Source organism: Pinus tabuliformis, chromosome 2_1, assembly GCF_031772625.1.
Source record: "Pinus tabuliformis cultivar Carrire ecotype Pingquan chromosome 2_1, CPIR1, whole genome shotgun sequence".
NCBI lineage: Eukaryota > Viridiplantae > Streptophyta > Pinopsida > Pinales > Pinaceae > Pinus > Pinus tabuliformis.
This window is the reverse complement of record NC_142299.1, coordinates 787,168,580-787,240,668: the sequence shown is the minus strand read 5'-3', so window position 1 is coordinate 787,240,668 and position 72,089 is coordinate 787,168,580. Positions and strand designations below refer to the sequence as shown.

At 36.7% G+C, this 72,089-nt stretch overlaps 1 protein-coding gene and 2 pseudogenes across 1 annotated transcript; all 3 read left to right on the top strand.

Moving 5' to 3' along the window:
* Nucleotides 1-34,341: 34,341 nt before the first annotated feature.
* On the top strand, nucleotides 34,342-36,369 carry LOC149202951 (cytochrome P450 78A4-like). Its single transcript, XM_089400076.1, has 2 exons — nucleotides 34,342-35,312; nucleotides 35,522-36,369. The coding sequence occupies exons 1-2, from the start codon at nucleotides 34,446-34,448 to the stop codon at nucleotides 36,152-36,154; spliced, it is 1,500 nt and encodes a 499-aa protein (XP_089256202.1). The 5' UTR covers nucleotides 34,342-34,445; the 3' UTR covers nucleotides 36,155-36,369.
* Nucleotides 36,370-66,737: 30,368 nt separating this feature from the next.
* On the top strand, nucleotides 66,738-67,751 carry LOC149202950 (cytochrome P450 78A4 pseudogene; annotated as a pseudogene).
* A 237-nt stretch (nucleotides 67,752-67,988) lies between these two features.
* On the top strand, nucleotides 67,989-68,576 carry LOC149202949 (cytochrome P450 78A4 pseudogene; annotated as a pseudogene).
* The last annotated feature ends 3,513 nt before the right edge of the window (nucleotides 68,577-72,089 follow it).

Genomic DNA, 72,089 nt, shown 5'->3' with positions numbered 1-72,089 from the left:
GTTGGGAAGCTACGAAAATACAACATTGAAGTGCCTTTTTCCTTCTCCTATTTTATGCAAGGTGGGGAGGGCATGAGGGGGTGTGTGGGGAGGGCGTGAGGGGGTGGACGGGTAGGGTGAGGGCCAGGTACGGCGAGGGGGCGTGAGGGGATGGGCGTGTAGGGCAGGTAGGGTGAGGGTTGGGTAGGGTGGGTGGTTTGAGGGGGTGCGTGGAAGGGGTTGAGGGAGGGTGGTGAGCGCGAGGGGGCATGTGGGGTGAGGGGTGGGAGGGGGTGAGGGGGGGAGGGGTCGGGTAGGGTGTTGAGTGAGGGGAGGGGGCGGTTGGCTGGCTGATTGCGGGTGGGGGGAGTTACCCTAAAAAAAACATCATTCTAGTATCATCACTTTTTCGTTTTCAAGCTATATTTTGCACGAAAATTTCGTTTTCACTGCCATTTTTAAAACATGTTCAAAATTGTCCCTAAAGAAAAAAAAACCATCGTTCTAATATACACACTTTTCGTTTTTAGCATTGTTTTTTATGTTTTTTTGGCGTTTTTTGGCCAAAGTTCCCATTTTGAGTTTATAGTTCCTGTTTCAAAGTTTACATTGTTAGCTTATAACCCTTTAAACCATCCTTATACCCAATAAGGATGCGCTTTTCAGATTTACTATCCAACTTGGTTCGTTTCTCCTTTGGAACATGTACATATGCATCACATCCAAATAACCTCAGATGTGAAAGAGAGGGTTTCTTACCAGTCCATACCTCTTGTGGAGTCTTATCCTCCAATGCTGATGAAGGTGATATGTTGACTAGGTAACATGCTGTTTCCACCGTCTCTGCCCAAAATTCCTGTCCTAACCCGGCACCACTGAGCATGCTACTTGCCCTTTCCATCAATGTTTTGTTCATTCCTTCTGCAACTCCATTTTTTTGAGGTGTATATGGAGTATTCTTCGGCCTTGCTATACCACAATTCTTACAAAATTATTCAAATTCCTTACTGCAAAACTCTCCACCATTATCTATCCTTAGCACCTTTATCTTCTTCTCTGTCTAGTTTTCCACCAGAGCCTTAAATTCTTTAAACCTGTCAAAGACTTCAGATTTCTTATTAAGGAAATATATCCATGTATTCCTTGAGAAGTCATCTATAAATGATACATAGTACATAGACTTACCCAGTGATGGAACCTTCACAGGTCCAAACACATCACTGTGCACAAGCTCTAATATCTGTTTCGCCCTCTTACCACTAGAGGGGAAACTCACCCGATTCTGCTTTCCATATACACAATTTTCACAAAAATCAAAATCCAGAGAGCTATTACTCATACCTTCTACCATACCTTTACCATGAAGTATTCGAAGGCCCTCCTCTCCAATATGTCCAAGCCTTTGATGCGACAACATGGTCTTCTCTCCAGAGACCACTAGATTTTCTGCTCCACTTTCAGGAACCATGAAGCTGTTGCACCCATCAACAACAGTGTCACCTTGCAGCTTGTACAAAGTTCCAATTCGAGCTCCCCACATCAATACCAGTGCCCCTAGAACCATCTTGTAGGTATCCTTCTCAAACACTGTTTTTACATCTGCATCATCCATCTTGCTTACAGAAATCAAATTTTTGGCTAATGCAGGAATATGCAGAACACCCGGAAGTGTTCTAACCCTTCCACCTTGTAACTTCAACTTTACTTTTCTGCAACCAACAATTCTAGCCTTCCTGTCATCCCCCAAGAAGAAATCACCACCATCATATTTCTCATAGTCGCAGAACCACTCTCTATGGGGAGTGAAGTGAAAGGATGCACCTGAGTCAATCAACCATGCCTCATGATCTACTTGTGTACTTGAAGAAGCCAAGTACACCTCCCCACCTTCATCTGAGGTGGTTTTCGCCTTTGCAAAAGGAGCATCATTAGATACCTTTCCTTTATCAGGAGCTTTAGATTTACAGTCCCTTTTGTAGTGCCCTTCCTTTCCACATTTCCAGCATACCACCTTTACAGGTTTTCTTGGAGATTTAGATCTCCCACTCGATGACTTATTTTTGTTTCTGTTCTGGGATCGTCCTCGTACAGACAAGGCATCACCACTTTGACTCTCCATATTTTTCCGTCTCATCTCCTCCGTCAGCAAGGATGAAACTATTTCATCAAACTGCAAGACAGTTGCATTGCTACCTATTGCAATAACTAGACTATCCCACGAATATGGTAGAGAACACAATAAACTGATGCACTTATCTTCATTTGAAATTTTAATATCAACAGATAATAAATGACTTACCATGGTATTAAATGTGTTTAGATTCTCTGTCACTGAGTCTCCATCTTTCATCCTCAGGTTATACAAATTTTTCAATAGGAACAGTTTATTCACTAGAGACTTAGATTGGTACAAAGTTCCTAACTTGTTCCACAAAGCCTTAGTCATAGCTTCCCCTGATACATTCAACAATACTGAATCTGAGACACACAATCATATTGTGCTCTTTGCCTTCCAATCTAACTTCTTCCATTCTTCATCAGACACTCCCATTGGTTTAGTACCCGGATCTACCGCGATCCACTAATATTTATCCACCAAAAGATCCTCCATCTTGAGTTTCCACAACTCAAAACTCTGACCATTAAATTTCTTGATCGCTATCTTTCCACTGCTTGCCATCTTCTTTTAGCACCAGAATCGATCTCACAGATCTCCCACTGAACAAGGTCTACCACAGGCCCGAACGAAACCCCTCAGCAGCAAAGGCGTCCCCTTGAAGCCAAAATTGCTCCGACACCAAATGTAGGTTTTAACCCCGTACAGAAATTACCTGCATACAAATTCTAAAACACAAAAAATAAACAATGCGAGATCATAACACATATACACAGAGATTTTCCCCTAGATCCCAAAACCGGGACTACCAGCTTGATTTTTGATTATTTTCCTTTCAATGTTACAATACATATTTATACATGCCAAAGCATCCAATACCATGGACCAAAAACCATTGAGTCCAAAACCATGGACCGAAAAGCATCGTGTCCAAAACCATGTGCCAAAAATCATGCACAAAACCATAGGTAGGTCTACCCAACCTAATATAGGGTCCAAAACCCCATAGAGTGGGGTTACCTGCACCCCTAAACCCCCTGTGACTCCTCCCGCTGCGCAATCGGTGCAACAAAGGGGGGGCTCCACCCCCCTTCTAACCCCCCATTAAATACGTGGGCTAGTCGTGGAGAGAATATAACACAACCCAACATTACTATCCTGCATATTAAACCTCTGTAGTATTGTCTCGACATACTTCCTCTGGTGTAACCAGAGCTTTCTCTTTGCTCGATCTATTTTAATTTTCATTCCCAAAATATATTTTGCAGCACCAAGATATTTCATGTCGAATTTGGAGGACAATTGGGTCTTCAAATCCTGTATAATTTCTTTGTCATTTCCAACCAGCAACATATCATCCACATACAAGACCGGATAAATAACATGATCACCAATTAATTTAAAATACACATAGTGATCTTATTTGCTTTTGGTGAAGCAAAGTCCCCGTATAAACGTATCGAATTTCTAATACCACATCCTTGGTGACTATTTTAACCCATATAGAGAATTTTTTAAATTACATACCAGTTATTTCTTACCCTTCACCGCAAAGCCTTCAGGTTGCCTCATGTAGATATCTACTTCCAGATCCCCGTGAAGAACTATTGTCTTCACATCCATCTGTTCTACCTCAAAAACAAAATCAACAACAACAGATAAAAGTAATCTAGTAGAAGCTACCTTGGTAACAGGCGAAAAATATCAACAAAATCAATTCCTGACACCTAGGAATAAGTTTTTGCTACCAACTGAGCTTTCTATTTCTCCACCTTTCCTTCTGCATTTATCTTCTTCTTGAACACCCATTTGCTGCCAATGGGTTTCCTTCCAGCCGACAACTCCACCAGATCCTAAGCCTTGTTTTTGAGCACAGATGTCATTTCATCAACCATGGCCTCTTTCCATAGTTTTCTATCCTCCGAATCTATTGCTTCCTTCACAGTTTTGGGACCATTATCAGTAATAGATAAAGAAAAATTTGAACATAAATCAGATGGACTATACCTTTTTGGTTGCCTTCTTTCTCAAATTGATCTTCTCACAACAGGAGTTTGTGGCTCTTCATATTCTGATTCCTCTTCTAATGTAGAGTCTGATTCTTCATCCTTAAGCTCAAACTCTAGCTTCTCAGGTTCCTTTGGTTGGACTTCATGTTTAATAACATATTTCACCTCTCTGAACACCACTTCTCAGTTGTACACAACCTTCCTTATTACTGGGCTCCAAAGCTTATAACCGTTTAAACCATCCTTATACCAAATAAAAATTCAATTTTCATATTTACTATCTAACTTTGTTCTTTTCTCCTTTGGAACATGTACATATGCATCACATCCAAATACCCTAATATGTGAAAGAGAGGGTTTCTTACCAGTCCATACCTCTTGTGGAGTCTTATCCTCCAACACTGATGAAGGTGATCTGTTGACCAGATAACATGCAATCTCCACCGCCTCTGCCCAGAATTCTTATCTTAACCCGACACCACTGAGCATGCTTCTTTCCCTTTCCATCAACATCTTGTTCATTCTTTCTGCAACTCCATTTTGTTTAGGTGTGTATGGAGTAGTCTTCTTCCATGATATACCACACTTCTTAGAGAATTCTTCAAATTCCTTCTTGCAAAACTCTCCATTGTTATTTATCCTTGGCACCTTTATCTTCTTCTTTATCTGGTTTTTCACCAGAGCCTTAAATTATTTAAACCTATCAAAGACTTCAAATTTCTTCTAGAGGAAATATATCCATGTATTCCTTGAGAAGTCATCTATAAATGATACATAGTACATAGACTTACCCTGTGATGGAAGCTTCACAGGTCCAAACACATCACTGTGGACAAGCTCTAATATTTGTTTCGCCCTCTTACCACCAGAGGGGAAACTCACCTGATTCTGCTTCCCATATACACAATTTTCACGTAAATCAAAATCGAGATAGCTATTAGTCATACCTTCTCCCATACCTTTACCATGAAGTATTCGAAGGACCTTCTCTCCAATATGTCCAATTCTTTGAAGCCATAGCATGGTCTTTTCTCTAGAGACCACTAGATTTTCTGCTCAACTTTCAGGAACCACAAAACTATTGCACCTATCAATAACAATTCTACCGTGAAGCTTGTACAGAGTTCCAATCCAAACTCCCTGCATCAATACCAATGCTCCATGAACCATCTTGCAGGAATATTTTTCGAACACTATTTTTACACTTGCATCATTCAACTTGCTTATAGAAATCATATTTCTGGCCAATTCAGGAATATGTAGAATACCCAGAAGTGTTCTAATCCTTCCACCTTGCAACTTCAATTTTACTTTTCCGCAACCAATGGTTCTAGCCTTCCTATAATCCCTTAAGAAGACATCACCACCATAATATTTCTCATAGTCGCAAAACCACTCTCTATGGGAAGTGAAGTGAAAGGATGCACCTGAGTCAATCAACCATGCCTCATGATCTACATGTGTACTTGAAGAAGAATCCATGTACACATCCACACCTTCATCTGAGGTGGTTTTCGCCTTTGCAGAAGGAGAATCATCAGATCCCTTTCCTTTGTAAGGAGCTTTAGATTTACAATCCCTTTTGTAGTGCCCTTCCTTTCCGCATTTCCAACACACCTTTACAAATTTTCTTGGAGATTTAGATCTCCCTCTAGATTTAGATATCCCACTTGATGACTTATATTTTTTTTTGTTCTGGGACCGTCCTCGTACAGATAATGCATCACCATTCTAGCTCTCCATATTTTTCTGACTCATTTCCTCCATCAATAGGGATGAGACTATTTCATCAAACTGCAAGGTAGTTGCATTACTACCTATTGCAATAACCATACTATGCCATGAATCTGGTAGAGAACACAACAAACTGATGCACTTATCTTCATATGAAAATTTAATATCAACATATAATAACTAGCTTAACATAGTATTAAATGTGTTCAGATGCTCTGTCATTGAGTCTCCATCTTTCATCCTCAAGTTATACAACTTTTTCCATAGGAACACTTTATTCACCAAAGACTTAGATTGGTACAAAGTCCCTAACTTGTCCCACAAATCCTTCGTTGTAGCTTCCCCTGATACATTCAACAATACTAAATCTGAGACACACAATCGTATTGTGATCTTTTCCTTCGAATCCAACTTCTTCCATTCTTCATTGGACACTAACGTTTGTTTAGTACCTATATCTACCGTGATCGACTGATCTTTATCCACCAACATATCCTCCATCTTGAGTTTCTACAGCTCAAAAATTTGACCATTAAATTTCTCGATCTCTATCTTTCCACTGCTCGCCATTTTCTTTCATCACAAGAATCGATCCTGCAGATCTCTCACTGAATAGGGTCTACCACAGGCCCGAGAGAAACCCCTCAGCAACAAAGGCATCCCCTTGAAGCCAAGGTTTCTCTGATACAAAATGTAGGTTTTAACCCCATCCAGAAATTACCTGCATATGAATTCTAAAAAGCAGAAAATAAAAAATGACGAGAGAATAACACATAAAACACATATAGATAGAAATTCCCCCATATCCCAAAACTGGGACTACCAGATTGATTTTTCATTATTGTTCCTTTCAATGTTACAATACATATATATACATGCTGAAGCATCCATAAACCCTAATCTGTTAACCCTAGATTAGAACATAACCATAGTTCTGTTGACCGGATCTACATAATACCATGGACCAAAAACCATCGCGCACAAAACCATGTGTGAAATCCATGCACAAAACCATAGGAGACCCCTGCATACCCCTTGATAGGGGGGCTACCGCCCCCCCTGTAACCCCCCCGCTAGTCATGGAAAGAATATAACACAACCCAACATGTTGAATATAATTTCCTCTGCGAATTGTAATTTTCTAGTCGCTGGAAGCATCAATAATACAAGGACATTCTTCACAGGATTCATGTGGTGTACAAATTGGTCATATTTGTCTTCTGTTCATGTGTTTAATCATTGTCTCCTTTCTCTGTCATTTCTTAAAATCTTAATTACATAACAGAAACTGTGACGAATATGATATGTTATACAAAACACCCTATTCAAGATGTTAGTGATTTATATGTTTTTTTATGAATTCAAATTAAGGAATTTTTATTTACTCCTTAGTTTCTATCGAATCTTACATTTCTTCTATTTCATAATCCATTTAAAATTTTGAAAGATCCAACTAGTGCAACCTAGCTTGCCCTCTGAAACTCCTTCAAAGCTTGATGCAGATACAGTTAATATTTAGACTCCATAGCTAATCTAGGTGGATATTGGTGGCCACCCAACTATTCCACGTGGACCCCCACCATTGTTTCTTTCAGTTTTTCAGTTTCCTTAATTGTAGCACAATTTACTATTTTTGGCAGTTTTTCGAGTCCTAAACTTTTAGAGTCATTTTGAGGCCCTAAACAACGTTTTTTTGGCAATATTCCTCTTAGTGATCTCATCGAGATCGCAATTTTAGTTGTAGTACTCAGAGAGATCTTTCTAACAAGGTATCATGCATGTCAAAGAGAGATAATATGACCAAGCTACAACCACGAGAAGTTGGCTGCCCAACTAACCCCAATGGGGCCCATAAACTCTTGGTGTTACATCTCCTCGTATTATGGTTTTGGTTGTTTAGGGTTTTCTCTTATTGTTCAATAATAAAAGGGCCCTTGAGCCTCATTGTAACTCAGTTCAGAGGCATGTAGCCACCACATCTCTTCTCAAAGATAAGCTACCATCGCCTGAGCTAGTCTCATTTCCATTATTTTGTAAGCATATTTCATTATTCGATATTAATGAGAGATAGTGTTATTTCTACTACATCTCTATATTTATGGTTATATCTATAATTTATTGTTTTGCTGTTTAAATTTGGATCCGTGGTATCATAGGGGTCTTCTCTTTCTCTGTTTTTCTTTGCACGTCCCCAATAAGGTTGGGATATAAGGAGTTAGGGCTCGAACTGGTCAATTCTTTACAAGACCAGCCTTCGAAATCCCGATGGCCTCCCATGGGGGAAGAAAAGAAAGACGAGGGAGCAAGAGATCCTATCAAAATATTGCTCGAGAAGGCCCTCGAGAAACAAAGGAACGCGATGATGGATAACTTTTCCCATATCCTTCAACAGTTTCTCACCGACGGCGCATCCACATCCAACAGTCGCTCTGGAGGCTCCACACCTTTTAAGGTACAAGTAAACTTTGACATTCGCATATTTGAGGGCCAAATAGATGCAGACATAGTAGATAAATGGTTGAATCTACTAGAAGGATATTTTTCTGTTCATGATTTTTCCAGCCAAGAAAAGATTATTTTCTCTTCTCAAAGCCACCCCTCATATCAAGGACTGGTGGTAAACCTATTGTGAGTAGAAGGATGAAAGTACGACCTCACTCTTTTCAGCTACTCCCACTTGGAATTCATTCTAGGATGCCATCAAAGAGTAGTACTACCTTGTTGGGAGCTACAAGGAAAAATACATAAAGTGGACCATGCTGCAACAGGGAAGGGACCAAGATATGGAGTTTACCAATGCTTTTCATACCCTTTGCATGAAGTTGGGTATCAAGGATTCTGAGAAACATTTGGTACTCAAGTACCGCGGCTTGCTACAAAGATAATACCAGGAGGAGATGGAGTTCTTGGACATCTCCTCGCTCGGTACGATGTACCGATACAGTGTCAAGATTGAGAAAAAGTTTAAACAGAAGAAGCGAGACTTTTTATCTTCGAATCCGAAGCAAGGGAAATGTGCCCCCAAATAGTAGAACAAAGGACAAAGCTAAGGTGGGATGACGCAAGACAACCAGCCAAGGCCACAAGCAAATGACAACACTTTGAAGTCGAAGAAGTACACAGGAAAGTGGTGTGAGTTCCATAAGAGCTCCACCCACAACACAAGTGAGTGTCGGACCAAGCAGTCATTGTTGGCGGCAGTGAAGGCTTCAGAATGAGATGCATGTTCTGACTCTGAGTCAGAACCCGACAAGGGTAATGACAAAGGGAAGGAGATTATTGATGTGGAGCCCAATGCCACTGTCGCCACCACAAATATCTAGAAGGAGGAACCCGAAGATCTAGAGGAAGAGGAGGGTCTATTCCACTCCCAATGTGGGTAAAGGGTTCCCCGCTACAGTTCATTACTGACAGCGGGAACCTAAAGATCCTTATTGCAGCAGAGGTCATGAAGCAGTTGGGCTTACGTACCACAACACACCCACAATCGTACACCATCGGGTGGCTTCACCAAGGACGGGATCTGCACGTGAGCCAACAATGTTGCCTTCCATACAACATCAAGCCCTTCACGGATGAGGTATTATGTGACATTGCTCCCTTTGATGTTTGTGATGTATTATTAGGTCAACCATACTTGTGGAAGCGACATGCCGTGTATGAGTCAAGGCATAGTGTTGTTATTGTTACATAGGGAAATAAGTTATACAGGATACGAGAGGTAGCATTGCCTACCACCATCTCTCTGGTTACTGCAAAAAAATGTAGTAAGTTCATTTCAAAATCTAGGAAATTTGTTTTCCTGATGATACACCCTCAAGGAAAGAAGAATACGGTGGCCAAAACCTCTAGACAGGGCCCCTCCGCACAACAACAATAGATGTACAAGGTCGTGGAGGAGTATGAGGACATCTTCACCTCCCCCACAGGGGTGCCTCTACATTGTTAGGTCAAGCACTCCATCAATATGACTCTAGGTGCATCGTTACCCAATGGACCAATCTATTGGTGCTCCATTCTGAAGAACAATGAAATCAAGAGGCAAATTTAGGAGTTGTTGTAGAAAGGTAACATTCGGTCGAGCTCATCGCCCTATGGGAGCCCGATCGTGTTGGTACAAAAGAAGGATGGGACTTGGAGACTCTATCTTGACTATCGGGCACTGAACAAAATCACTGTCCGGAATAGGTACCCAATCCCGCGGATTGATGACCTTCTGGACCAACTCAAGGGTGGAAAATATTTCAGCAAGATCGACATGAAGTCCAGATATCACCAAGTACCATTTGAATCCTCTGATGTGTGGAAGACTGCCTTCAAAGCCAAGGAGGGCCTCTTCAAATGGTTGGTTATTCCTTTTGAGTTGACGAATGCTCCTGCAACCTTCATGAGGCTTATGGATGACATATTGTGGCCATTCACCAACTCACTTGTAGTGGTATATTTGGATGACATACTGATCTTTAGACAGAGTTGGGAAGAGCACCTCCACCACATCTGACAGGTTCTCCAAACATTGCGGCAACATAAGCAGTGTGCCAATTTAGAGAAATGAACTTTTGGCATGACCCAGGTCAAGTATCTGGGATACATTATTGATGAATGAGGAGTGCATGTGGATCCAGCCAAGATCCAAGTCATTCAGGATTAGCCAGCCCCAGCCACTCTGAGGGAGGTCCGCAGCTTTTTGGGTCTTTTCAATTTCTATCGCAGGTTCGTGTTGGGGTTCTCTCATATCACTTGGCCCTTGAGTCGAGTTACCAAAGGAGGAGAGAAAGAATATTATTTTGGTCTGAATCTCAACAAAAGGAATTCGCAAAGTTGAAACATCACCTATGCTCTGCACCAGTCCTCACATAACTAGACTTAAAACAACCATTTGAGATTGAAACAGATGCCTCTGACTATGCTATTGGGGCAGTCCTTACTCAACAAGGGAATCCAGTGACATATCACAGTGAGAAACTTTCAAACATAATTCGGAAGTATCCCACTTATGACAAAGAGATGTATTCCATTGTGCAGGAGTGCCGACAATGGAAGCGTTACATTTTGGGGAAGGAAATGGTCATCCACACATACCAATGACCCTTGCAGTTCATACATACGCAAGGGAAGTTGCAGAATGAATTCCATCAGAAGTGGTCAACATACCTACAACAATTACATTTGAATATCAAGTACAAGAACGGTAGGACAAATAATATTAAACACTACCTCAACCAACCACCGATCATGGTGTTAACCACCATGCTCAAATCTTGTGGGCATGAGACTTGTGATTGGCCACTTCTCTATAAAAACGACCCAAAATTCGGCCACACATGTCATACACTCTTGGAGGGTTAGCAAGTTCTAGATTTTCACCTCCAGGATGGTCTGTTATGCCACCTGGGACACCTTTGTGTTCCTTCAAGCGAGCGTGCAAAGATGATTTGGGAAGCACACTACAGCCGGGTCGCTGGGCATTTCGGGGTTGAGAAAATGGTGGCAGTACTATGGAAGTATTTCTATTGGCCGAATCTTCAACAGGATGTTGGGAAGTACATTTGATCCTGCACTACCTACACCACTGCCAAACCAACCATCAAGAAGCAAGGTCTCTATACTTCGCTGCCTACCCCTAGTCGACATTGGGAATCCATCTCCGTGGATTAGATGTCAGGCCTTCCTTCTACTAAGCATGGAAATGACTCTATTTTTGTGGTTGTCGACAAATTCTCGAAGATGGCCATTATGGCGGTCTGCAATAAGAGCATCACATCAGAAGACACTGCTAAACTCTTCTTTGAATGAGTGTGGGTACACTTTGCGATCCCACAGTCTATCATCTCAGATCAGGACAACAGGTTCCTTAGTACATTTTAGTCCAGTCTTTGGTCGATGCTCGACACCAAGCTCACTAAGTCCACCGCTTTCCATCCCCAAACTAATGGCCAGACAGAGGTTGTCAACAGAATGATCATACACATTATGTGCATGTACAACTCAAAGCATCCACGCACCTGGGATGAGAGCCTCCCTTATGTCCAGCACAGCTACAACTGGCCTCTACACAGCTCGACTAGACAGAGCCCTTTTCAGGTGGGCTTGGGATTCCATCCACTATGTCCCATTGATGTTACCATACCATTTGCAGCGACTCAGGCAGATTTAGCTCATGTCTAGTCCGAATCTGACATGGAAAATAGCTTCATTGAGCACTTTCGACACACCCTCCAATAGGTCATGACATATTGGACAAAGCCAATTCTAAGTACAAGCAACAACATGATCAACATCAAGTGCCACACAAGTTCTAGGTGGGTGACAAAGTTTGTGTACATCTGCAGAAGGAGCGCCTCGCTGGGCCCCACCGCAAGATTCGACCACTTCGATATGGGTCATAAACCATCACCAAAGCTGTGGGAGATAATTATTTTGAGCTCATCATTCCCCCATTCCTTGGCCTGCACCCAATGTTCAATGTGGATTGCCTTCGGCCATACTTTCCACCATTACTGGACACATCCGACATTGCAGAACAACTCACACCAACAGAGTTAAATCCAGACTGAATGGAACAAGATGCAACTGATCGGATCATGGACACATAGATCAAGAACACTCACCAGCAGAAGATCCAACTGTATCGAGTTGTCAAAGCCAGCCAACTCCTACACCAAGGAAAATGGCTCATTAGCGACCAAGTTCAGTTGAAGTTTCCCCTTCTCATGGAGGAACTCAACGTAATGGAGACCATTACTTCCTAAGGGGGGAGGAATGATCCAGGTGGATATTGGTGGCCACTCGCCTATTACACATGGACCCCCACCATTGTTTCTTTCAGTTTTTTTAGTTTCCTTAATTGTAGCACCATTTACTATTTTTGGCAGTTTTTCGGGTTCTGAACTTCCAGAGCCGTTTTGAGGCCCTAAACAAAGTTTTTTGACATTATTCCTCTAAGTGATCTCATTGAGATCATGTTTTCAGTTTAGTCCTCGGAGAGATATTTCTAACGAGGTATCATGCACGTCAAACAAAGATAATATGACCAAGTTATGACCCCAGGAAGTTGGCTGCCCAACTAACCCCAACGGGGCCCATAAACTCTTGGTGTTACATCTACTCAGGTTAGGGTTTTGGTTGTTTAGGGTTTTCTCTTATTTTTCAATAATAAAAAGGCCCTTGAGCCTCATTGTAACTCAATTCAGAGGCATGTACCCACCACATATCTTCTCAGATATAAGCTACCATCACCCGAGCTAGTCTCCTTTCCATTCTGTTTGTAAGCATATTTCATTATTTGATATTAATGAGATATAGTGTTATTTCTGCTGCATCTATGTATTTATGGTTATATCTGTAATTTATTTTGTTCTTGTTTAAATTCGGATCAATAGCCCAATGGAATTATAACAATTTAATCAACCAAGCAATCCAATAGAAAACAATCAGTACAGTAATAATTAGCCTAAAATTCACATCAAACATAGCTAAATTTTATAGAGAGATCCCTCTCTGAGGCTGGCAAGTTTAGATCCCAGCTTCCAAACTGGTTTTGATCATGTCCTATGTGTTTACTCCCTCAACCTCAAAAATACAGAATGACAACAACATCATCAGGCCCAAAGTGCTTCCATTGCACCTTAACTTGCTCAATTTCTTGGTTTTGGAGAATGAGCACCTTTTTCTGCAATAGACACTGAGGCTCTGGCTAGAATTCTCCATCTAGTTCCACCTGCAATATAGACCAATCAATCACATGATAAGCATCTTTAGCATACTTCTTAAGCAATGACACATGGAAAACATCATGGACTTTCACTATCAAAGGCAGTGCAAGTCAGTAAGCTACTTGCCCAATCCTCTCAATGATATTGAACGATCCACAAAATCGTGGTGCAAGCTTGGAACATGATCCAATCTGTAAGGAGCTCTTCTTCGGTTTAATGCGCAAGTACACCTATTCCCCAACCTAGAAATCCTTGAATAGCCTGTTCTGATCTGCATAGCTCTTCTTCCTATCATATGCTTACTTCAAATTCTTTTTTATAACCTGCATTTCCCGTTCCATGTGTGCCAACATGTCTGGTCCAATCAACACCTTGTTAACTGGATCACTCCAATTGATAGGAGTATTGCAAATATGGTCATACAATGCCTCAAATAGACTCATCTTCAAAGATTCCTAATACCCATTGTTGTAAGCAAACTCTACTAGCGGAAGATACTCTTCCCACTTTTGTTGTTGATGCATCACATACATCCTCAACATGTCCTCCAATATCCTGTTGAGCCTCTCTATATGTCCATCAGTCTGTGGTTGATAATTTGTACTGAAGGCAAAATATGTGCCCAAACCTGTAAATAACTCCTTCCAAAGCTTGGAAGTGAACTTCCAATCCCTGTCTGACACAATCTTCTTTAGAATACCATGCAATCTAACCACATCTTTGATGAATACCTGTGCCACATCACTAGTTGAGAATGTAAACTTCACTGGAATGAAGTGCACAACCTTTTTCTACCTGTCCACAACAACCATGATGGAATCATGTTGTCTCACTGTCCTCGACAGAATTGTGATGAAGTCCATAGAAATGACCTCCCATTTCCATTATGGAATCACAATCAGTTGTAGTAGTCCACCTCGATTATTACACTCTTCCTTCACACACTAACAATCACAACACCCAGCAACAAACTCTGCTATAGCCTTCTTCAGATTCAACTAATAAACTAATCTCTTCATTATCTTCAATGTCTTCTAATAGCCTGGGTGACCCAATATGGTTTCATATGAAACTCCCTCAAGATCACCTTCTTGAGCTCAATGTTATCCGACACATATATCATGTCTCTGAGTCTAACCAATCCATATCTAGTCAGGAAATAGTCCACATCTTGTTCACCCGCACCTGTACCTGTACCTATACCACTACCTATACTTGTACCTGTACATTTACTTATTCTACCAACTATACATGTACATGTACCACCACCTGTACATGTACCTATACTAGTACTCTACTGCAACCTATGTATAATCTCCATATACCTGACATCCTACTGATCTGCCTGTAAGATCCTATCCTATAAGTCTGTCCCATAGGATCTCATAGCTGCTAAGTGATTTACATGTATCTTCCTTCTAAGAGCATATGCCACTCTTCTATCTTTACCTTTGATATATCTAATCTCAAAATCAAAGTCACTGATTGTAGCCAACCACTGAGCCTGCCTACCATTCAAATTCAATTAGTCAAATAGATACCAAAAACCACTATGATCGCTCATCAACACAAACCTCCTACCTATAAGATAGCGTCTTCACATCTTCAATTCATATATGATCGCGGCCAACTCAAGATCATGTGTGGGGTAGTTCTACTCATTCTCATTCTGTTTTTACGACTCATAGGATACCACCTATCCATCCTGCATAAGGACTCCATAGGGTCCCTTCTTGCAAGCCTCTATGCATACTACAAACTCTTTGTCCGAATCTACAATTTTTAACACTAGTGCATGTGTCAACAACTGCTTAAGCTGATCAAAACTAGCCTCACACTCCTCTATCTAGTCAAACTTCTTACCTTTTCTTTGTAATGATGTGATGGGATAATAAATCTGTGGGAAGTTCTTGATGAACCTCCTATAATAACCTACCAACCCCATGAAATATCTCACCTCATCTACATTCCTGGGAGCTACCCACTCCATGATGGACCTTATCTTTTCTGGATCTACTGCAATTCCCTCCTTGGAGACAACATGTCTCAAGTAGTGTACCTCAGTCTGAAATAAACTACACTTACTAACCTTAGCATACAATTGATGCTCTCTCAACAACCTCAATACTGTTGTTAAATGCTTGACATGTTCTTCCTCATTTTTATAATATACTAATATGTCATCAACGAACACAATAACAAACTTATCCGAATACAGAAACAACACACTATTCATCAAGTACATAAAAGTAGTTGGAGCATTATTCAAACCGAATGGAACTACAACAAAATCATAATGGCCATACCTAGTTTGGAAAGTTATCTTGTAAATTTCCTCCTCTTTGATGCATACATGATGATATCTGGATCTCAAATCAATCTTCGAGAACATTGTTGATCCCTTCAACTGATCGAACAAGTCATCAATCCTCAGTAATGGATACCTATTCTTGATGGTCACTTTGTTCAACTTCCTGGATTCAATGCATAATATGAGAGTACCATCTTTCTTCTTCACAAACAAGACTGGTGCACCCCAAGGTGATACACTTGGCCTAATGTATCCCTTGTCCAACATTTCCTTCAATTTCAGCTTCAACACTACAAACTTAGGTGTGCTCATCCTGTAAGGTGCCTTTGATGTTGGAGCTACCCCTGGCACTAACTCAATACAAAATTCTACCTCCTTGTGAGGTGGCAACTCTGTAATGTCCTCAGGGAATACATCTTGAAACTATTGTAGAACTAGGTACCTACTCAACACATCTACATCCTCAACTTCCTTACCTTTTTCATGAGAAATGTGCACCGCAAATAAGACACACCCTTTCTTGCGACTGTGCTTTTCCTACATAGTTATCACCATCCTAACTGATGTGGTTTTCTTCCTTCCCTGTAAGACTCTTGGTTCCCCATTGTTATCCAAGCACTTAATGGCCTTATCATAACAATCCACCTTGGTTCTATGAAGGTACAAACAATCCATGCCCAACAACATACTGTATGATCCCAATGGTAATGCATTCAAATGTGGTGCGGTAGGCATACCATTCAAATCAAATGCACAAGATCTTACACAATGGTGAACTCGCTTCTTTGTACCTGTATCCAACTGCACTAACCAAGATTCTGCATGCAATTCCTTACTTAAACCACACTTTGCCACCGATTCAAGACTAACATAGCTATAATTAGTTCCAAGGTCAATCAAAATAGAAATATATTTATCACAAAGCTTACCATCCATCTCAATGATAGATGCTTGAATATCTGCATGTTTGTTATCCAATGCCGCATAGATACGAGGAACGCTCTAATCTACATACCCAATAGTCTGTGCATTCTTTTCACTATATATCTGAGGCCTACCACCCTCATTCTATGGGCAATCTCTCCTGCGATGATCCTTGCCACAAGTCCAACAACCTATAGGCTTCCATCCCGCATCCTTGTTATGTTATTGCGATCGAAATCCCTCTCCTCTATCTGATCCATTAAACTTCTTAGATGGTGATGAATTCTCTTTATTACCTATACCTTGAGGTATTGCTCGTTTTTTGTCCCATTTTCCTTTGTTCTTTGCATTACCTTTCTAGTCTGGCTTAGTCTCAGATCTATGCTTCGATTGTTCATAGCAATGCCTTAACTTTTGAATTGTTTCCTCCAATGATTTTAGCTCATCAAACTCAATCTTGTCTTTGAATGCAACCGTAATCCACTAATGAACCTTTGAACCTTTTCCTTCTCCTTCGTGAGGTAAGGCACATACCTTAGTAGCTCTAGTAACCTACTAGTGTATTCCTCATCTGTCATTGATCCCATCTTTAGCTCATAGAATTAATTTTCCATGTCATCAAAGTATCTCTCTGATAGGTACTTCTTCCTGAATAACAACTCCAACTCACTCCAATTCAAGTCTTCCTCATGAATACATCTGACATTCTTGACATCTTCCCACCAAATGTTTGCTTTACCTTTGAGAGTGACTATAGCTACTCTCGTTTTCACGTTCTCTGAATAGTCATGTAACCTGAAGAATTTCCTCATGCCAAGAAACCATGCCTCTGCATCTTGTGGTTTCTTCATCTCTCCATCAAAAGTAGGTGGATTTTCTTTCTTAAACTCATCTGGAAAGTATCCCCTATCACTCTTCCTATAAGGATGATAACGATGATGATCACAGTGCATATCTGAATGAGAACTAGAATATTACCTATCTATCCTCTCTCCTATCCAGAGTGTCCAACAATCTGCCATCTCTAACCATGCCATCTCTATCTAATTTGTGACCACCATGCAACCTACTACCATATGCCCCATTAGTTATGTCCTCTTGCTCATGGTTGATCTAAGGTGGTCCCTATCACTGCAAATATGACAAACTATGAAGTATCACTACATTTACCTCTGCTTGTTCCTCCTGTGCTTGTATCATTCTGTCATTATCTGCATTACAAATCCTAATTTATTCCCTTAATCTTCTCAATGTATCTACCAAATCGGAGGAATTCCCAACACCATACTACTCATTTTATTTATAGGGAGAGTCTTTGTAGTCTACCATCTTTCTAGCCATTTGATATTTCTTCATGCAAGGTATATCATCTCAACTAAGCCAAATCACAATAAACCAGTGTACCTTAGTATAGCTTAGGGAGGATACCTTGTCTACAAGATCAACAGATCAACATGATACATGATACATGTATAACACAATCATGACAACATATAGTAACATAACACACAAGCATATAACTATGCAACCATCATTCTAGCGAGGGTCTAGTCACTAATGCATGACCATGTCAACCACACATATTATGACCTCATGCATGACAACCACCATTACATCATTGTACACTTGACGACATGAAAACATTTCCATGCATAAGCAATGTGTAATCCACCACACACATGCATAAACACATATCATTAATCATAAATTAACAATACTTGTAACCAAGCCTACAAGAATGATACATGTAACCAAGCATACAAGAATGTAACCAAGAATACAAGAATGATACATGTAAACGACATATAATGACATGTAACTAGTCATACACTCATGACGATGCATCCCACAACACCATCAACTTCCACATGGCGACATCACTACAACCATGATCAACACCATGCAAATGTAACAAGCACATGGAATACAAGCATAAGAGACACACATGCAACCAGCATGAATGCATGAACAACACACCCAACCCATCTAGTCTGAGGGGTGAACCATGCCCTGATACCACTCTGTAACACCCTTCTCCCACATCTACCCAAGCAACCAACTAGTCAGGGTAAACATGCGATGAGAGGCCACTATGATACGATTCGACCTCCTAAGTCATGTTAAGGAAGTGGAACCAACAGAAACACACCATACAAACTTTCAACATCAACATTAGGATCCTCATGAACCAACCCAACCTTTCTGCCAACCAGCCCTTGGGTCCCACTGACATTTTGGACCACTTGACCCCTGGAAGCTCCCATGCTATAGGCCTACTAGTGTCCAAGAGGCTCTGGACGCTCTCATGACAAGGCATGCCAGCATCGAGGGACTAATTTTCATAGTGTTGTTCTAGCATCCCCGAGATTTGAGCGACTTTTTCAGGCCTAGAGCCCAGGTCACTCCCCATAATTGAATGACACCTTAAGAATAGTAAGATAATAGGGAAATGATAGTACAAATGAAAATACTTGAATAAGATCTTGACTAGACCCCTACTATCCATGACAAGCATTTGGTCAAACATATCATGAATATGTAATCTACAGGTGTAAATAATGGACCTGAGCATATGGGTCTCATAATTAGTTGAGAATCGCTAAGAGACATTGATGCCTCAACGTATTAGTTTCCATTTCATCCATTAGGTCATAGATACATTGTTCATTAATTTACAAGTAAAAACATGATGAGATCCATACATAGCTACTGTCATAAACATATACATAACCAACATAATAACAACAGAATTACCAAGGAAATCACATCAATGTGATTCACATATAAACAAGTAAAATAATCATAGAAATACAAGGATAAATAACCTCATATTGATGATGCAAAATCCAAACCTGGGATGGGACTACCACGTTCCACCCGACCATAGAATGGCTAAGAAAAATCTCTTTTCATCCATTCACCCATGTGCCACATTCCAAGTATGAACGTGGGATCTCATAGAACACATCAATCTAAAACCATATAGGGCTTCTAGAGGCCATCCACCTTAACCCATCAAATAGTGATTCCAACTCATGGTCATACATCACAAAACCATCATCAGATTGGTATCTATCAATGTCTCCCAAGGCTTCCAGAGTGTTTGTTCGAACCAAGGTTTCCATGGCTAGTAACTCAACCCACAACTGTCGTCGGGCTTCCATAACATTTGTCCAACCTGGGCTTCCAGGACTAGTAACTCAACCCACCAAAGGCTTCCAGAGCGTTTGTCCAACGAAGTCTTCCAGGACTAGTAACTCAACCCAAGATGTTAGAGGGATTCGAGAGCATTTATCCAAACATAGCTTCTAGGAACTAATAACTCAACCCAAGCTAAGGAAACATGAGAACCAACCAAAACAAACAAGGAAATAAACCCACAACACCATGGCTATCCAGGAAGTTGCAAAGCTAGGCAATCCATCGTCAATCCAGGCAATCCTCCATGCCATTGACAAATCATGACCAATAATCCACATGCATATGCCATGCATGCAAAAAACAGTGAGGATAGCATACATGAAATTCAACATCTGCAAGAAAAATATGTTGTAGTTGCTGATTTTGATGTCCTCTTGTGATTTCTTACTCTTCTTTTGCCTTCTTGCTCTAAAAATCCAAGTATGCCACACTCTCCAAGAGTTCTCCAAGAAAACGCTAAGTATCCAAGAGTATGAGAGAGGGAGAATAATGAGAGAGCTCCAAAACTAAACTGACAAAATGTCACCAACTGATCCTCATAAGACTTTTTAAGAATGAGGCCTCTATTTTATTCATTTTCCATTATTTTCCTTCAATTTCCTCCTCACATGCAACCTGTGACCTTTCACCTCCCTTTTCTCCTAATTTCCATTATTTTAATAATAAATGTGCCAAACATGCCATTTTTCCTTTCCAAAGCCTTAGCCATTGCCTTTACCAATTTCCTCTGCCATTAATAACCAAATGAATAGCGACACAAGGATGTCTTGCCCAAAAATAAGCTTGGAATAAGTGTCCCATCAACCGTGGTTATTATTTTTCCTTTATTAACTTTTATTACATGGAATTTCCACTAGGGCTGTTATAGTTTCATGGTTTATGTTTATGTTTGTATTTTCTATAATATTAATTCAACATCAAAATCACAACATGAAAATGAGAAGCCAATAGACTCTAGGACCTAAATTCACAATCCTCACATTTGTTCGTTGGAGTATGAGTTATCCATAATAGTGTTTTGCTAACATTTTCTACAGGAAACCACCAACATAGGATGACCACAAAAAATACATATATGATATATTTTTATGAACTGACAAAAATTTGATGAACAAGTTTCATTACATATAAAGTGGACTTGTAATTTTATTTTATTTTTTTTATTTTTTATTTATTTTTTATTATTTTTTTTATTTTTTATTATTATTATTATTTTTTTTTTTTTTTAATTTATTATTTATTTTATATTTATTTTATTTTTTTATTTTGTTTTTATTTTTGTGTTTCTATTTTCATAGTAGGAAATTAAAAGGATATAGTCAGTACTATGCTCATTATTCTGTAGTAAGTAATTTATTTCTATAAACTGTAATTGTATTTTTATAATTATGGAAAGCAATATTTTATACAAAAATACAATGGTCCTCTTCTGAAGAATTGTTAAATTTTAAAGTCATTATGGAAGGAGAAGTGGAAATTTGCATTACATTTGCATTTTAGATGAGATTTCATGATATGATCAAAAGCATTAGAAATTTGGAAGATGATGGCACTTCCTCAAAAATAATTTGAAAACGTATTTTTAGATAAATGGTGTCATGCTAATAGGACCAATAAAGAAAGCATCAAGGGTTTCCTTTCATGTGAAAAATCTATATTACAAGTTCATGGATGTATTTAGAAAGAGTAAGTGGTTGTATCTATAGGCCGTAGTAGCCAATATAATCTGATCAATGCTAATTTAACTAAAATATTGCAAATACTAGTGAAGAATATTCAAAGCACATATGTTTGATGGTGTAAATTCTCACTTTTTTAAATATTTTAGGATTTCCATGAACAAATGTGTTGCATTCAACCTTTTATGTTATAGATATCCATGTTTTGGATATATTCTTATATATCATTATCTGGAATCAATTGGTACAATGAATAATATTTTTCAAAATAGTTTTATGAATTTTTAGCAGAATAAAAAGGAGATCACACTATAGGAAATGTCTCATGGTAAACTAGAAGGGCCTAAAGGGCAGGATATAGAAGTCTCTATAGTGAACCCAATGGTAGATTTCAAGTTTGTTATTGAATCGAAAGGAAGATATATAATAGCACCTCAAAATAGCCATGGGAGGGGCATAAATAAGAAGAAAAAGCTAAGCAATATTAAGCTCAAGTGTCCAAGCCAAATTTATTCAATCATAAAACATTAAGGCATGGGTGTATCAACAAGGACCAACATGACACTAGAATGACAACTAGATGAGAAACACATGGAGACATTATCATATCATGCTAAGAAGAAACCAAATTCCATATCAACATGGAAAAAATGCAATTGGACTTTACGTTCACATGTAATAAAGATTGATAAATGTTACTATTTGGTATCGAATAGCTACATTGCTTACCACTCGTATTTTATAGTTTTTTACTATATGTTTAAAATGAAACATATAAAAGGGATGGAATATAGTGCATATACTAAAACTATAAAAAGGATGGAAGGTAGTGCACCTACTAAAACTAATACAAGGGAGCCATTGCCGTAGCGGTAGTCCCTGCGGGGGTTGAGAAACTCGAGTCGGCAATGATTTTAACATACTGTTAACGAGAACAGATATAGAAAATGATGTTGACCTATTATATGTTCCCCATAAAATATATGCCACTGTTAACAAGAACAGATATAGAAAATGATGTTTAATCTTCACACATTTATAAAAATGGTATCGCATATAAATAATAACCCATAAAATATATGCCACTGTTAATGAGAACAGATATAGAAAATGATGTTTCCATCCAATTTGGGAATAGATATAGGAAATGATGTTTAATCTTCACACATTTATAAATAATAACATAAAATCTTTTTTGCCTGCGTCTTTAACTTCTCCATTAAAGTTATTTAGCGCGTGCATGAATAAGTACTATGCACATCTCATTTCGTTGAGATCTCCTCAACAAATCTCTGCACATTATCGGCTATTCCCAACTCATCTACACGTCTGCAAGCTCTGATGGCGATTTTAATCTTCATAAGCAAAAGCTTTCAACACAATTTTTATTTCAGCGTTAAACAATCAGGAGCTCAAAATCCTTCAATGTGCAACCAATAATGTCTTAATAGCTACCATAGTTGGTTTTCATTTTGGTTATAGTGTTTTGTAAAGATACTGTTTGACATTATCGAGAGAATAGGTATAAAGTGAGCATGTCAACAATTAAACAATTTGAATAACAAATATGTGAGTATTTAATTCAAGGTTCCTAGACTTGGTCTTTATGACGTTGAGTACATAAGAGTTATTTAATGATGCATAAGACTATTATTATTGATGAAATGACTCTACATATCACCCGCGTGACAGACTCTACGTCATCTATATGGAAATACAATTGCATATGCTAAATTTTTCGTTCATAAAATAATTAGCAAAAAAATCACAGGACCAAAGTTTAAGCAAAAAAATCAAGTTTATGTGAAATGTCGACAGCTGTTCCGGGAATTAAAGTTTCAGGACGAAAGTTTAAGCACCTAATGTCGGTAACTATTCTGGCAAGTAAACGTGGTGAGAGACTAAATGAAACTTGTCTTCATGCCTCAGACGAAGACAACCACCTGGCGAGAGCAGCAGGAGATTTGTCTTTTTTTCTATGTGGTGACAACCTCACTCGAACTCCTTCCTCCACTTCTATCACCACCGGGCCGCCGCTCGCTCCTTGTCCCAGGCAGCAAAACATGGCACAGTCATTCACTCCGGCAGAGAGGAATGAAAGGCCTACTCCGAATGAGACTGTTTCGACTCGGTCTAGTTCTTCCGATACAGCTCTTTTGGGAGGCGTACGGGAATCAATCGTGGGTTCTGTACAGTCTTCGCAGGTTTCTCCTGGCGGTTTGCATTCGAAACCCAGCGTCCGACTTTCTCCTGTAAGATTGCCTGGTCTCTGTATTCGTCTTTCTTTACATTGTCTTGTTTTTACTAAATTGAGCTTTAAGCTTCTTTTTGTCCTGTTGGGATCTGAAATCTACGTATGGAGTACTTTGAGTTTTAATGTTCCCGTGTTTGGTTGATCTGTATGTGTTCACTGCTTACCGCTTTGGGGTTTCGACATCTACGTATGTGTCTTTCTGAGATTATGCTGGTTCATTTCTCCGCTGCCTTTTTTGGGTAATTGCTGTCAGATGAGGTTATGCTGCTTCGTTTAACTGTTGCCTTTTGTGGATAATTGTTGTCATAAAAAGTAAGTTAAGCGATTAAGTTTTTGATCCACCTGTAAGGAGATCCGCAATACTTCTGCTAGTTGTTCATTTCATGGGTGTTTGATGTATTACCAGAGATCTGAATTAGTACTAATATCTACTTGTGATCAAGTGCTAGAAATCTGAGCTCAGAAAGTATCATTGTTAATTTTGATTTTGAGCTACGGAAATTGACATTCTCTTGTATCTCTTATGCTTGCACTTCTTTTTGAATAGTTTTCTACAGAAAATGACGCTAAAATCAGGTAATTTACAGAGCACTGTAAGAAGAATCTTAGGAACTATGCGGAAATTCAAAATTGTTTTTTGAAAAAACCTAACAAAAACAAGCTACTTGTAATAATTTTTATAATGAAAACAATTTTAAACAAGCATAACAAAAACAAGCTACTGTAATCATTTTTATAATGAAAAGTTATGATTTTTTTAGGTTGTAAAAAAATATAATTGAATTTCGAAATTGTACCTCTAGGTGTAGGTTAACCGGATAAGATAGGCATTGGGTGAAGTTATTGTTACTTATTACTTGGCGTAGTTTAAATTTATTTCAGAATTTGTAATTTATATTAACTTTCAGAATTGTACCTCATGAAGCTGTGAAGATGAAGCTGTGCAGGTCGATTGATGAAGTTATGAAACTAGTTTGGGTAGTCTTCTATCCTTCCCGGATGAAGCTATGCAACCGGTTAGCTAAGCACTCTATGCAACTAGTTAGCCAAGCAGATGGTTGCACCAGGTTAGCAGAGGCAATTCAAGCTCGAGCTTCCCGTGACCATAGTTCCTGATTCAATTGAAGGCACTTGAAGAAGCCGCCGCCTGAAGCCTATCCACCTGAATGAAGAACAGGAAAAGTGAAGGCCTGGAACTATAACATTAGACCATAGTTCCTAATTCAATTCCCTGAAGCCTGGGCACCTGAAGAAGCCACTGCATGAAGCCTATCCACCTGAATAAGACTGAAGAAGAGGAAAAGTGAAGGCTGCTGACTAAACACGAGGCAGGGTGACTGAACACGTTGTTGTGAAGTGATAAATGGTGAGAAGAAGCTGACTGAGAGCACAGACACCTGGACTGCATGCAATCTATGCGTGTCTCTTACCATATACAGCCATACCCTTGCTCGCTCACACATTTTTTTGAAAAACTTATGATAAAACAACTTGCCCTCACCGAAATAACATCGGGGCATGTGAGGCCGGCAATAAGACGTCCAAACAAAAACATTGGATAAAAATTTGTTGCGCCGAACATTTTATTTGAAACATTGGTTTAAACCTGAAATGTACCAAACATATTAATCGGTCAAAGTGATTTAATAGTTGGTCAACGCCGTATCGAACGCTATAGTCCCTACTATGCCAGAGGCAGGGACTAATAATAGTACCTAAAAAGATATGTAACATTGTAAAACATCAATATAACTAAATTTATAAATAACACCGTAATATTTTTTTTATATTTATCTTTGATTTAAGAATTCAAGTAAATTTTCAATATAATTTAATTAATAAATTATTATACTTTAACAAATTAAAATTTTACTAATAACCTAATTATAATTTATAATACTTTAACTAATTAAATTTTTACTAATAACCTATCTATAGTTTATAATTTAATAAGTAATTTATGTCTTTAATTTTCTTTCCTGATGAAGAGACAACCAACTCCAATTTTATAATCATGGCATCTTTCATAATTATTATGCACGATTATTTTTAACTTCCATATGAGCTTAACTTATTAATGACATTAAGGGGTTATTTATTATTGTGATAATTATATTAGCTATATATAAGATTGAAATATAAATTTTTGTTTATATTTTGGCAGTGTAATTAGTGAAAAGGGTTAATAGTATGATATATATTCGGAAAATTAGAATAGATTTGATTATAAGTTGGTCAATCTAAAAGAAAGTGTTTTTCATTTTCAACCCTCTTAGTATAGCACACGTGACTAGTTCTTCCTTTTCATGCTCTTTTGGAAATAGATCAATACTCAATTGCACTATAAAGTTCATGAAAATTAGCTCTTATTTTAGAAATGTTCATCTTATTCCTAACACCAGTCAACACAATAAATAATTATGGTTTTCAAGATTAAGATTGATCACTTCCATATAATATCTTAGTTTCAGTTTCCTCTATAACTCTTTATTCCTCCATAATTTTTCCTTAACTTTAGAAATAATAATATATCACTTACAAAATAAAATTTATTATCTTTAACTAAGTCTTAGTACTTTGAATAAATTGTGTGTAATTCCATAAAAGCTTAATACAAATTTGATATAAAACATTTAAAAAATTCAATATTAATAATTAAAAAATATTTATGTTGATTATAAAGAAAATATTTTAAAATTAATTTTATTTTAAAAAATGAAAATAAAATATTTTCTATAAAATAGAAATGCACTTGAAGAAGATGTCCAACTCCTTCCTTAATTACATAAAAATGATATAAAATATTAAAAAATATTTTAATATTAATTATAAATAAAATATATCAATGTCCACCTTATAAAATATTTTAATATCATTTATTTATATATAATAATCCAAATAAAACATAAATTTGATTCTCTTAATAAATATTAAGATGAATTAATTCGATACAAGGTAATCATTTAAATACTTTTAAAAGATTTTTTTTAATATTCCGTCAATTTAAAGTTAAGAGGAAAGGTTTCTCGGGCAATTCAAATCTCTTCCAAATCTATAATTTCAATTAATTGTTATTGGCATTATAATATTAAATAAATTTACTGAATTGTTATTAATATTATAATATTAAATATTTATTTGATATCTCTGAAAGATTTGATAACATGAAGAGCAAGAAATTAGATTGTATTAGAAGAAATTTCCATGCATGTTCATTTATGATTTTATAATTCAATGTAGTATTGATTTCTACAAGCCTTTTATGAATATTCTTAGCTGAAACACTAAACTATTTCTGTTCCTTGACTTCTGACTTTTCAACGAATTTCCAACGTAGGAGGAATAAATTTTGGGAGTTGTCTCTAATATGATTTTTTGGAGATTTCGGTGACGGAATCCGGCGGAAGAAATTGAGGTTAAATCTTGATTTGTTACAGTTAAAATGGTTTTTTAACTGTATATTTGGATTCAGCACCCTCGAAAACTGCTGGGACGCTTTCATTGTGCAAAAACTAGCTATCAAACTTAAGATTCCAATAAATTCCTGCCGGATTTCGACGGGAAAAACCCGCCGGGAAAGCTTTAAAAAAATTAGCGTTATAGACAACTGCTAAATTTTGTGGAACCGGGTGTCTGCATTTATTAGGTCCGGCGCATTTAATGGGGGTGATATTCCATTTTTTATACCTCTAAAGACCGATAATGCCGGAGGCGGCCAATATTTCCCCGTCGTTTCGCCATCAAAGATCAGCGATAATGGCGGAGGCGGCCAATATTTCGCTGTCGTTTGGCCTTGAAAGGGCAGCGATAATGGCGGAGGCGACCAATATTTCCCTGTCGTTTCGCCTTGAAAGGGCAGCGATAATGGCGGAGGCGGCCAATATTTCCCTGTCGCTTCACCTTGAAAGGGCAGCGATAATGGCGGAGGCGGCCAATATTTCCCTGTCGTTTCGCTGTCAAAGGTCACCGATAATGGCGGAGACGGATAATATTTCCCTGTCGTTTCGCCGTAAAACGTCAGCGCTGCTTTGATAGCCCACCAATTTGCCCCGACGTTCCTCCTTCCGTCCCGTTGTGCGCCTTTGACAGCCCAGTATATTCCACGCACATTCTTCCTGCTCTCGTCCCGCTTGAAGGGCTCCCATCGGCCGTCAATTTGGTGTCACCTTCCGTTTCACTCTTCTATCCTCGTCTTTGCAAAAGCATAAAGGCGTGGAATTTACTCCACCCATAGTGCTATATTTGATTTTTGTTTTTAAATTTAGTTATATAATATAGGTACGAAACGAAAATATTTTTAAGTTACATCTTTTCAATGTTAAATGTTTCGGACAAGAAATTCCGTACATCTTTTCAATGTTAAATGTTTCGGACAAGAAATTCCGTCCTCCGATTGCTGGTATTTGATTTTTATTTTTTAATTTGATGCATATAAGTTTGAAAATTGAATTATTTTATTTTTTATTTTGATAAAAGATAATACAGAGATATAATTATAATTCGGTAGTCATATAAGGGTGGCACAAGTTAGAGGGGTTATTTTTGTTTCGATAAAAAAATAGTTTTGTTTGGTGCATGCAATTAATAATTAAGTTGAATATCTAGTTTTTTTTAAGAGGGATTAGAATTAGTAATAGCCAAAAAAATCTCAAAAATAAATGTTTGGAGATTCATTGATTGTTATTTGACAGATGTTGAAAGTAAAGGATCACAAAATTATGTTCTCTTTCCAATATTGTGTGCCACAACTATAATGATTTGAGCAAATTAAATTCTTTCATGTGCTTAGTCATTTGAATTTAACTACTCATTCATTAGCAAATCAAAAAACTATGGGTCCTTGGAAATTGATAGAAGGTTGATTATAAACTCTCTCTTACTATGGATATAATGGGAAAATCCCACAAGCATAATACAATACATAAATACACTATGAGTTGAATACAAGGCCAAATACTTAAGGAAGGAAGTTGCATGTCTGATTAAATGTGAACCAAGTGGACTCAAACATGCACACTAGTGCTTGCAATGAAAGTTTGGCAACCCATATTAATTTCACAACCTCGAAGACTAGCAATATGGTGGCCATGTCTAAATTGATATAACATAGCAGTTGCTCAGATCTTCGTGCACACATTAGTGGCACCAAAGTTTATTAATTCAAGTCGGGAATGGGGTTGTCAATGTGGGAAGGGCCTCGACTTTGTTAATACATTCGATTCCTTGCATAATGAAATTACCCGCACTCTCCCTCCATATCATTTGCAATTAACCAATGCTCAAAGCAATCTAGATATGGATTTGGTAATCTCATGATTAAATGCATTAGGGTGGTGGATCAGAGATATAGTAGGATATAATAGGATGGGCATTTCTCATACCTACACAATGCAATGTTATGTTGCTGAGTGATTTTGACAGAGAGTCCTGGTGGATATTAAGAAATGGATTAACCTTGTCGCTCGGTGTTATTCACATTCGAGCACGCATTGTATCAAAATTAAGAGCCCAAAAAAGTGAGCCACAGAGTGGATTTGTAGGAGTAGGGAAATAGAGATCTCCTATGGTGGACCGTGGACCATCTACCTATTGGAATGAGTAGGAAAAATTGAACCAAATCTTGGAAAGGATCTTAGAAGTAGTGGAAGGGATTTTGATTTTTTTGCTGCAAAGGAATGCAAATAAGAAGAAGGAAAGGAAAACATACCAATTGTTAATGGACACTAAACCTGCACTGTTGTAGAGTCAAATGGAGAAACTCCAATCTAAAGTGCGAACAAAATTCGCAGCAATGGATGTCAAATTGGTAGAGGCTGAAGAGAATTACAATAGTGGAGCTCAATTTACCTTGGAGTGAAGGACCAACAAAGAAAAATGCTAAGAGAGCCCACAGGGCAACAACAACAGGACAAGGTTGACAATTTGAATTGCAAGGAGAAGCTAGAAAGGTAGGGTTGTTAGTAGCCAAAATTTTACTATTTGTTGAAACCTTTTGATGTTATGTAGGTATATACTACTCTTAGGAGTTTTTGCAAATATTATAGTGGGAACTTGTTTAGAATATCTACAAAAAAGTGCCATAAGCATAAGCTAGAAATATTTTGGTCTTTTTGAATATAGTAACAATGTGGAGCATGGGGGGCTTTGTAAGGGTTCTGACCAAGAAACCAAGATTTTTTATTAATATCAAATCACCGCCCATTCTTTTGACAAAAAAAACTAGCATAGATATATAAAGGAAATGACTAGTAAATGCTATTAAGTATCCAGGGTAAATTAAAGAATCTTCCATATATTCAATGCAAATGATAATAGGTGTAGGGATCTTATGGAGAGTCTCCCTTAATGAGCATAAACTTTAGACTTCATCATTATTAACCTGTCTATCATAATACTGTCATGTATCAGCATAATTGTTAGATCATGAAATCAAACTATATTAAGTTCTAAAACATATATCCATCATGGAAATAACACATTAGCAATAGCTACTTCATCATAACTTATGAACACGACATCATTAAATTTCATCAAGGGTTAAAGTCATATGATTAGGACAATTGACAGGTGTATCATCAAAGATCATGAATACAATATCACTTACATAGCTTAGTCCATCAAATCAAGGCATCCAAATTTACTACATTGTCAAAATTAATAAGCCAAGGCCAACAAGGGGATGTTGAGCAACAATATTATTGTTACACTTCTATCATCATGGTTATCATGCTTTCCACAAGCATTAATAATAGTATCAAGTCACTATATCAAAAACAATGTATCTATCTTGCATCATGAAATCTAGAAATTCATCATGTAAGATACTTTTCCAAGTATACCAATATACCAAAAATCAATGTTTCTAAGTAGCTTTCCTATGACTTAATAAAAGGTAAGATACTTGTCCAATACCAAGTGCACCATCTCATAATAAGTACCATGAATGAAACTTACTTTCATATGCATGCATGAGTCAGTTTTGAAAGTGATATTCTCATCATACTTTAGGGCTTACCTGGCCATCAATATTGCAGCTGAAACATTGAAGCAATATATCATACGTACTTTGTAGTATTCAAATGCATGTGCACCTTCTTATTTGACTTAGGTCGTTGTAGCACTTTGCTTTCCTTTCATCAAGTGCCTCTTTTCCTTTTCCAACACTAGTTCTTCTTTTCCTGTACTAGCCACGATCCGCAAGAAGGATTCACTTATCACAACTCATCAGGAGGTTAGAAGTATCCAAATACTCAAATATACATTCAAGAAGTATAAGTAATAATCAAAGCAATAAACTAAATTAGGAATAGAATCACAAAGAGGTAACATAAATCTAAAAGGTACTTATCTTAATGAAAGGTGAGTTCTTCCTCTTGAACCAACCTTCAAGAGTCATGAATGCTCATTGACCGTATAACATTGATGCCTTGAATCAATCCATTCATCAACTTCAACAATAATTAGGCCTAGTTGAGACTATCCCATCAAAGGCTAAATCAAACCTATTACAGTTACTTGAACATCCTGCCACTACTCATGCTAGGGTTTCTACAATACATTTCTCAAATCTTTTGTCATAATCCAGGGTTTCTTCCAAACCCTATCCTGATAATATCCATCAAACCCTAATAACTAAATTGCCTATGGTTACCTTCAAACCCTAGTATTCTTTTTGGTCTCCACCATCTTATGTTGTTTCCATCAATGGTCTCTTCTTAGGGGTCATTTGAATGGCTTTTCTTTAGCCCACCTCTAATACCATGTTAATTTTTCTTAGGGATAAATTTTTCTTTGCTTTGATAATTGCATTTCATTATTTCTGTATAAATTCATCCCACAACAACTTAACATTACTCATATTTACATCATTATTTAGCAACATATGCAACTATATAGAAAGAAAAATATCGTCATCAATGCAACAAAACATAAAGAAACAATAGGAGAAAAGAATTCACACATAGAGACATTAAGTTTGGTTGGAGACGAGGGAAAAACCACTTTGGGGAAAACCTTTCAAATTCTTCTTCTTATTAGATTGTCATTGAATGATTCAAGAAAAGAGAGTACAATGATCCAAATTAGCAACCATAAACCTTTTTAGCAAAATAAACTAAAAAATATCCATGAGATGAACCCAACAATGCTAATACTAAAAAACCTTACTTCAAAAGCATGCAATCAACTGTAACTATTTGCGGTTAAATGTCGAACCTATCTACGGTTAAATGTCGAACCTATCTACGGTTAAATGTCGAACCCTGTGGTCAACGAGTGGAATATGTGCTCAACTCATAAAACCAAACCCTAGGTCCCATTGCTGAAAGGATTCAAGCACATGGATGAGCCAACCTATGTGCTCTTGTAGTTGAAAATTGTTTGTTACAAGCCTATGGTTATGACCCATAAATAAATTTTTTATGATAATTATAAAAAATATTTCAAAATCAACTTTTTATATATATAGATATTTATAAAGATATTACTTCAACAAAATACAAAATGCCCTCCCTAGTTACATGGATTTTACCCATAGCATTCAAAATTAATATTAAAATGAAAACATATGAATAAAATATTTTAGTGTTTACCTCAATTAAAATATTCAATATTAATCAATATATATGAGAAAATTAAACATAAATTTGAATTTGTTTTAATTTTGGAAATCAAAGGTTAAGATGAATGAAATTCACAAAGATAGAGTTTTAAATTTTACACTATTAAAAACAATATACAATTCTAAAAAATTGAATTTTTATTTTTGTTTTTCGTTGGATTTTTTTTTTAAGGATGGTTCACAGATATTGGATGGTCATGGTCGTTACATCCACGGGAAAAATCCATCGAGGGAGATCAACCCGAAGGGATCTACCCTTCCCTACCGGCCGGCGTAACTCCATGGAGTCGAAGAAATTTGACACTGTGACCTCCCAACTCGCGAGAAACTTAGCAACGCAAACTCGACCAACTAAAATAACCCTGAAACTAATTCTCCTCAAACTCAAATTTATAATTTTAATTGATAATTATTAATATTATATATGTTTTATATATCTTTATGAGATTTAATAACATTCTCGTTTCCGAAAACGACACAACATGAACAGATTGTATCAAAAGAAATTTCCACGCACTTATTGTAACTTCCATGAACGTTCACGTATAATTGAATGTACTATTGTGCGACTCTTTAAAGTAGCTTTTTATGAAAAGTTTTAAGTGTGTAAAAACCTACCTCACATAACTCTTTTTTCCCTTAATTTATAACCAACCACGCACGCACCAAACAAGTTGTGGAAACAGTGAACCATCTTTGTTCCTTGACCTCTGACTTTTCAATAGCAGATATATGTAAAAACATTCCTCACATAACTGTTTTTTTCCCTTAATTTATAACCACGCACACACCGGGCACTCTCCTCCAAAGAACTTGCGCTCTATCAATTTCACGTTGTTTCTTTAGCCTTTCCCTTATCATTTTCATGGTGTTTCTCGATCTTCCGATTTTCCCGATTTTTCCGATTTTATGAATGTCTAATTTAATAGATGATATATATATAGAAATATTTTTTGATAAATATAGAAATATGGTGTTTCTTGATCTTACCATTTTCGGGTTGTGTTTTTGAACGTCTAATTTAATTTAATAGATTATATATATATAAATCTTTTTGATAAATATAATAACATGACGAATCTCCAATGTCTGCATCTAAGCTGAGCTGCGACGCATTCAATGGAGGTGGTATTCTATTACATCTACAGTACTATAACGCGCGACCCTGTTATTTCTCTGTCGTTTCCAAAATATGATTTAAATACGATGATGATGTCTAATTTAGTATATGATGATGATGTCTAATTTTTCTGTATCTAAGCTGAGGTGCGACGCATTCAATGGAGGTGGTATTCTATTACATCTACAGTACTATAACGCGCGACCCTGTTATTTCTCTGTCGTTTCCACGTGAACGTTAGTAGTAGTCGATTGTTTTTTAAGTTATTCTGTTAATATTTTAATAATTTTAGTATAGATTTTTGTAAATTTAAATATAATTGTCAAATTTCAAAATCTTTAGTAACTAAAAGATTTATTTTTGATAATCATTTTTATGTAAAAACATGATTTAAATACTATTGTAAAATCTATTTATTTATTTTAACCGAAATTCCAAACATTTTTTACAATTCACTTGTCCGAAGGGTTAGCACTACGCGTGCAGCCCACGGTCCACCCATTTCCTCCTGACGTCCCGTTTTGCGCTTTTGACGGCCCAGTATATTCCACGCACATTCCTCCTGCTATAAAAGACCCCATCCACTTTCAATTTAGTGTCACCTTCCTTTTCACTTATTCCATCCTTGGCCTCTCCATATCTTACGCAATGGAGAATCCTGAAATCTCTGCAACAGGGGGGTGGTGGGTACACGCCATTCCTTTTTTCACAAGGATTGGAGTACGTGATTATTTTTCACATTCCAATGCGCATGTTTTTTCATGGGATCTATGGCCTCTCTATATGGCACTGCTCATCTCTGCTGTTTGCGCTCATATGGTCTCTTGGTTCCGCCCTGGATGCTGTGCATGGGATGCGAGACACAAGAAAGGCACCGCAATTCCTGGCCCCAAAGGATGGCCGATAATCGGAAGCCTCATGGACATGAGCGTCGGCCTGGCTCACCGAAAGCTTGAGTATCTGGCTCGTCTCCATGGCGCCAAGAAACTCATGGCGTTTAGCTTGGGCTCAACGCCAGCAGTGATTACATCGGATCCTGACGTGGCCAGAGACTTGCTCGGCTCCCCTCACTTTGCAGACCGACCGCTCAAACAATCCGCGCAGCAGTTAATGTTCGGCAGGGCGATGGGATTCGCGCCTAATGGTGATTATTGGCGACTCCTGCGAAGAATTTCTGCTACTCATCTCTTCTCTCCACGCCGAATTGCGGCGCATGAGGTCGGTCGTCAGGCGGACTCCATGACAATGCTTTCCGACATTCGACACGAATCTATTATCAACGGTGGTGCCGTCCAGCTTCGACGACACGTTCAGAAAGCTTCACTCAATAATATAATGGGAAGTGTCTTTGGTCAACGGTCCTTCGATGTTCAGACTCACAAGATTCTTGGCGAGATGGTCAACGAGGGCTTCGAGCTCCTTGGAGCATTCAACTGGGCTGACCATCTGCCATGGCTACGAGTGTTCGATCCACTCAGAATTCACAGCCGCTGCGCTCGCCTTGTCCCGCGTGTTACATCTTTTGTCAAAAACATCATCGAGGAGCACCGACAGAGGGACGACGCGGCTGACCTAGACTTTGTCGATGTCCTCCTTTCTCTCCAAGGAGAAGACAAGCTCGACGACGACGACATGATTGCAGTTCTATGGGTATCATGACTAAAAACTTTACTATTCTTTCGATAAATTTACAGTTTCAATTTTAAATTTCTTTTGGTCCAATCACTGAGAGTGGAAGTGGGTCTCAAATAAAGAGTCTTATTCATTAAATTGGTGTTTTTTTTTTTTTTTTTGTGTATTCTGTCTTGACGGTGAACTTACAATTAGATAATAATAATAATAATTTGACATCTGTATAGGAAATGATCTTCCGCGGCACAGACACAACCGCTTTGCTTACAGAATGGACAATGGCAGAGCTGTTGGTGAACCCACAAGTGCAGGGCAAAGCTCACGCCGAGCTCGACGCGGTTGTCGGGCGCAACAGAAACGTAAGGGAGGACGACATCGAGAAGCTCCCGTATCTTCAAGCGGTGGTGAAAGAGTCTCTGAGAATGCATCCGCCGGGGCCTCTCTTATCATGGGCCCGCCTCTGCACGGAGGATTGGCACATGGAAAACGGGATGTGCGTTCCGGCGGGAACGACAGCAATGGTGAACATGTGGTCCATTACCCACGACCCGGAGATCTGGGAACGTCCACATCAGTTCCGTCCAGAGAGGTTCCTCCTGTCTGAAGGTGGACAACATGTAGATGTACGAGGAAACGACTTACGGCTTGCGCCTTTTGGTTCAGGTCGGCGAGTGTGCCCGGGTAAGGCTCTCGGACTCAGGACGGTTCACCTGTGGATGGCTCAATTGCTTCATAATTTCACATGGTTGCCTTCTCCTGACCATCCGGTGGACCTCACCGAGATGCTTAAACTATCATGCGAAATGGCAACGCCCCTTACAGCCATGCCCCTGAGTAGGATCCCTGTTGGTTCCACTTAACAACCACCCAGCTCTCCCTCCACCCAGCTCTCCCTCTGTGATTCAGACTCCTCGTCTTTGTCATTTGCTGCTTTTTAAACTCTCTCACATGTAGAGTCATAATAGTACAATTCCCTAATTACAGCCATAATAGCATAATTCCCTAATTACACCCACCACGTTACATACAAAAACAGCTTCCAGTAATTTTCTTTTCAGTCGTTAAATATACGACATACATGCCATACTGTAATCCATTTCGAATATAAGACATACATGCCATACTGTTATCCATTTCGATTTTGTACAGGTAATTGTAAATATATTATCTTTCCCTAAACTTTGGTCAAACTTCCCTCAAATGCGTGGATTTCTGTTCAGTGCCATATTTGATTTTTGTTTTCAATATTACTTAGATAATATGTAAATATATTACCATTCCCTAATCTTTGGAAAAACTTACATCAAATGCGTGGATTTCTGTGCATTGCTGTATTTGATTTTTGTTTTCAATTTTACTTAGATATTACTTTTATTAGCCAGAAATATTTTCTCTTTAATTTATAACTTTTAAATGGTAAATGTTTTATACTACAAATTTCGTACTCCGATATTGCCGGTATTTGGTTTCTATTTTTAGTTCACCTCTATATCTACGAAACTGGATTATTTCATTTTCTACTTATAATTATAATTAATACTAAAGTTTATAGTTGGAGGAAGGTATGTGGAAGAATAGGTTTTTCCCTCATACCTATCAACCTTCAATATTGGTGAACGAATGTCCCTCATCACTCATTTCATTAATTGAAATGAGCATCCCTCTATTTAATTTCACTTTGTCTATATTATGGTTGTACCTTTTTATGAACCACCTTTTAATCATACACGTTTTAGAATTTATGTTTTGAGTTGTTTATTTAAACCATAATTATTTAAATAATAATTAGTAGATGTTATATAGTAAGTTAATGTTTGGTTTATTACTTTTAGGTGTTGTTAGTTGGATAAGGATAAAATGATATTCAATAAACAAAACGAAAAATCAATAAGCTTGTCATTAACTTAATGCATTTTGGATAATATTTTCTTTTTCAAAATAATAAGCTATTTATCTTGTCCTTACCTTCACAATTCTCCACAAAACCCAATCTTGTGTTATGACGTGAAATGTGTGGTGAGGTAATCTATACTCTCACTTCCTCCTTGCACTCTCATGAGAGCATCCAAGAGAGTGATTTTATGGATTAATTTTTCTAGGGTGGTAGCTGGAGGGTGTATTTTTGTATCTACTTTACCTAGCACTTAGAATCAATAAGAGAAAGGTATTGTTCCTATGCATTAATGTTTTAATGCATTCATCTTAATCATTGATGTTCCAATGTAATGTATTATTATGGAGAGTCTCATTTACCAATGTAAGTGTGAGTTGTAATCACATGAGTGTCATTATCATCACAATTATAATAAGTTATCTTATTGTTCTATATATAAGAATATCTTGCATTAATAAAGATATAATAAATTTCTCTTCAGAAAAAATTGTCTTCCTTATCTTAATGTTTGTACATTTTTATTGGAACCAATGATGAAATCTCGCTTGCCTTCCATACTCTTTTTCCTTTCTGCTTTATAGTAATATATTTTAATATAATTATAAAATAACAAAAATATTTTTACATGACTTTTGATATACTTTATTACTATTTATTTACATTTTAACTAATGTAATCAATTCTTTTGTTATATATATTCATTTATTTATATATTTTTTATATCTTTAACATATTTTTGGACAGTCACATTATTGAAGTGGTTGATAAAAATATATTAGTATGAATTTCTATATTTTGAAATTAATGATGTCTATTGGGATATGAAAAGCGGAAGGCGATACCATTTTATTAATGTAGTTGTGTTATTTGACAAATAGTGAATTATTATTAACATTAAACATAGTTAACTAAAATTATATGATTCTTATTAGCATTAAATATAATTAATTAAAATTATCAATATTTATTTATAAATAACTATGGTAATATAATTATAAGACAACAAAATTCAATTGAGACAATTTTTAATATATTTTATTAATATTTATTTACATTTTACTTGATACTCTAATAAATTTTCATATATATAAAAATATAATAAAAAAAACATTAATAATACAAAACAACATAGTTTATATAATAACATAACTTGTTTGGAAGATCTTCTCTCCCTATTTAACATGCAGCCATGCTCTGATTATTCAACTTGTCCTGAGGATGAACCAGGCTCGTTGGTTCGAAACGTGTTGACAAAAGTATTATAATGTGATTTCTGCTGAAAAATCTTTTCAAAAACTTGATATGGATCATAGAAGCTTAAATTCAACAACATATGACTCAATTTTTTTATTTTTCATACCCACCTTGATTTAATAATTTTTCCCAAACAAACCATAAAAATTAAACGATCATAGCTATGAAAACCAAATCAAGATTTTTTCCATGAAACTTTATAACAAACCATCAAAATTAAAATATTGTAGCTATGAAAAGCAAATTAAACACTAATAACTATGAAAACCTCCTCTTACGATTGACCATGGAATTAAAAATTAAAATTAGTTTGAATATTTGGATTTATGAGCCATTTCACCTCGAAGTAAGGTAGAGGAATCTAGAGAAAATACCTGACTACCCTAATCCTTGGATTCCCTAGCCACTCTCTGAGCCATGGACTATTTATAGCTCTCTCAATCAGAATCAATCACTTATGAAGAAAGGACCCTTCAAGATATAAAGTAATATAATTATAATTATTGGATGTGTTAAAAAGAATTGTTCGACATCGGAAAGAGTTGTCATTCATCTCATTACTCATTAATAATAGTAACGTAGATAAAAGAAGGATGGTTTCTTAAAGAATATTTTTTTAAAAATTCATGGCAAAATTTACCGTCTTTATTAGAATGTACAAAAGTTGCAGATCTTGTCGTAAACCATTTATTTTGTGGTAGAGCAATATTTATAAAGATGTTCAATTTTGTAAAGAAGAAGATTAAAAAATTGCAATAGATTATGTGTAGAATTTTTCCTTCGTTCATAATCATTAAGGTAAATTTAGGTAAATTTATTATAATTTTATAATGACTCTTTGAGTCAGGCTTTTTTATTCCCTCTATTTTCACAGAGAGATCCAGTACATATTATATTTTGTTGAATATCTTTTTAAGATTATTAATTTATATTTAAAAAATAGTTTGATTAATATTTATAATATTTAAGAAGGATTTATATTTAGTTAAATATATATGTAAATAGAATTAGATTTATATGTATAGTTAAATTTACTTTCTTTCATATATATTAGTAAAGTTTGATATATATATATATATATATATATATATATATATATATATATATATATATATATATAAATTTGAAATTTGTTGGATTCATTTTTTTATCTAGTTTTAATAAGGTTAAGTGAGATTAATTTCAATGTTGAATGGAAGAATTTTTTGTTTATTTGTGAGATGTAGAGTTACCAAGTTTATGTAAATTTAGTTAAAACTAGATACTCTATAAGATAGTTTTTAACTTTAGGTTCTTAAATATAATGGAATATACTCAATATTTTCTAAATATGCATGCATGAGCATATCAAGAATACACATACATGCATATTTAAAAAACAATGAGTATGTCAAGAATCATAGTGATGAGGAAAAAAAGTGTGGAAAGACCTTGCTATTGCCCTCTTTGCGTAAATGTAGAAGAATTGATGGAACATTTGCTCAATTATTGTTCGTTTACGGAAGGAGCGTGGGATTGAAATATCTATTTTTTGCTATTGGTAAGTGGAAACAAGATGATTTATTTAGTTGTTTGTCATGCTTGGTGCCTAACCATTGGATTTATTATATGGAATGTGTGGAAGGAAAGAAATGCTCACATTTTCTAGGATCAGAAGAAGGTGATTTCAGTGATCAATGATTTGGTGATTCACAATATTCATGAAACTATTTTAGCTACTTCTTAGTTTATGGAAGATTGGAAGGTGGATGATCATGAGGCTTTGATACTTACTAGGTTGAATTTACACCAAAATATGACTACATTTGTAGCTAAACATGATTAGATGGTGGTGCCTTCATCTAACTCCTCTTATGCCCCTCCTCCTACATGTTTTATTAAATTCATCTTCAATAGATTTTCTAAGGGAAACCTAGGAATTGTTGGGTTTGATGGTATTTTCCAAGATTCAAATAATAATTTACTACGTCTCTTTTCTCAAAGTTGTGGTTTTAGGAGCAATAATTTGGCAGATTTTTTCGCTGTGGAGGAGGGTATTTTGATACCCATTCATGAGAACTATCTTCTACTACAAGTTGATGGGGATTCCCAAGTGGTGATCAAGTGTATCCAACACCTACTTAATGGGAAACCTCTAGGGAAAATTGTATGGAGTTTGTGTTTGAAGGGTGTTGTTGGGTGAATTAGTGCATTGTTTCCAAAGGTGGATTATTTACTAGCCTCCCATACCAAGCGAGTTTGGAATATGGTGATTGATTTCCTAGTGAATTTAAGTTGTAGATCTAGACAAATGGTGTTCGATGATGTTTGGCCTCCTTCCATTTTAAGTGGGGATATCTAGCAAACCCAAGCTTTGTTCGGTAATGATAACCTCTCCCCCAATGGAGGTGTTATTACAAGTGCTAATGATGCCTCCCTGTAAGGGGATACCTCTATACAACTGTCTCAAATATGTTATGGCATGTCAAAAGGTTGGTTGAGGGCATTGGAAGGTGTACGGAAAGTTTACTTGTTATAAATGTTGGCTTATGTCTTTGGGGTGGTGGAAGTACATACCCTGTGAGAAAGGAGGTGAGGATGCATCCTCACCCTCATTTACCTTTGATCGATTAGTGTTGTTGTTATTTGTTTATCTATTGCATGTGAGTGCAATTAGGTTTCTTTAGGAGTTTGCGTCCTTTGTCGGGAGGATGATAAGGCGTAAAGACATATTGTGTACCTTATTTTACTAATTGTCTTTAAATAATGCTACTCTGGTTATGCTCCATTGCCTCCTTGCATCTAGTAAGACTATTGTTTGGTTTGCTATTGTGTTGTACATTTTCATTTGTTTTTTGTTGAGTTTATTAGGATGATATCTGGTGTATAATCTTGGTGAATTTGGTCTTCAACCTTGTTTTTTTTAATTGTGCCTTTATATTTCATAGGGGTGTTATATTACTTGTAAAGTGTCGGCTCTGTTGGGTTTTAGCTAGTTTCTTTTCTAAGAACTCCTTGTTATTTATTACTGGGCATCCTTTCCTCTTATCTCAGGGATATCCTTTTTATTTTGTTTCAATCCCAATTTGGGTAGGAAATTATATACTATGGGGAGGGAAATTGGTCATGTTGTGAGTTTGGGTTCTAGTTTTTATAATTGTCTAGTTTAGTTATGGGGGCTTTAGAGTCCTATGTTGTTTAGTTTTCCTAAATTTGATTATTTGCTTAAATTTGGCCCTCTTCCGTGGCGCCGGGGGGATGATTTATTGGTTTTGAGGTCAAGGGAGAAAGGTTTTTTGGTTTATCCATCCTCTTATTTTGCAGGTCATAATTCATGTCCCTTTTTAGTTTGCTCTCCTATTACATCCATCACTCCTTGGCATCAAATAATGATAAATAAGAGGGGTGGTATGGGTTATGTTGGCTATAAGTGAACATGGGCTTCTACATTTGAATATGTTTGAACATTTTTTGATGTGGTCCCTCTTGAAGTGTAGAGATAAATTCTTCTTTTGGAAGAAAAACAATTGAGGACCACCCCTACCATTCTGATTTTGAGCTTTAGATGACAGGTTCAAACTTGCAAAGTTTCTCGAACCTAGGTCGATTTCATAAGAAGAGAATCCATTTCTTGTAATCCCTCACCTTGCAACAACAAATAGATACATTGTTCTGTTTAATATCAATTTTTTGGACTGGAGGATATTAAGCATTTGTGGAATCTACGGTTTTGTCTTGATAATGTTGATTCAAGACTTGCTTGGGTGGAAGGTTTTCTTGTGTCGGCTTCTACCTCTAGGGATATGACCAATCCTCTTGGTGATCCTTGCGATGATATCGACCCACCTATTGATAACGTTTAGGACCTTACCATCATTTCATCGGATCAAGATTAAATTCTAGGAAAATGTTTTTTGTCTCTCTTTTTATATTTACGTTACCACATTGTTGATGGACCTTCTTAGATCTTGTTTTGGTTCTTGATGGGTTTAGAGTGCGTTTTCTGCTCGCCATAAGGACTGGTGTTTTTATTGTGCATATTAGACACATTAATTGTTGGTTCTTGTTAGGTGAAATCTCTCATTTAAAAATTATGGCGCATATATGCTGGTACTCTTTGGTTACTTTTTGGAGTTATTCTTGTGCTGCCTCTTGACAAGGTTTTTTGTTTGTTTAGTTATTCATGTCTCGAAGCTTGGTAGCCACATTTCTTTTTTGTGTAATGGAGGTGTTGTTTGTAGGGAGGGTGTGGCTGGCCTTTGGGACCATAGTTGGTTGGTAGGATGGATGGTCGGTTTGGGACACAGATGTTGCTATAGCTTGTTTTGAAAAGGCTAAATATATTTTTGTGCCTGTATGTGTCTTGATCAAATAATTTTTTTTTTGTCTTGGTGCAGTCATCGCTTTCGAGCTGTCAAGGTTAATGGTCTAGTTAGTTTTGCTTTTATTGTTGTCTTTCTTGGTCAAATTATGATATTATTTAATGTTGGTGAATGTTTTGGTGGAGGCTAGTGATTTCGGATGTATCCATGATGTATGTTTTCTTTGATTAATAGAAAACGCTTTCCAACAACTTAAAAAAAATCAAGAATCATGGTAGAAGGTTATCCTTAAAATAGTGGTTCACTTTTCAAATAATATAATTGTAATATTTACATTCCCATATTTATGGAAGTATGTTGGTTTTTAAGCACATGGTAAAATTATAATGATTATGATATGCTAGTTCTATGTATGAAGTTATTTTAAAATAGATAAATAAAAGTATATGACCATTATATAATTTCAATTATATTGGAATATAAGAAATATTTGATATCATGAAGATATTATAAAAATAAATTATTAAAAAATTAAAAAAATAAAAACATTTTAATAATTTAGATATAAAGATGATTATTATATTAATTTGATAAATTCATTATTCATCATTTTAATTATTAATTATTCTTTTTCCTTTTAATTTTTTATTTAAGTTTTAGTTAGCTTTCTTTCATGGATTTAATTATTTTTTATTATTATTATTTTGAAATTTTTTTATTTCTTAACTTTTTTTAAACATTGAAAATAAATAAATTTTACATATTTAACTTTGTTAGAATAAGTTTTCATTTATGACAAAGGAAAACAAGATGATGGGAGATTGTTAGAATATGTTGTCAAAGAAGTTGTTTACTGATGTCAAGTTTTGATATGTTGTCATTGTCAAAGGTGTTGTTGGCATAAGGCTGATGTCGGACAAGTATTGACAAAGGTGTTTTCAATAGATCAATGGTATCACAGAAGGATTGACAAGCATGCCAAAGGAGGTTATGGAAAGATAAGAAATGGTTGCAACAATAATGAAGATCAATTCAAAGAATAGTAAGAAAAATAATTGTTAAGGTGCTGAGATTTTGGATCCATTTCTAAAATAGTAGATCACCTCAAATGTAGTTGGAACCCATTTAGATGGATAGAGCTCTAAAAGAGCTTTTCAATGGTATATAGAAGTTAGCAAAAGGCCTTCCGAATCACAAGTTATTTCCAGTCAAAGGTGAGAACCCCCAAAGTCAAAGTAATAGAGCTAAGTTAATGAAGGACAAATTTGGAGGAAGTTAAGTTTGGCGTTGCAGTAAAATCTGGAAGAGTTTGTTAGCGATGCTACTAACCAATGGTCTGGGTGAATGTGGCTTACAATGCAGTGGTACAATAAGTTTCTATTGGCCATTGCTAGAGGCCCCCATGATAGCTCATAACGATAGAAATTCCTTAAATTGTTTCAAAGTTGCTCATAAGGGGAGCCCTGGGGATGACGGGAGCCCGAGAGGATGTGAGTAGTGAAAAACATTCACTTTGACTAGTAGAGTTCAGACTATATAGCTTATCCTAATAGATGTACGTCAGAAGGATCCAAAGTTGAGTGTAAATGTGAGGCCGAGGATGACGTAGCTCCAGGCAGAAGTGGATAGTCCACACAATGACGACAAAGGCTTTCCTTGGAAGAGTTCAATAGAAGGTGGTCCCTAGAGCCATGTCACCTTGGGAGGTCTTCCCCATAATAAATAAGGTGCACACATAATTAAAAGTTGGGGATGATGTAGGGTCTCTGAATATGCCACAATGAGTAGTGAAGTCTTGGACCTAGTGGTTTTATGTTTTAATTGTTAATGAAGAAATTTGACAAAACCAAAAGCCTAAACCCTTTTCTCTCTCCTCATTGGCAAACATGTGGTAGTATTTAATTAGGGCATGATGATGTTAGAATGATGTCATACCTAGGGACATATTGTATGCATTTTCAACATTTTCAGGTGGTCAAATGGGATAAATCTTAGTAACATGTGTCACCACTCAGATGGCATCATGTGGCGACGGTGATGTGAACATGACATCACCCCGGATGGGATTTCCTAGAAGGTTCATAAGGTGTGCATGAAAAGTTTTGCTAGGATGACTAGGCGCTAGACATATGTGGTGAAAAGATCACCCTAGCTAGTCATTAATTGACTCACATGTGTGGAATTGGTTCCCACTAGGACACCTCATCTCGGTCCCTAGACCCCAAAAGGTTTCAAGTTAGTGTAGCAGAGGAATATTTGGGTTGATTTAGCATTGAAATGGTGGTATATAAGATCAGAGCCAAGAATCAATAAGAAGAGAGTTTGGACACGTCACCCCAGAGGCGACACCCTAGAAGAAAGCTAAATGGTGTAAGGTGAGGACTTTTAGGATGATTCAACATAAAAAATGGTGGCAGGTATAGTTGAAGTCGATGACCAATGAAAGGAGCACAAGAGAAGAGTGTCAGGCCCACTGAACATGTAATCTTGGAATGAAATAAAGATAGGGTTTAAAGCTTAAAGACTAGGATGTGGTTTTATGCGCAAGTGTAAAACCAAGGGCGCAAAAGAATTACAAAGTAAATAAGCAAATTGGGGCTTAAAGAGAAATGGGCATGCAGAGTTATAATGTTGCAGTGTTAAGGGATTTGTGCCATGTTTAAGGAATTCATGTGAATGAGTAGAAAACATAGTTTAAAGCCTTTTATGGGCTAAAAACAAAGCGATGGTGTTCCAGTTAAGAGGTTTGCCACGGAAGCAGGTTGAAAACTTAGAATTGGAGTTATACGCCATATTTGGTGAAGATGCACCAAATAAACAACACTAAAAATAATATAAAATATGCATGAATGAGTTGGCAGCGCAAATAGCGACATGGACATATCTAGAGACAAATTTGGCCGAATAACTAAATTTCAAGAAGTGCCAAATTTAGAAGCATCACTCCTAAATTCTGAAAATTTCCAAAATAACACAATTGAGTAGTTAAGCTCAACATTTCTTAGAGAGACAACAATTAAGAGTTACAAGACTTGGAGAGAATTTTTAAAAGACTTAATTGAAGAAGAAAAAATAAAAATTAAATAAATATTTATGCATGATGAATAACTTCAGGTAACTAAAGTTTTAATTCAAAAATATCATTCCAAATTCTTTATAAGTAGAATTGAACAACCAAGATGTTAGGTTGTTGGAGCAAATAGATGCATGATATCAATATATATCAGGGGTGAATCAAAGATAAATTTTGGTGTCTAAAAGGTGTTTGAGAAGGAAGAGAATGAATTGGTGAATGGTGTTTTGATGTATTCAAAAAAGATGTTTTTATGGTGAAAATAGTAATTGCTAAGGATTTAGGCTACTAGTGTGTTTGGTGGTTTGTTCAGTAACCAAAGATTGTTTAAGGTTATTTTTATGGTGTTTGTGGTGAGTGGATGAGGTGGGAAAATTATTTTTTTTATGAAAGAAATGGCCTATTGATTTGAGATTGAAAATGAATAGAAGATGGATCAACATGGTTAGCAAGTGGTAGCTTTCATTTCAGAGGCAGCAGTCCCTTTCAACAGGGGCAACAATCCCTTTTAGTTAAAATTGATAAATGAGAAAGGGAAATAGTTCCTTTCATCAGTGGATGATAAATGAGCGAAGGCGTTTGTCCCTTTTAATGATAACTAATAAATCAGTAGGGATAGAAGTTTCTTTCAGTAGTAGCCGATAAACATACAAGTCGAAGCTTGTGGTGCAATTATGTAATAGCAAGTTGAAGCATGCATTTTCCTAAGATATAAAAACAATATTGATGTCTTATATATATATATATATATATATATATATATATATATATATATATATATATATATATATATATATATATATATATATATATATATATATATATATATATATATATATATATATGTTGCACATGTGTATGACAATGATTATTATGTTATGTTTTACATATTGAGTTATGATGTTGATTACATTAGTGGTTGCTAAAGTGATTGAAAAGTATGAATTGTCAAGAGTTGTATAATTTGGTCACACTATTGACTCACCCCCCCCCCCCCCCCCCAGTAGTGTCTTGTTTTCCATCTTTGATAACAATTGGTATCAGAGCAACCAGGTTCCTTTAGGATCAGTGTAATATCTGGAAGGAAGATTAAGGAACATGGAGAATCAAGATTGGATTACCTCAGATGAAGTTCCATTTTTGTATGACTCAAATTAGATAACTTGGAAGGTAAAAATAAGAATCTTCTTGTAAGCTCTTGATTTGGATGTATGACTGGCTGTGGAGAATGGATTAATAGATAATGAGGTTGATGAAATATAAAAGGAGGAAATATTGAGAGGGTTTTCCAAGTCAGATCTTGAGAAAGTAATATGTTGTGAGACTACCAAAGAGACATGGAATGAGTTGCAACCCATCTATGATACAAACATACAAGATGCATGTGATGTCAAGAGAGTTTCTCTAAAGAATGGAGTAGTTAAAGATTCAAAGGGTATTGAAGATCATGAATTAGAGGATGATTCACATGTATTAAGAGGCCAAGTTGCTTATCAACACATAAATAATGTCGAGGAGATACAATCTACAAGTATGTTGTTGTTCTATTATTATTGTAGAACAATAGGCCATTTATCTTCAAGTTTCTCAATTGCAAGCTCTAATTAAAGAAATAATTCCTCATGTCGTTGTAGTGAAGAAGGAATTACTTTGATAGCAATAGAAGATCTAGATGTTGTTTAATAAGTCGATGGTCCCAACTCTGGTAGAGGGCTAGATAGGACATTTCATGTGTCAACAAAAGAATAGCTAAATTCAACAAGGGAAAAAGTTCTTGAACAAGCAGATAGTGAAATAGACAGTTGTGAATCTAGTAGCTCCTTTATTGAGTTGGAAGATCTTGAAGAAAATATTTATTTAAGAAGGAAAATCATATTATATTTTGAGGAGATCAAGAAGCTTAAAACCTCAAATCAGAATCTGGAAATTGATATCATTATATTAAAAGAGTAGATGTTGAAATATTAGAAGCATGCAAAGAGTTATGAATCTCTGGATGAATTCATGGTAATCAAAGCCCCACTCAGGATAGGACAATTTTGATTAGTGGAAGTGACTCAACAACAACATTAAAGGGACCCATCAAATTTGTTAAAGAAATACCCAAAAACACTACAATAGTAGAGAAGAGAACAGAACAAGAAGAAAAACATACTTCCAAAGGTAAATACAAAGGTGTGAAAACACTCATATAGTTTTTTAGTGGTAATGTAGGGTACTTTTCCTCCAAGTGTCCAAAGAGGAAAAATAAGTTGTAATAGCATAGTCAGAACACTCTTTATTAGAAACAACCATGAGTTGCTCAAAGAAATTTGAATGGTAATGCATAAAGAGCATTTTCCCCACAAAGGAAAAATGATCAAAGCATCAAAAGCACCATGAGAGTGAGCATCAGTCAAAGAGATGCTGTGAGTAGAATATATGGTAAGAATAATTCATTTCCCCCCCTTATAAATAAATTTGAATGCTATAGGTGTAAGAATTTTTGGCACTATGCAACTACATGCAAGATTGGTAAGGAATCATCTTTCCAAAAAAGTGGAAAAAAAGGTATGGATCATGTTGGGAGCAAGCAAGGATAACAACGCAAGAGTTATTACAACAATCATAAGAGAGGTAGGTCTAACGATGCATGGAGGAAACAAAAACTAGTGTTCGGCCTTAAATATTATTAGCATATCAGAGCCTGAAATTTTTATGGTTTATCCCTCCTATATAAGCTACAATAGATAAAGACTTCAATCAGATAAAAGAAGTAGAAACATCCCAAACAGGGCCCCAAATAAGTACAAGCAGAAAGAAAACACAAATAGAGAGAAATGAGAGCAACAAATAATTTGTTTATTGGCTTTAATTAGTGTTAACAAGGGGAATGGTTAGTGGTTTGTATGCTCAAATTGTGGCAGGAAGTCACTCAGTTAGGTAAGAATAAGAGATGAGCATAGGAAATAAGCTCATCGTGTTGACCAAGTAAAAACTTAGCATACCCAGGTGTGGAAGAAAAAGGGACTAAATCTACTCAAGGGGAGTAGATCCCTTGTTCCTCCTCATTGAAAAGAAGAGGTTAGCTTCAAGAGAAGCCAGAAAGGACAAATGCAAGGAGTAGAAAGGAACATTCCAAGTAGTGCATCTGAAGGTTAAGGAAAGTATTCCCCTTATGTTTTTCCTTAGTTTCTGAAATAGCTGAAGTAAACTAGTGTTGCTGAGAATTGTGGTTGATTGTGAAAGACTTAAGCAGTATGTCTTTTGGATGACTCAATGATGTTGTTAAATCAGATTGTTAGTTTGAATATATATAGGGATGATAGAACAAAGGTGTTGATCTGTTTACTATTGAAGTTTCCTTGGCTTGTGCAAGTATGATTACAAATTCTTAGTGCCAAAGAGGGAGCATAACCACAAGGGGATAATACTCAAGTTAACATTTAGGTATCAAATTAATCGATTAACAATTGGTATCATCAAATGATATCAGTTGTTTACTACTTAAGGATAAGTGTGGAAGATAGAGGCTGATGGTGTTATGGCTGGAAATTAATGTTATCTGAATAGTCAAAGTTTTTGTTGTACATATGATGAATTGTTTGACTGTTGTAATGCTTTTAGACTATGCTAATTAGTGATTGGTACCAGACATCAGATTTGTGGAGAGAATTAATATTGGTGAAAAGATCATAATCACAAGGGGAGAATACTTAGTTAAAAATTTCTCAATAACTTATAACAATGGTATCAATTAAGAATTTGGTATCATTGTTATGAAAGGCATTAAAACTTGGTACCATTTACTAATATTGGTATTACCTGTCATTAGATTTTAGTTAGTTTGGTATTCATATTGTTAGTAGGAGATTTTCAATTCAAGTGTTGTTGAAATAGTCACGATTTATATGGTGCTAATGTTCATGTTGAGTCAAATTCATGAGGTGAATCTACTTCCATTAGAAGTCTATCAAATAAAGGATATGATGAGTTGTTAGTCTAAGAATTCATTGGTGAGAGTCCCTCTATGTTTGTCATATAAGCACTTCTAAGTGTTGTACCTTGTTCTTTATTAGTTGACAACTTGATGGTGTCAGTCATGCATAAGATAGATTGTTTTTGTTGCTAGAGATCATGTGTATGTGTCCATGGATGCACTATTATGAATGTAAGCCTTGCTGAGACGTAGACCAACATGCATGATTTTTCTTATGGCTTAGCTGTACATGAATGAACTGCGTTAGCAAGAGCTCTCTCTTGAATACTTGAGGAATAAATTGGGATTAATTACTCCTCTCCTTTCAACTCAATCTTCTCCATAGGACAGAAAGGAATATTCTTAGATTAGATCGAAGATATTGAAGTTTTAAACATAAGAAGAAGTAGTTGGGAGGTCCATAAGAGGAACATGGCGGGGGAATATTGTTAAGAGGGGGAGTATGTTGGTAATCATTTCCATTGATGTCAAAGAGGGAGAAGTACCTCAAACAAAACAAAGGGGGAGGATAACACCCAACCCAAAACAAAAAGATGGAGAAGTACACCATACTACAAGTACACAAAGGAGAATTTCATCATAAGGGAAGCAACATCCACAAAGAATAAGAGAAGAGAAGAAAAATGCACTTATCTTTGCTTACAGTGTTTCCATCAATGCCAAAGGGGGATATTTCTAGAATATGATGTCACTAATGAAAAATGCAAAGAAGATGATGAGAGATTGTTAGAATATGTTGTCAAAGGAGGTGTTCGTTGATGTCAAGTATTAATATGTTGTCACTATCAAAGGTGTTGTGGGCATAAGGCTGATTTTGAACAAGTATTAATAAAGGTGTTGTCATTAGATCAGTGGTGTCATAGGAAGATTAACAAGAATGTCAAAGGAGGCTATGGCAAGAGAAGAAATGGTTGCGAGAAGAATTAATATCAGTCTAAATAATGGTAAAGACAAAGAATTATTAATGTGAAAAGGCTTTGGAGCCATTTATGGAATCACATATCACCTCAAATGTAGTTGGAACCCACTTGGATGGATAGAGCTCTAAAAGAGATTTCCAGTGGTATATAGAAGTTAGAAAAAGGACTTCTAAATCATATGTTATTTCTAGTCAAAGGTGAGAACCCACAGAGTCAAAGTAGCAGAACTAAGTTGATGAAGGAGATTTTTGGAGCAAGTTAATTTTTGTGTCGTTGCCAAAGGTGCTGGAGTTTTTTAGTGGAGAATATAACTAAGACTTCGGGAGAACGTGGCTTACAATGCAGTGACTAAATGAATTTATATTGGTTAGTGGTGGAGATCCCATGCAGACATCTCTTCTTGGAAGATGTTCTCTAGATGGTTTTAAAGCTGCACACAAGAGGAGTGCCTAGGATTGTGTAAGCCTGAGTGGATGTCAATGGAAAAAAAATTCTCATTTGCGAGTAGAGGTCCCACTATATATATCATCCTATTGGATGTACCCCAGAAGGATCCAAATTTACGTGTAAAGTTAAGGCTTAGGATGAAGTAGCTTTGTGTGGAGGTGGACAGTCCACACAACGATGAAAAAGGCTTTCATTGGTGGAGTTCAATAGCAAGTGGTCCCCACAACCATGCCACCATGGCAAGTCTTCCCCGACAAAAATAAGGTGCAAACAGAGGTAAAGGCCCAGGGTGACATAGGGCCAAGGAATATGGTACAATGAGTAGCGAAGGATTGGACCTGATGGTTTTGTGTTGTAATTCTTAATGAATAAATTTATTTCAAAACCAAAAGCCTAAACCCTTTTCTCTCTCCTCACTAGCAAATCTGTGGCAGTATTTTATTAGTGCATGATGATGTAAACATGATGTTAGACCTGGGGACACATGGAATGCATTTTTGACATTTTTAGGTGGTCGAAGGTGCCAAATCTGAGTGACATGTGTCACCACCCAGATGGCACCACGTGGTGACAATGAAATGAGCATGACACCACCCTAGATGGGATTCCACGAAAGGTTTACAATGTGTGCATGCAAATTTTTGTTGAGATGATTAGGCACCAGGCATATGTGGTAGACAAATCACTCTTGCTAGTGGTTTATTGGCTCACAACTGCGGCAGTGGTTGCCACCGAGACACCTCATCCCAATCCCCGGACCTAAAAGGTTTCAAGATAGTACAATAAAGGAATCTTTGGGCCAATTTAGTGTCAGAAAATGGTGGCATATGGTGTCGAAGCAAGGAATCAATAAGAAGACACTCGAGACATGTCATCCTAGAGGCATCGACCTGGAAGAAAACTAAAAGGCATAAGGAGAGGACTCCCGAGATGATTCAACTCTAGGAAATGGTGGCAGATATAGTTGAAGCTAACGACCGATGAAAAGAGAATAAGTTAAGAGTGTTAGACCCACCAAACATGTAATCCTAGAAGGAAATAAAGCCATGGGCTAAAGCTTAAGGACCAAGATGTGGTTTTTTGCGTAGGTGTAAAACCAAGGGTGCAAAAGAATTATAAAGGAAATAAGCCAATTGGGGCTTAAAGAGAAATGGGTCCATGGAGCTATAATGTTGCAATCTTAAGCGCCTTGGGCAATGTTTAAGGGTTTTGTGTCAGTGAGAAAACAACATAGTTTAAATCCCGTTGGGGGCTAAAAACAAAACGATGGCGGGCCAGTTAAAAGGTTTAGCATGAAAGCAGGTAGACAACTTAAAATTTGAGTTATATTTCATATTTGGTTAATGTGTTGGCAGCGCAAATAGCCAAATTTAGAAGGAGAACCGTTGAATTCTAAAATATTATAGAATAGCAAAATTGAGCAGTTAAGCTCAATTTTTCCTAGAGAGATAGCAGAGTAGAGTTAGAAAACTTGGAGAGCATGTTTAGAAGGATTAATTGAATCAGGACAAAGGACAAAAAATAAATATTTATGCATGATGAATAGATGAAGATAATCAAAATTTTAATTCAAAAATACCAGTCCATTTTTTTTTATAAGCAGAATCAAATAACGAAGGAAATAGCTTGTTGGAGCAATGAGATACATAATGTCAGTATGCATCATGGGTGAATCATAGACCAATTTTGATATCTAAAAGGTGGTTGAGAAGTTAGATAATGAATTGTGGAATGGTGTTTTAATGTATTGAACAAAAATGTTTCTATGGTGAAATTAGTAATTACTAAGGATTGATGTTGCTGGTGTGTTTGGTGGTTTGTTCAGTAATCGAAGATTGCTGAAGGTGTTTTTTATGGTGTTTGTGGGAAGTGGTTGAGGTGAGAAATTTATTTGTTTATGAAAAAAGTAGCCTATTGATTTGAGTTTGAAAATGGATGAAAGATGGATCACTAGGGATAGCAAGTGGTATCTTTCATTTCAAGGGCAATAGTTCTTTTTAACAATGGCTAACAAACGAGCAGGTACAACAATCCCTTTTAGTGAAAATTGATAAACGAGCAGGGGAAATAGTACCTTTCAGTAGTGGATGATAAACTAGCAGGGGAAGTATTCCCTTTCAGTGGTAGCTTATAAGCAAATAGATATAGAATTCTTTTCAGTAGCAATTGATAAACCTATAAGTGGAAGATTGTGTTGCAATGATGTAATAGCAAGTTGAAGCTTGTATTTTCCAAAGAAATAAAATGAATATTGATGCCTTATATATATGTTGCACATGTATATGATAATGATTATGATGATATGTTTTACATGGTTAAGTTATGTTGTTGATTATATGAGTGGTTTCTAAAGTGATTGAAAAGTATAAATTGTCAAGATTTGTATAATTTGGTGATGCTACTGATTCACCTTCCCTCTTAGTAGTGTCCTAGTTTCCATTGTTTCTAACAAAATTTATTTTTTAATCTTTTATTTTTTGTAACTTCAATTTTAACATTAAAGTACTTGTATTTATAATAAATATTTTAATAGTTTAATCTTATTTTCCAATGAAATTGTAATATTTTTCTCACAATTGTCATCTTTAATTTCCATCCTTTAATATCAATTCCAATTCTATTTTCTATTATTTCAATTTTATTTTGTTCCTCATGATGGGTAGAGTTATCATTTCAAACATAAGATGTTTCAAAATTTTATACATATTTTATCTCCAAAAAGATTAAGAAACATTATAACTAGTTGTGAGAACTTACATGCTTAGATATTGTAGGAGGTTGAAATCACCCTTATTATCCTACGGTAAGACATAATCCTTTTTATTGATTAATTTTAATTTCCTATTATGTATTTCCTTGCACATAAGGAAACATGTTAATGACAGTCGACCCAAACATATTTCGCATGAGTGATACTCTATCCCTTTACAAATCACTAACAAGTTGTAGTGTACCTATGTGGTGTAATATGGGGGTACCTAGGGGGTTACCGAAGGCAATGATAATTTATATGTATCATTATATTGTAAATAAAGTTAATGTTCTTAGAAGATTCAAGGAGTTAAGAAAAGGTTCCGCCTACTAGAATATTCCTCCTTTATTTTGTTCTTAGTAAATACAAAGTATCATAAATAAAAGAATAAATAATGTAATAGGCACCGTGAAAAATATTCTAATTAAGTTAAAAAATTAATGATTGAGGAGTGAATTCATTCATTAAGGAATAATATATGGTGTTACCCTATTTCGAGTGTTTTTATTGAGATCTCTTATGTTTATTCTGGTGTGTGGATTATTTAATTTATTTCTTGAATATTAAGGGTTTATTTCATGCTATATTTTGGATCCATTGAGGTCTAGTCAGAGAATTGACCTTGGTGAAAAAAAGGGTACAAATGTTTCACATTTCGCTGATTTTTCAGGGAACCAAAAAGAAAGTGGACCACATAAATTTAATACATATAAGTTTTTAGCAGAAATTGTAGAAATTGAGTACAAATATTATATCCTATTGAAAAACCTTATATGTTAAGGAAAAATATATACCAAAGTAGAGTATGGAAAATGGAGATATTGATGATTTAAAATCAATGTTTTTCAAGGGTTTCTCGAATATATTATTACATAAAAAGTGACTAGCTAGAAAAAGATGTTTTGTTGATTAAATTATACCATGTTAGTATGGCTTTCATAAATTAAAACCACTTTCACCTAAATATATACACTAAAGAACCTATTTACCTAAGTTATTTCCATTAATTTACCTATTTACACTAGAATAAAACATAAATTTATTAACTATATGTTATTCTCACAATTTTACTCATTTATGTGAAGGTAGTCTAATTATTTTCACTCAATGTATTTATTATCATTGAAATAATTTATTAAATAATTTATTTATGAATTATTTCCAACCATTTTATCTTATAAACTAGAAATAATTTGGTAGAATATTTAGTTGCGAATTATTTTTAATAGTTTTACCTCAACTGGAAATAATCTAATAAACCATTTTTACTTGGACTTTTTCATTCAGTTGCTAAATAAGTCAATATTTTTTTAGTTAATTATCCATAATAAAAGCCATTAACCACTTTTTGGAAATTTTTCTCTCACAAAAAATAATAAAGTACCAAAAGTAGTTAGATCTTGATTTGATCTAACAAATATTTTTCAATATTTAACCTCATCAAATCTAGCAACCATTTTGTTATAAATAAGAAAAAAATTTATTCTCATTAACCATGACAATTTTCATTGTACAACTTTTGAACTTGTGATATTCGAGTTCTCCTCAGTAATTGAGCTCTCAACCATTTTTTTTTTCATTTTCATTTCTTTTCTCTCTCATTTACCCTTTTGAGAGGCAAAATTTGCTTGCAGCTAGAGAATTCTCAAAAACCCCTCCCAAGGAGGAGGTCCAGTGAGTTTCATTTTGGCTAAGAGGCATTCACACACGTGTTATGAATAAAATCAATTCATGGTATTATTTGGACTTTGGTCGTTTGTTTCATGGTTTATGTTTATGTTTATGTTTTTTATTTTCTATAATATTAATTCAAAATCATAATCACATCATGAAAATGAGCAACCAATAGACTCTAGGGCCTAAATTCACATTCCTCACATTTGTTTGTTGGAGTATGGGTAATCCATAATAGTGTTTTGCTAACATTTGCTACAAGGAACCACCAACATAGGACGACCACAAGAAATGCATATATGATATATTTTTATGAACGGAAAGATTGACAAGTTTCGTTACATATTAAATGGATCTATAATTTTGTTAGTGTGGTCATAATATCAAATTGGAAAGATATAGTCACTACTATGCCTATTTTTATCTAGTAAGTATTTTTTTCTTTTAAACAGTGATTCAAAGAGAATGGAAAGCAATATTTTATAGGAAAAGAGAATGGTACTCTTATTGAAGAATTTTGAAAATTGAAATTCATTATGGAAAGAGAAGTCAAAATTCGCATTACATTTGCATTTTATATAAGATTTCACAATATGGTCAAAAGTATTGGAAATTTGGAAGATGATGGCACTTCCTAAAAATTAATTTGAAAAAGTAGTTTTAGATAAATGGTGTCATGCTAATAGGACCAATAAGGAAAGCATCAAGGGTTTCTTTTCATGTTAAAAATCTATATTATAAGTTCATGTATGTATTTAGAAAGAGTAAGTGGTTATATCTATAGGTCGTAGTAGACAATATAATTTGATCAATGTTAATTTGACTAAAGTATTTAAAATACTAGTGAAGAGTATTCAAAGCACATATGTTGATGGTGTAAATGCTCACTTTTTAAAATATTTTAAGATTTCCATGAATAAATGTGTGTTGCATTCAACCTTTTGTGTTATAGATATCCATGATTTTGATATTATTCTTATATATCCTTAGATGGAATCAATTGGTACAATGAATATTATTTTTCAAAATAATTTTATGAAGATTTAGTACAAGAAAAAGGAGATCACACTATAGGATACGTCTCTTGGTAAACCATAAGGGCATCGTCCCCACAGAAGGTTCTTCTTTCTTCGTATTAGATTGTGCAATCGCAGCCACTTTCGGTTTAGAAGGACAATTCTTCACCGTATGTGGTCCAACACATATCCAACACTTCAAGGCTTTCTTCGTCTTCGAATTATCATCCGATTTCAAAGCATCATCCTTCTTCTTCCCTTTCGGCTTGTCAGACTTCTTCTTCCTATCATTAGAAGTCTCATCATAATGCTCCACCAACCTGTCCACAGCAGAAAAAGCTTCCTCAAGTGTTCTAATCCTCCGCCTCTTCATTTCATTGCGTGCCCAAGGCTTCAATCTAGTAATGAAATTGAACACCTTGTCCCTCTCCACCATGTCAGGAATTTCTAGAACCACACTTGCAAACTCCCGCTGATATGTCTGTAGGTTCCCAGTCTACTTTATGAACTTAATTTTCATCCTTGTTTCCCACGTTTCATCCCGAGGACTGAAATGGGTCTGCAAAGCCTTCTTCATCTCATCCCACGAATTAATGTCACCAACACTGCCATTGGCAATCTGATCCATCCTCCTTCCCCACCACATCTTAGCATCCTTTGGCAAGAACTGAGCAGCTACCTTGACCTTCGTCTCATCATTGGATAACCCTGCGTTCCAAGTATTGCTCCATGTCCCATAGAAAGTTTCCCAGAGTCTTTGCACTCCTTGTACCATCATAAGATTCTGTTTCCTTGACTTTCACATGAGGCACTCCTCTTGAGTTATGCCTCACGGCCTTCTTCAACACCGTGATCTCATCTCTCGCTTCGTTAAGAGATTTTCACAAGCCCATGATCTCTGCAAGACCCTGATCTCTTGCCTCTTCAACCTCCTTGACCCTTACTTCAAGTTGTGTACACATAAGATCAATGTACTCGTGTTGAGTCCGGATTTCATCGAGCTCTTCCTTCATCTTCGAATTGGCCTCTTGATCTCTCTCGATCAAGTCCATCTTCTTAGTCCAGAAGCTTCTAAGTCCTCCATCTTCTCCAGCACTTTTTCCATGAATGCCATAGTAGCATCCTTCGCATCGTGACTAGACCCGGCCTGAGATTCAACTGCCATTGCTAACAAATTCCTTCTCCTTTGCGATCTAGTTTCAACCATTCAAGAGCTTCACCAAGATGCCTGCAACCTGAACCAACCCTTGTTCCACTCGTATGTGAAACAACTTCCTTCACCTGCAAGTACTTGCTTCCATTGTCATCAACTGTCAAGCTTCTTCAACCCTGAATCAACTTCAATATCTGCACTTCTTCATGAGAAACCTTGCTCTCATAAGCTCTTCACCGAACTCTGATACCACCTGTCACACCCCCAACCTGGTGGTAGTCTTTAAACCGCACTTGGCGAGGTGCGGCACCACTGAACACTTTCTTTTCACCAATACTTATGTTTGTGGACTACGCCTAACCACTTATCCTACTTAGTTTATGTTTTGCAACCAAGTATTATTAATGTTATCCTTTATACCAATGAACACCCATACACATTCATTAACATCAGCAATTGTAAATGAAGAAAAAAATTGCATAGTATAAAGGGAGGGGCAACTCCCTGAACAATGAGTCTGCCTGATAATATATTATACAGTCTTTCAATATTACAAAGTTTTACAAATATACTTGGAAACTCCAAGTTTCATACTTAGCCAGATTTACAATCTTCGGCAAACTCGGTTGCCTAGCTCGTCGACGCCTTTGCATAGTCGCCGCATGACTCACCAACCCTTCGTTCACCTCGTCGCACGATCGTGTTGTTTTCCCAACTTGGGCGCGCCTCCACCCGAGACACACATTTGTCCATAATCGCAGCTCTTCACCAAGTCACCGTGCACACTTGCACGACGGGCGGGTGCTCCCTCGAGTCACCCAAGAACCCGTGCCAAGTCGTTGCACAAACCGGGCACCCACACACCGTGCACGCCTTTCTCCAAATAGCGGGCGACCCTGCCCGTGCCCTTCACACAAAACCAAGATGCGCATTCACCTCCGTGCGGCCTTGCACAAGAATGGGCGAATCTCCTAAACTACACCTTCCTCTTGCTGCGCCCAGCTCTTGTTCTGCGCACTTCACATGTTTGAGCGATGAGCGATTGTGTTCAAATGAGCTCCAACGCACCTCCATATATACCAATCGTAGGGTGAAGTCTTGGCTGCCCAGCCGACTTGCCCAACACCCCTACTCCATTGCAAACTCGTCAAAATACATGTCGGCTTGCCTTAAGTTGTAGGTCGGCCTCCATAAGTTATAACTCATGCCTTCACACATATAAACTCGTCCTCGCTCCCTTCCTTGCGCGCATTATCACACATAACCATCGCACATGAAGTCGTGAGCTTGCTCTTCCATCATTCGTTCAGGTTTCCAACCACGTGCCCTTCGTCGGTTGCGGTCGCACTTCTGGCGGAACGCGTTTAGGACTGCAGGTCCTTACACATGGAGTCGAAGAGATTTGACACTGTGACCTCCCGACTCGCGAGAAACTTAGCAACGCCAACATGACCAACTAAAATAACCCCGAAACTACTCATCAAACTCCAATTTATGATTTTAATTGATTATTATTGATATTATATATATTTTTTGATATTTTACGAGATTTAATAACATTCTCTTTTCCGAAAACGACACAACATGAACAGATTGTATTAAAAGAAATTTCCACGCTTTTATTTGTAACTTCCATGAACGTTCACGTATGGCTTTGTAATTGAATGTACTATTGTGGGACTATTTAAAGTAGCTTTTTATGAAAAGTTTTAGGTGGAAACAGTGAACTATCTTTGTTCCTTGACCTCTGACTTTTCAATAGCAGATATATGCAAAAGCCTCCCTCACATAACTCTTTTTCCCTTAATTTATAACCACGCACGCACCGGACACTCTCCTCCAAAGAACTTGCGCTCTATCATTTTCACGTTGTTTCTTTATCCTTTCGCTTATCATTTTCATGGTGTTTCTTGATCTTACGATTTTCGGGTTGTGTTTTGAATGTCTAATTTAATTTAATAGATTATATATATATAAATCTTTTTGATAAATATAATAACATGACGAATCTCCAATGTCTGCATCTAAGCTGAGGTGCGACGCATTCAATGGAGGTGGTATTCTATTACATCTACACGCAACCGTGTCAGATCCTGTTATTTCTCCGTCGTTTCCACGTGAACGTTAGTAGTAGTCGATTGTTTTTTAAGTTATTCTGCTAATATTTTAATAATTTTAGTAGAGACTTGTGTAAATTTATAATAATTTTAGTAGAGATTTTTGTAAATTTAAATATAATGGTTAAATTTCAAAATCTTAAGTACCTAAAAATTTATTTTTGATAATCTTGTAAAATTTATTTATTTATTTATTTTTAACCAAAATTCCAAACATTTTTTACAATTCTCCACCCTCGGTAGAATTGTCCGAAGGGTTAGCACTACGCGTGCAGCCCACGGTCCACCCATTTCCCCAGACATTCCTCCTGACGTCCCGGTTTGCGCTTTTGACGGCCGAACATATTCTACGCACATTCCTCCTCTTGTCCGAAGGGTTAGCACTACGCGTGCAGCCAACAATTTACCCATTTCCCCAGACATTCCTCCTGACGTTCTGTTTTGCACTTTTGACGGCCCAGTATATTCTACGTACATTCCTCCTCCTATAAAAGACCCCATCCACTTTCAATTTAGTGTCACCTTCCTTTTCACTCATTCCATTGTTGGGTATTTTTTATGGGAAAATACCAAAAACAAACAAAATAACCACCACAGAGACAGTGCTCTGTTTCCTCTGTCCAGAATCTTTACACAGAGAAGCTTTTTAAAAACTAATTAACTCAGAACAGTCCATTACACAGTAAAAAAAAAACTTCTATTGATTTAAAACAAAAGAACTGATACAAACTTCATCCTCTGCGCAGAGAGGGATTCACCGGGAGAACTCTGTCTCACTTGCTTCTGGTTCCACTGCTGTGGATATTACAAAAGGAATTTCATGATGTTCCTCTGTTTTACAATGGCAAGCTAAAACATTACATCCCCATTTTTTTGATATCTCGCACTGCTGTGCGTTCAACATATACCACAAAGATTACATGCACCACTACACGCGGGGACTACACACATACAAAAAAAATATCACACACACATCGTGCGCAGGCACGATACACAAAAACTGCCACACGTAGACTTTTCTCTACGACATATATAAAAAACATATATAACAATATGCCCATAACCATATTAAAGGCGCTTTCACCTAATCTACGTAAAAACATTAAAAACCATAAGTTCATCACCTACGGCGGTCAACACAAAACGAAAAAAGAAACTTTGATTTGACGCGGCGGGGTGCAGCATCAGAAATCAACGGTGGAGAGCAAACGCCCAGATCGGACGGCGGAAATCGATGTCGTTAACGTCTGCCCAACTTCGCGCAGATATGAGCTCGCTGACCCAATCCAATGGATTTCGCAAGCCAACCTCGCGCAAACAAAACGATCTTTAACGGCTGGGGAGCAAGTGGTATTGGCGTTTGTACAAGGGACGCGTGGCGGAGTTTGATTGTGTCGGAGCCCTTCATACGGAAACAGCCTTTTGCCAAAGGCGGTGCGGGGAGACCGGGGCGGTTTTACCAAAACTGTCGCGCTGTTTAAAATTACAAATTTAACACTCCCCTTTAATTTTAACAGCCGCACGTTCGGTCATTCCCAAGCATTTTCTCAAAAATTCGAAACTCTTCTGAACCAGTGGCTTTGTCAAGATGTCTGCAACCTGTTCCTGGGTCCTGCAATGTTCTAGGACGATTTCGCCATTGTTCACTAATTCTCTGATGTAGTGAAACCTTGTATCAATGTGTTTCGTTCTTTTATGAAACACTGAATTCTTTGACAAAGCAATAGCTGAGCTATTGTCACAAAAAACCACTGTCGCTTTTGCATGCTCTTGGCCTAGGCTTCTCAACATCCTTCTCATCCAAACTGCTTGACATGCTGCTGCTGTTGCTGCCACATATTCAGCCTCTGTTGTAGACAATGCTACAATGGACTACTTCTTAGAAGCCCATGAAATGGCTCCTGAACCCATATGAAAAACATAACCGGAGGTGCTCTTCCGATCATCTACACTTCCAGCCCAATCGCTATCAGTGTATCCAATTAAATCTGAACTTTCTGAGACATTATATAAAATTCCAAACATTTTGGTACCTTTGACATACCTCAAAATTCTTTTCGCTGCCTGCCAATGTGCCTCCTTTGGCCTCTCCATAAATCTGGAAATCAAACTAACAGCATACATTAAATCAGGCTTAGTTGCTGTTAAATACATAAGGCTGCCCACAATGCTTTTATACAAGCTAGGATCAAAATCCTTGCTGCTGTCCTCTCCGCTGAGCTTTAATCCCATCACTGTGGGAGTGATGGCTGCCTTGCATTCTTGCATGTTAAATCTGCCCAAAACTTGATTTACATATCTTGCTTGAGATATAAAAATTCCTTTTTCATTTTGATCTACTTCTATGCCTAAGAAGTATCTCAACAAACCCATGTCAGTCATTTCAAATTCATCCTTCATGACTGATTTAAAATTCTTAATGAGCTGATCATCATTTCCTGTGAAAATAACATCATCAACATATAAGACAACAATTAAAATTTTACCATCTTTTTCTTTGATGTAGACGGTGGGTTCTCCCTCACACTTGTCGAATTCATTATCCAATAGATAAGAATCTATCCTGCTATACCATGCTCTTGGCGCTTGCTTCAGCCCATAAAGAGCTTTCTTCAATTTGCACACTTTGTGCTCTTCTTCTTTCTTCTCATAGCCTAGAGGCTGTTCAACATAAACCTCTTCCATTAACACTCCATTTAGGAATGCTGACTTCACGTCCATTTGGTAGACTTTCCATTTGTTTTGGGCTGCTATGGACAACACTGCTCTCACTGTTTCCATTCTTGCAACCGGGGCGAAAGTCTCCTCATAATCTCTTCCATACTGCTGCTTGTAGCCTTTGACAACCAGCCTTGCTTTATGCCTTTCAATCTTGCCTTCAGCATTGCTCTTGGTCTTGTAGACCCATTTCACACCAATGACTTCTTTGCCTTTTGGTAACTCAACCAAATCCCATGTTTTGTTTCTCTCTATGGCATTGATCTCCTCATCCATAGCTTCTATCCATTTCCTATCTTTAATTGCTTCTTCGAAATGAATAGGATCATCAACATGACAATACAAGGCAAATAAGGAATTCATTCCTTCATCATAAATATCACTTAAGTTTCTGAATTTCTTACCTCTTTCATTTGGTGTGCAAGTGCTTGAAGATGCACTTGAATTTCCTCCTTGTGGTGTGCTTGGAGAAGCACTCTCATTGATCCTCAATGGTGTACCTTGCTGTTCTTGTGTTGGTGCTGCTGTTTGGGGATTCATTTCAGCCACCTCCTCTTCATCCTCATCATGAGACAAACAGTTTTTAACATTCACTGTTTTCTCTATGCTTCCATCCCAAGCTTCTTCCTCAATGAATTGAACATCCCTGCTTACAAAAAATTTCTTGGTAGATGGGATATACAACTTGTAGGCTTTGGATTCATCACTATATCCAACAAGGATACATTTCTCCCCTTTGTTGTCCAACTTCTTCCTTAGCTTATCTGGAATGTGTGCATAGGCCACACACCCAAAAACTCTCATGTGGGTGACTCCTTGCTTTCTCCCACTCCATGCCTCTTCTAGCACTTTGTTCATGACTGCTTTTGTAGGACACCTGCTCAAAATATACACTGCACAATTTACAGCTTCAGCCCAATACTCATTTGGCAAATGCTTTGCCTTCAACATGCTCCTTGCCATCTCCATGATGGTTCTATTCTTCCTTTCAGCAACTCCATTTTGCTGTGGGGTGTACTGAGTTGTAAACTGTTTATGAATTCCATTTTCTCTACAAAACTTTAGGAATTCATTGGAGATATACTCACCTCCTCTATCAGTTCTCAAAACTTTTATATGCAGCCCGCTTTGGTTTTCCACAAATGCTTTGAAATTTTGGAATTTCTTAAACACTTCACTTTTGTTATTAAGAAAATATGCCCAAGTTTTTCTTGTAAAGTCATCAATGAATGTTAAGAAATATAGGCTGCCTGCTAATGATGGAGCTTGCATCGGTCCACATAAATCTGAGTGGATGATCTCTAAGGGTGCCTTTGCCCTTATGCTTTTCCCTGATGGAAAACTTTCTCTATGTTGTTTGCCCAATATACAACCTTCACAAAGGCTGTCCGGCTTCTCTATCAATGGTAATCCTCTTACCATTCCTTTTCTGCTTAATAGGTTTAGACCTCCAAAATTTAGATGCCCGAATCTCAAGTGCCATAACCAATTTTCATCCTTTGGCACGCTTTGGAAGGCCTCTTGGGTGACTGCTGCCATTTCCTTCTTGTTCTTCAAGTCTGCCCTGATCCGGAGAGGGAACATCCTGTTCCTTGTCATCTTCACTTCAACAATGCATCTTTTGCTGGGTGGTATATCCATGATGGTGCATACATCATTCACAAAAAAGACATTGTAACCTTTTTGAATAAGTTGTCCAATACTCAAGAGGTTACATCTCATTCCGGGGACATAGTAGACATCTGCTATGGTTTTCCTTTCTCCTTGTTTTGAAAATATTTTTACCTCTCCTTTTCCCATAACAGACACTTTACTATCAGTTCCTAGTGTGACCTCTGACTTCAAGTTTTGATTTAAGGCTGAGAAGAGGGCAATGTTTCCTGTCATATGGTTGCTGCAACCTGAGTCTAAAAACCATATGTCTTCACTATGTGTTTCAGCCATGTTACAAGCTAACAGGACATTTTCTTGACTGTTGTTTTCTCTTGTAACATTTGCATTTTGTCTACTGTTCATATCATGCTGTTTCTTTCTACAATCACTTGCATAATGTCCATACTTTTTGCAATAATAGCATTGAACATTAGATTTATCATATCTTTGTCCTTGAGCATGATATTGTTCTCTTTGTTGGCTGCTGCCTTGGCCTTGGTTCTGATTTGTATTGCTGCCTCTTCTTTGTGCATTTGATGGGCTGTTCCTTCCACCTCTGTTCTGGCTTCTGCCTCTTCCTCTTCGGTTTCCTCTTCCTTGACCTCTTCCTCTTCCAAAGGACATCTGGGTCTTGAAGGCTTGCTCAAGAGATGAGTTTTCATTCCTACTCAACCTCTGCTCATGTGTTATCAGTGATGCATGTAGCTCATCAACTGAATAGTTTGAGAGATCCTTTGTCTCTTCAATGGTGGTGACTATGGCATCAAACCTTGAGGGTAAGACCCTCAATATTTTCTCCACAATCCTTCTATCTTCAATGGTTTCTCCATGAGTTCTCATTTGTGTGATTACACCAATCACATGAGTGAAGAATGAGTCAATGTTATCTGACTCCTTCATGTTCAAGTTCTCAAAATCCTTTCTCAGCAATTGTAGTTTTGCTGTCTTCACTCTCTCCATGCCTTGATAGGCTGTCTTGAGGGTTTGCCATGCTTCATTTGTTGTCTTAGCTGCTGCTAACCTTGGAAACACACTCTGGTCCACTGCTAGATACAACAACATACGGGCTTTTGAATCCTTCTTCCTATTGCTCTTCAGCAGATCCTTCTCTCCCTGAGTTAATGCATTGAACTCATTTTCATCTGCTGGTTCTTCAAACCCAGATTCAACTATTTCCCATAAATCTTGAGAGGCAAACAGGGCTGTCATGGTTATTGACCAGTAGTCATAGTTCTTCCCATTAAACTGTGGGAGCTGGGTATTAAACATACCCATACCAGTGCTTGTGCTAGCCATTCCTTGACTGTGTATTTAAAACAACTGACTGCTTCTTCAGCAACACATAAAAAAAACTTTGACAAATACCTGAATCCTTCGTTGTCTGAGTCTTCTGTCTGCCTGAGAAGTTTTGCTGCAGCAACAACCTTCTCCCTTTAGCTTCTTTAACTTTTTTAAAGAGCCTGGACATGCTCTGATACCACTGTTGGGTATTTTTGATGGGAAAATACCAAAAACAAACAAAATAACCACCATAGAGACAGTGCTCTGTTTCCTCTGTCCAGAATCTTTACACAGGGAAGCTTTTTAAAAACTAATTAACTCAAAACAGTCCATTACACAGTAAACAAAAAACTTCTATTGATTTAAAACAAAAGAACTGATACAAACTTCATCCTCTGCGCAGAGAGGGATTCACCGGGAGAACTCTGTCTCACTTGCTTCTGGTTCCACTGCTGTGGATATTACAAAAGGAATTTCATGATGTTCCTCTGTTTTACAATGGCAAGCTAAAACATTACATCCCCATTTTTTTGATATCTCGCACTGCTGTGCGTTCAGCACTGCTGTGCGTTCAACATATACCACAAAGATTACATGCACCACTACACGCGAGGACTACATACATACAAAAAAAAATCACACACACATCATGCGCAGGCACGATACACAAAAACTGCCACACGTAGACTTTTCTCTACGACATATATAAAACATATATAAAAACCATATATAACAATATGCCCATAACCATATTAAAGGCGCCTCCACCTAATCTACGTAAAAACATTAAAAACCATAAGTTCATCACCTACGGCGGTCAACACAAAACGACAAAAGAAACTTTGATTTGACGCGGCGGGGTGCAGCATCGGAAATCAACGGTGGAGAGCAAACGCCCAGATCGGACGGCGGAAATCGATGCCGTTAACGTCCGCCCAGCTTCGCGCAGATATGAGCTCGCTGACCCGATCCAACGGATTTCGCAAGCCAACCTCGCGCAAACAAAATGATCTTTAACGGCCGGGGAGCAGGCGGTATTGGCGTTTGTACAAGGGACGCGTGGCGGAGTTTGATTGTGTTGGAACCCTTCATACGGAAACAGCCTTTTGCCAAAGGCGGTGCGGGGAGACCGGGGCGGTTTTACCAAAACTGCCGCGCTGTTTAAAATTACAAATTTAACATCCATCCTTGTCCTCTCCGTATCTTACGCAATGGAGAATCCTGAAACCTCTGCAACAGGGGGGTGGTGGGTACACGCCATTCCTTTTGTCACAAAGATTGGAGTACGTGATTATTTTTCAGAATCCAATGCGCATGTTTTTTCATGGGATATATGGCCTCTCTATATGGCACTGCTCATCTCTGCTGTTTGCGCTCATATGGTCTCTTGGTTCCGCCCTGGATGCTGTGCATGGGCTGCGAGACACAAGAAAGGCACCGCAATTCCTGGCCCCAAAGGATGGCCGATAATCGGAAGCCTCATGGACATGAGCGTCAGCCTGGCTCACCGAAAGCTTGAGTATCTGGCTCGTCTCCATGGCGCCAAGAAACTCATGGCGTTTAGCTTGGGTTCAACGCTAGCAGTGATTACATCGGATCCTGACGTGGCCAGAGACTTGCTCGGCTCCCCTCACTTTGCAGACCGACCGCTCAAACAATCCGCGCAGCAGTTAATGTTCGGCAGGGCGATGGGATTCGCGCCTAATGGTGATTATTGGCGACTCCTGCGAAGAATATCTGCTACTCGTCTCTTCTCTCCACGCCGAATTGCGGCGCATGAGATCGGTCGTCAGGCGGACGCCATGACAATGCTTTCCGACATTCGACACGAATCTATTATCAACGGTGGTGCCGTCCAGCTTCGACGACACGTTCAGAAAGCTTCACTCAATAATATAATGGGAAGTGTCTTTGGTCAACGGTCCTTCGATGTTCAGACTCACAAGATTCTTGGCGAGATGGTCAACGAGGGCTTCGAGCTCCTTGGAGCATTCAACTGGGCTGATCATCTGCCATGGCTACGAGTGTTCGATCCACTCAGAATTCACAGCCGCTGCGCTCGCCTTGTCCCGCGTGTTACATCGTTTGTCAAAAACATCATCGAGGAGCACCGACAGAGGGACGACGCGGCCGACTTAGACTTTGTCGATGTCCTCCTTTCTCTCCAAGGAGAAGACAAGCTCGACGACGACGACATGATTGCAGTTCTATGGGATCATAACTAAAAACTTTACTATTCTTTCGATAAATTTACAGTTTCAGTTTTAGAATTAAATTTCTTTTGGTCCAATCACTGAGAGTGGGAGTGGGTCTCAAATAAAGGGTCTTACTCATTAAATGGGTGTTTTTTTTGGTATCTTCTGAGTTGACGGTGAACTTACAGTTGGATCATAATAATAATAATAATAATTTGATATCTGTATAGGAAATGATCTTCCGCGGCACAGACACAACCGCTTTGCATGGACAATGGCAGAGCTGTTGGTGAACCCACAAGTGCAGGGCAAAGCTCACGCCGAGCTCGACGCGGTTGTCGGGCGCAACAGAAACGTAAGGGAGGACGACATCGAGAAGCTCCCGTATCTTCAAGCGGTGGTGAAAGAGTCTCTGAGAATGCATCCGCCGGGCCTCTCTTATCATGGGCCCGCCTCTGCACGGAGGATTGGCACTTGGAAAACGGGATGTGCGTTCCGGCGGGCACGACAGCCATGGTGAACATGTGGTCCATTACCCACGACCGGGAGATCTGGGAACGTCCACATCAATTCTGTCCGGAGAGGTTCCTCCTGTCTGAAGGTGGACAACATGTGGATGTACGAGGAAACGAATTACGGCTTGCGCCTTTTGGTGCAGGTCGGCGAGTGTGCCCGGGTAAGGCTCTCGGCCTCAGGACGGTTCACCTGTGGATGGCTCAATTGCTTCATAATCTCACATGGTTGCCTTGTCCTGACCATCCGGTGGACCTCACCGAGATGCTTAAACTATCATGCGAAATGGCAACGCCCCTTACAGTCATGCCCCTGAGTAGGATCCCTGTTAGTTTCACTTAATAACCACCCAGCTCTCCCTCTGTGATTCAGACTCGTCGTCTTTGTCATTTGCTGCTTTTTAAACTCTCTCACATGCAGAGTCATAATAGTACAATTCCCTAATTACACCCACCACGTTACATACAAAAACAGCTTCTAGTAATTTTCTTTTCAGTCGTTAAATATACGACATACATGCCATACTGTAATCCATTTCGAATTTGTACAGGGAATTGTAAATATATTATCTTTCCCTAAACTTCTGTCAAACTTTCCTCAAATGCGTGGATTTCTGTTCAGTGCCATATTTGATTTTTGTTTTCAATATTACTTAGATAATATGTAAATATATTACCATTCCCTAATCTTTGGAAAAACTTACATCAAATGCGTGGATTTCTGTTCATTGCTGCGTTTGATTTTTGTTTTCAATTTTACCTAGATATTACGTTTATTAGCCAGAAATATTTTCTCTTTAATTTATAACTTTTAAATGGTAAATGTTTTACACTACGAATTTCGTACTCCGATATTGCCGGTATTTGGTTTTTATTTTTAGCCCATCTCTATATCTACGAAACTGGATTATGGTTTTTATTTTTAGTCCATCTCTATATCTACGAAACTGGATTATTTCATTTTCTACTTTGATAGAAACAATATAGAAACATAATTATAATTAATACTAAAGTTTATAGTTGGAGGAAGGTATGTAGAAGAATAGGTTTTTCCCTCATACCTATCAACCTTCAATATTGGTGAACGAATGTCCCTCATCACTCATTTCATTAATTGAAATGAGCATCCCTCTATTTAATTTCACTTTGTCTATATCATGGTTGTACCTTTTTATGAACCACCTTTTAATGATACACGTTTTCATTTGCCTATTTCTCTTATCATAGTAAAAACATTTAGGTAAAGGTAAGTAGATAATGTAGAATTTATGCTTTGAGTTGTTTATTTAAATAATAATTAGCCGATGTTATATAATAATTTAATGTTTGGTTTATTATTTTAGGTGTTGTTAGTTGGATAAGGATAAAATGATATTCAGTAAACAAAATGAAAAATCAATAAGCTTGTCATTAACTTAATGCATTGTGCTTAATATTTTCTTTTTCAAAATAATAAGTTATTTATCTTGTGCCTACCTTCACAATTCTCCACAAAACCCAATCTTGTGTTATGAGGTGAAACGTGTGGTGAGGTAATCTATACTCTCACTTCCTCCTTGCACTCTCATGAGAGCATCCTAGAAAGTGATTTTATGGATTCATTTTTCTAGGGTGGTAGTTGGAGAGTGTATTTTTGTATCTACTTCACCTAGCACTTAGAATCAATTAGAGAAATGTATGGTTCCTATGCATTAATGTTTTAATGTGTTCATCTTAATCATCATCTTCCAATGTAATGTATTATTATGGAGAGTTTCATTTACCAATGTAAGTGTGAGTTGTAATCACATGAGTGTCATTATCATTTCAATTATAATAAGTTATCTTATTGTTCTATATATAAGAATATCTTTCATTAATAAAGATATAATAAATTTCTCTGGAGAAGAATTTGTCTTCCTTATCTTAATATTTCTACATTTTTATTGGAAACAATGGTGAAATCTCACTTGCCTTCCATACCTTTTTTCCTTTCTACTTTATAGTAATATATTTTAGTATAATTATAGAATAATGAAATTCATTTTACATGACTTTTGATATACTTTATTACTATTTATTTGCATTTTAATTAATCTTATAATCAATTCTTTTGTTATATATATTCATTTGTTTATATATTTTTTATATCTTTAACATATTTTTGGACAATAACATTATTGAAGTGATTGATAAAAATAGATTAGTATGAATTTCTATATTTTAAAATTAATGATGTCTATTGGGATATGAAAAGTGGAAAGTGATACCATTTTATTAATGTAGTTGTGTTAGTTGACAAATAGTGAATTATTATTAACATTAAACATAGTTAACTAAAATTATATGATTCTTATTAGCATTAAATATAATTAATTAAAATTATCAATATTTATTTATAAATAACTATGTTATTATAATTATAAGACAACAAAATTCAATCGAGACAATTTTTAATATATTTTATTAATATTTATTTACATTTTACTTGATACTCTAATAAATTTTTATATATATATAAATATAATAAAAAAACATTAATAATACAAAACAATATAGTTTATATAATAATATAACGCGTTTTGGAGGATTTGTTCTCCCTATTTAACATGCAGCCATGCTCTGATTATTCAACTTGTCCTGACTATGAACCAGGCTCGTTGGTTCGAAACGCATTGACAAAAGTATTATAATGTGATTTCCACTAAAAAATCTTCTCAAAAACTTGATATAGATCACAAAAGTTTAAATGCAACAACATATGGTTCAATTTTTTTATTCTTCATACCCATCTTGGTTTAATAATTTTTCCCAAACAAACCATCAAAATTTAACCATCATAATTATAAAAACCAAATTAAATCAAGATTTTTTTCCCAAAACTTTATAACAAACCATCAAAATTAAAATTTAAAACTTTACAACAAACCATCAAAATTAAAATTAAAAAATCGTAGCTATGAAAAGAAAATTAAAACAATAATAACTATGAAAACCTCCTCTTACGATTGACCATGGATTTAAAAATTAAAATTAGTTTGAATATTTGGTTTTATGAGCCATTTCACCTCAAAGTAAGGCAGAAGAATCTAGAGAAAATACCTGACTACCCTAATCCTTGGATTCCCTAACCACTCTCTAAGCCATGGACTATTTATAGCTCTCTCAATCAGAATCAATCACTTACGAAGAAAGGAACCTTCAAGATATAAAGTAATTTTAATTATTGGATGTGTTAAAAAGAATTGGAAACGACGAGAGCCTTCGAAATTGGAAAGAGTTGTCATTCATCTCTTTACTAATTAAGAATAGTAACGTAGATAAAAGAAGGATGGTGTCATAAAGAATATTTTTTAAAAAATTCATGGCAAAATTTAGGGTCTTTATTAGAATATACAAAAATTGCAGATCTTGTCGTAAACAATTTATTTACAATTTATTGTGTCGTAGAGCAATATTTATAAAGATGTTCAATTTCGTAAAAAAGAAGATTAAAAAATTGCAATAGATTATGTGTAGAATTTTTCCTTCGTTCATAATCATTAAGGTAAATTTAGGTAAATTTATTATAATTTTATAATGACTTTTTGTGTCGGGCTTTTTTATTCCCTCTATTTTCACAGAGAGATCCAGTACATATTATATTTTGTTGAATATCTTTTTAAGATTATTAATTTATATTTAAAAAATAGTTTGATTAATATTTATAATATTTAAGAAGGAATTATTATATATTAAGTTGATTTATATTTAGTTAAATATTTTCCACATATGTAAATAGAATATAGTGTAATGTCTTTTAAGAATATATGTATAATAAATTTGACATTAGATTTTGACTTTCTATTTTGTTATATTATTAGTTTATATTTTTAAA

Coding starts and splice junctions, on each gene's coding strand:
- LOC149202951 (XM_089400076.1), top strand. CDS start 34,446: ATGGCACTGCTCATCTCTGCTGTTTGCGCTCATATGGTCTCTTGGTTC. Junction 35,313..35,521: donor ACATGATTGCAGTTCTATGG/GTATCATGACTA, acceptor ACATCTGTATAG/GAAATGATCTTCCGCGGCAC.